Source organism: Oxyura jamaicensis, chromosome 26 (genome assembly GCF_011077185.1).
Source record: "Oxyura jamaicensis isolate SHBP4307 breed ruddy duck chromosome 26, BPBGC_Ojam_1.0, whole genome shotgun sequence".
Classification (NCBI taxonomy): Eukaryota; Metazoa; Chordata; class Aves; order Anseriformes; family Anatidae; genus Oxyura; species Oxyura jamaicensis.
The window spans coordinates 6,020,422-6,086,195 of NC_048918.1; the positions used below are offsets into that span (position 1 = coordinate 6,020,422).

Genomic DNA, 65,774 nt, shown 5'->3' on the forward strand with positions numbered 1-65,774 from the left:
TAGCAGGGGCTTCTGAGGGGTTACAACTGCAGGCAGAAAGCAGAAGCACAAGAAGGTGCTTCAGCAAGAAGCAAACCCCAGTGGCTGCGAGAGAATCAGTGCTGGAGGCTCATTTGAAAAAAATCTTGTGGTATCACCCACACCTGCAGAGGTTGTTGCTTTTGTTGGCATTGTTGGTTTACTTTGCTCTGCAGTCATGCAGCAAATTACTTCTCAAATCTCAATCATTAGTGTGTTAACAGCTTTCCTGACTTTATTGCCATGTCTGTATTCTTTATGCCCCTTGGGACGCAGGGAGGATTTCTTCAAACAATTCCTCTTGGTAAACGTGGTGGTGGACCGCGTCCCACCTGGAGGGGTGAGTGGGTGCCAGGGCCCCCCCCGGTCTCTGCCCTCCCCCACCAGCAGCATGGCAGCTGAAAGCTTGGCCTGTGCTGGGGAGATTCATCTCTCTGTCTAATGCCACAGCTAGGCTGTCCCATCGATTCTAGAGCCAGTCAATTAAACTCTCCTGTCTGTGCTATGTGCCACAATTTCATTTGAAAATAATCCTCCCATCAACAAGAAACCCATGCCACCTGAGTGGGCTCAGCAGAGGCCATTCTCCATGGCCCCAGAGGGCTCAGAGGGCACCTGGGGACATGGCTCTGGCATTTCCCAGGCCAGGAGCTGCCGGGTGGTGCGGGTGGGAGGGCGCTTGGCAGGACCGGGGGGCAAGGGACCAGCCTGCCCCCCGAAATGCCCACGCAGGAGGGCTTCTGCCCCATAACACCCTTTCCCTGCACAGCAGCACTCCTATTAGAAGCTGTTTGAAGGGGTAGAGCAGAAACCCAGGTGCCTGCACCCTCCCTAACAGTATGCCAGTGACAGGAGGAGATGTTTTTTTTTGTTTTGTTTTGTTTTGTTTTGTTTTTTTAAGTCACCTCTCCCTCAATTTTTTGGCATTTATAGCGATGTCATTTTCCAAAAATATGTGGTAAAAATTACTCTGTCTCCCAAGGGACATGAGCAGTGCAAACAGAGGGGAATCAAATTAGAGTCTACGACCTGTCATCTCAGAGTAATAAATGATTTTGTGACATTTATTGGAATAAGAGAGGAATGAGGGAAAGCAAGAGACTTTAAAGAATTAATGTTGATTATTAGCTACAAAAGAACAACAGGCTTGATGGCTCTGTGGGGATTAGCATGTTCCAAGCCCTAACACAATAATCCCTCTTATGAGTACAAACTCAAGGTATTTTCCTTGCCAGGCAAACAAAGAAATAATTATTTCCGTGGCCGCTTGCCGTAACAGATGACACAGAAACGCTTGCATTTCTCATCCCACAGTACCTGCCAGCATGCTGGAACTGCCCGGGCCCCTCGTCCAGGAGCCCTGAAAAAGCTCCGGGGTGGGAGCGGCGGGGAGCAGGCCCCGGGGGCTCTCCCCATGGCGAGGGGGCGCAGACCTCACCTTGCTGGGGCTGCGGGGCTCCACTGGGGCTGCAGGGCTCCTCCAGGGCTGTGGGGCTCCAGCACAGCGAGGTGCGGGTGCCAGCACCCGCTGCTGGTGGCCAGGGCCGGAGCTCTGCCGGTCACAGCTGAGATTGGTGCAAAATGATGGTAAATTCCAACTGGGATCAGGTTTTTGTGCTCTGGCAGCGCAGAGCTACCAGTCAGGATCTTTCTGGCTCCTTTTCAAGTGCCTGTGAGAGATCAGACCACAACTTTTGTCTGAAAAACACTGAACCTGGGAGTTTGGAACTATTGTCTGGCTGAAAACACTCACCTAAATTAAAAGTCTAATTGTCAAGTTAATAGCAACTTGGTCACCTAAACTCAGCACGAGCAGCTTCTAGAGGTGGTGCAGAGCTGATATGATGCCAAGTATTTTTTTTTATTATTTTCTTGAGGAAAACCTTAAGAATATCCATAGCTGTGTTAAAAGTTTGATCTCTGGATGTTCTTCCTGTGAATCCTGAACAAGAGAAGACTTTGGTGAGGCCCTTTTATTGTTCTGTTATTGCTCAGTCACAGAAAGAGCAATGCATGAGAGATAAATGAGATCTCATCTTCTTCTCATGTTTCTCAATTTATTTTGTGGGGCATATTTCCTCACACTTCTCTCCGGACAGCACTTTATCTCTGTTTTTCTTCCATTACCTCTCTCCCATTTTTTTTTATTATTTTTTTTATTTTGTTTCTCTCTAGTTTTATCCAACAGCTTCTCAAGACCATCTGATTAGAAGCATAATAGCCAAGCTTCTTTCTCTGGAATATTTCTGGTGATATCTTAGGTTTCAGGAAACCGCTGCGGTGGCTGGGGACCTAACTCTAAATCATTAAACAATTACAAGTTTGAAAGAGTGTCAGCACTCAGGATGGGTTTTCCCAGCACCCCTGCACGGTGCAGTGTCAGCCCAGGGAGCAGGACCACCACCGCTCACTGCACCCTTCCCCGCGGACGGGGCTGTGGAAGGCTGGGGGATGTTCCTGGGATGGATGGTGCCTGCTGGTTTGCAATTCTCCATCTTCCTGCAACTTAGTATTTCATTTCTCACAGTGTCCCACAGGAACTGCTCTTCTCTAGACACCAGGCTTTGTAGTGCCCCTTCCCCAGGCGGGGAGCACAACTCAAATCCCAGCCATCAGCCCTCTAAAGTGCAGCTATCCCATCTCCTCACCCACCCAGGTTCCTGTGCAGAGGACTTCATAAAACAAAATTGTTGAGCTAAGTGTCTGACCTCAAGTGGCAGCACCCCACTGTATTTTGTGTGGTGTATTCACTGCTCTTAAAAAGCCAGCCTGAGCCCCTGGCAAAGGAAATTGGAGTGTTTTGTTTCTAAACAAAAAGATAACAGAACCTCTCTGAAAATTATCTCCCATTTCTCAGCTTATTACAATGCAGTTGCACAAATAACTTCAGATTAAATAAATGCATCTGCATACAAATTGCTACAAATATCTTTTGATGATTCCTATGACCTGGAAGAGAGGTTTGCTTTGAAGCAAATGGTTTCCACCGAAGTTTATTCTGTTCAGGAACTTGTGCTCAGGTGGGTACTTCCCTGGGAACAGCAACCCTGAAATGGAGGCATCAGCTCTGAATTTTAAGCAGCCTCCTGTAAACACTCACTGGCGTGGCAGGAGCACATAATCGATAATAAATATTCCACACCATTGCACTCCAAAGATAATTTAAATGCAAGTATTTGAAAAAGCATGCTAGGAAACAGGCTTCTAGTTCATTTTGGTTCTCTCTCCTTTTCTTCCCTAGGATGTATCACAGTGCAAGCTGTGAATATCTTGTCCAATGAGGCTTATAACCTTGCATTCTCAAAGTATTGCCAACTCTCCCTTCTTCTGGATACTTGCTCCCTGACCAGAGCCATGTATTCCATGTAACATTATTTTTGTCACTAAATACCGGAGTTTCATGAGGGTAGAGTCTAGCAAAGTCTCATGGATTTCTTCTTGTACATGAACAACTTAATGTGGACAAAGTTTCAAAAAATCATTGTAAAAGTGTGTGATTGTGGCTGTAGGGACACTGCTCACAGGAATCTGAGAGATGCACACTGGCTTCCAGGTATGCCTGCTGGTGAACACGAATTTCGGAAGTGTGTGAATCAGAGCAATGGGAGTCAGGCTCCATGTGTGTGTGTACTGATGGTCTTTAAGGTCCCTTCCAACCATTCTATGATAATTGGTTTTCAGATGCTGTGATTTAATGAAGACATATCAAATCCCGCTGTTAATGAATGCATTTATCTTCATGTACAGATGTTTCTGCTTTTATTTAATTTAAACCACCAAGAGGTCAACACAGGCTTGGAAGAAGCAGGGAGGGAAGAAAGCATCATTGCACAGACAGCTATTACCTGCTGGAAACTGTCTGAGATCCACAAGAATGAACACCATTTGTGTTCAGCCATGATTATGGACTTCCTAAATACATGCACTTTCCATAGAGATTAGTATTTTAATTATACATCATGTTGCAGAGTCATGGTTTATGACTCAAGGGGGGACCTCAGCTGCTGTAAATTACAACACCTTCATTGACTTTGGTGTCCACTGCATGCCATTGCCTCTCTTTATTTCCTATTTATCCCATTATCTGTCACCAAGAACCAATCCCCCTAAAATATTTGTGTATCTTTAGTACCTACCTTCCTCTGGGGAGAAGAAGCTGTATTGCTGGGAGCCCTCTCAAAGGGATGAGGCAAAATGAGTGGCTATGGGGACCATTCCCCTTGCGGAAGGAGAAGCTGCCCCAGGCAGAGATGAGCAGCTGGCCCACGCTGGACAGACCCACAGCCTTTGGGCTGTGAGTGCACGCACCATGGGGAGAAACCCGCCAGGACACAGCCCTGCACCGCTGCTGCTGCAGGATGTGCAGCACCAGGGCACCCTGCCCTCCCGCAGCAACCCTGGCCTCCGTGGGCATGTAGAAGGTGCTGGTTTCCTATGTTCTTGTAACTGCTTGGGGGCTTTGTTTTGCTAAACAGAAGTCTGTTTTGTAAATGAAGCAGTAAATATTGTCATTCCTCTAAGGAAACACAAACCTTTGTGCTGGAGGCAGCCTGGCTGGAGCTGGGCGTCTGAGCTGCCTGGCCCCGGGTGCTGGTATCAGGGAAAAGCTTTTTTCTTCTCTGAACCACACTCCTCTGCTTCCTTAACATGTTGTATTTATGTCCCAGTTGTTTAATGCCTGCCTTTTATTTACTCAGAAAGGACATATAATTATGACAGTTTTATAGCATTGATTATCCTGTCTGTCTCGTTTGCCTCGCTGCAGGCAGTAATTGCGGCGTTGCTGCTGCAGCCGCCCAGCCCAGCAGCTCTGCTGCACTCGCCCCGCAGTGCTGGTGCTGCCACGGCTCCTGGGCAGGCCTTGGGCTGCCCACGGCTCCTGGGCAAGGCTCGGGCTGCCTGTTTGTCATCACCCACTGCCAGGGCATCAACAGCATGGGGTGCTCAGAAGCCGCCCGCAGCTCTTGGGCATCATCAAAACGCCGTCCCCGCATGGCCAGCAGTGTGTCCTGCATCTTGCTGGTGGCCCCATCTGTCCCGACTAGCACTGCCCATTTTAAGGCCAACTTGGGCTCCCTTACAGCACCAGAAATGTTAGTCATGAGTGTTACAGCTGGATGGAGCACCTGGTGTTGCAGCAAACCAACTGCAACACCAGGTGCTCCATCCAGCCGTAACACTCATGAGGCCACCTTGGGCTCCCTGTCACGCTCCAAGAGCCCCTGGTTACCTGATCGCTCAGGTCTGCTCAAGCCCATGGGTAGGGACAGGACCTAGCGAGGAGCAAAGGGAGATTGCCCAAGTGTGCTGTCTCTGCTGTTAATGCACGCAGGATAGCTCCAGTCACACTTGATACATATCCATTAGTATAAGAAATTCCTATTGAAGTAGATAATAATCTTCCACTAATCACGAGGAATGTTAGTCTGTGGATTCGTAAGATAATTGTCTCAGTAATTAATTGTGGATCAGATACTGGCATTACTCTACTTGTCCAACCGATTAGAGGAAGGATGTTACTTTCATGTAGATGACAGGGACCCTTTATTCCAGTTCCACAAAGAACTGAAATAAGGACAAAATTCCTGCAAAACCATCGCCTAGCTAGGGACTTTGTCTCACGGGGCTCCTGCGAGGTGCTTTGTAACCAGCTCCCACAGGATCAGGGGGTGCAGGCACCAATGCCAGCCCCCTGTGGCATGGGACTGCCCACGTAGGGTGAGGCGAGACTTCAGTTGCTGGTTCCCTCCAAGAAACACAACGTTGCTGACAGCTGTCTTAATTTCCTATGTGGAGACATGAAAAGGAAATGTTAATTGACCTTGTTGCATTTCAGAATAATTTGTATCTTTGTATCTTTTGTATCTAGCTATTGATTATAAAACATTAAAGTTAAGCCGACAAACAAAAGTTGTTTTGCAGCACTAATTATGATTAAAATAATGCTCAGCATATTCCTGCAAAAATATTCAGGCCAACATATTAAAATCTTAACAGCGGAAAATAAACCTGGAATTACATGTCTTGGGTTTAAATTAGGAAACACTGAATCAGTGTAAACAGAGCTGGGATTTCACTCACCTGCACCAGCCTCGTGCTGGATCTGCCTCTCGTGAGCCTCCTCTGAGGGTGAAGCAATTGCATGTCCTGCTTATACCTGGTGCAATGTTACCAAATTTTTATGCCTCCCCTCAGCCCGCAGACAGTCATCTTACATATGGCATGTGGCAATACACATGAACACTGTAAATGAACACTGCAACATTTTGGTGCAGATTAAAGTGAAAAATTGACGTTGCATTCCTAGCTTCATTTTACCGCAGCGCAATTCATCGGTGCCATCTGTCTTAGTCCTTTTTAAATGGCGGCTCCTCTGGATTGATTGACAAGTGAATAGATTTCCTGCCATGAAGTTTTGAGGTCAATCAATCACTTATGTCTATTAATTAGGAAGATCTTAAAGTTGCAGTGTGCAGTGTTCTGCTTCCCCAGGACGTGTAAGGAGTGGCTCAGCCTCTCCTTAGCAGCTCCTCTCGCTGCTGGCCGGAGAAAGGGGCGAGGGGCTGAGTGGGGCACCGGCATCTCCTGGGTGCAGGAGGAGCTGGGCCAGGCTGTACTGGTACAGCAGAGTTCAGAGGGCACAGCGGGACAGCTGCCTCTTTCCAGGTGTGGAAGGAACCCAGCTATTTAAGCAATTAAAGGTTTTATAATTCTTTTTGCAGGGGTGAGGCTATCTGCTGCAGGATCAATGAGCTCATAGGCAATCCCTGCCCAAATCCCACCACAACACAGAGTGCCAGCCATGCTGCACTCCAGCTGCCTGAACTCTCCTGGAAATTACACTGCAATAAAATTGCCTCCTGAATGAATTTGTAGCGTTACTATGCACGGTTAAGCAGATAATGTTTTTCACCCAAGGAAACACGCATTTTTACAGTCAGAGTGATGATTCCTTATACATGCAATATTTTCCTATATAAAGTTGCTGACACACGAAATATAAAATACAGGATGTAAGGTAGACTCTGTGTGTGTACGTACACATACATAAATTCTAGTTCACAGAGCAGTTTAACTTTGTAAACTGGTTTGTGCTTCTGTGCATTGAAAGAGGGCAACTTAAGCAGGAATATATTTGCAAGTATTTCCACAGATGCTGATTTTTTCCTAGAAGTTATATAATGAAAGTATGTCAGTGTCATTTAAGCATATCACATGCAGTCTCTACTTGTTCCCTGTAATAGCAGTTGTTGAATACCCTCCTGACTGCAGACTCGAGCCTTTCCATGGAAGTGTTTCTCGTTTTCAGGTGTACGAAGTGGTAAGCTGAAGTCACTGAGTGGCAGTTGTTTTGCTTTCCTGGCGTGCACGTGTGATGGCAATTGATCAGCGGTGCAGTCGCCAGGGAGAAATCCAGTCTCAAGGGTCTTTGGAGTGTTCTGCACTGCCTTGACGGCTTTGTGCAAAGCAGGTACTGAGGCAGAAGCCTGGGGGCTGTGCTCCCTCTGCCTTGTTGGGCTGAGCCACGGGTGAATGTGCAAGGAGATATGGCTGGCTTGCAGGGCTAATGCCCAGCTCTTCTTGGGCAGTTTCGAGTTATGGCTCTGATTTTGGCACAAACTAATTGCACTGGGAGCAAATGAAAGACTGCAAGAAGAGAATCCAGGTGCCTGGAGGAAAGGAAGATTCTTTGTAAGAGGAGGGTTAAAAAGAAACTCTTTTTCAATTCTCTATATACAAATTTGAACCTAACCAATCTGATAGTGAGAAAATGTCTAACAACCTCTGCAGCGTTATAACAAGCTTCAGAAAAGAAAGGAACTGGTTATTTTGGGAGATACAGCATTGGCTTATCTAATTGCAACTTCTGCAAATGCTGAATTGTGTGAAAATTTTAAGTGTATTTTGGGGGACATTTACAATGCTTTATTTTCTCCAGAATGGAGTATTAATGCTTTTGTAAATTCCCCCAGCTCTAGCTGCAGCAGGAAAGACTGTAATATCCACCTTGAAAATGAGCGTGGTGTAATTAACACTTCTGCTTAGCCTCAGACACAATGGAGGCTTCCAAGATGAACTGCACATAGAAGAAAGCCAAATCCTCGATATGGCAATTAGTGCTTTATCACAGCGTTGTGCGCGGCTCCCACCCATCCGGCCTCAACTGGCATGTGGTCGTGCAGCATGCAAACCCCCCGGCACCTGGCCACGTGCCTGCTGCCCACCAGGCACCTCCTTGTGGGTGGAAAACGGGGTGAGAGCTGGGCTGCAGCCCTGCAGCGCAGTGGGGCGAGGGGGCACCCCGGGGAGCAGAGCCCTGCAGGCTGCAACTCAGCCCCCAGGGCCACACGTTCTAACCCGCCTTGCTGGACGCATCCCCTGTCCCCTGCCGTCCCACCCCCAACTCAACGAGTAGGGGCATGGGGGACGAAGTTCTGCCTGCAGCGAGGCTTCCCAGAGGCCTCCAGCCACGGGCTGCCCTGGAGCCATTCCTTGTTGCCCCCCCGGGCCGCTCGTCTGCTGCCACTGCCCTGTAACAGCCGCACAACTTCAGCTCCCGCTTGGGTTCTTGCAAAGGCATAGAGGTACGAACTCCCAGGCTGCAGGAGCTGTGAAATACTGGATGCTTTTTCCTACTACTAAATATTGGTCTTAATCTTTGTGCAAAGGGAAATTTTGCAGCTTGAGTCCTGCACTGATAGAAAGTGCTCAGTATTTGCTGCATGGGTCATTTTTGTAAAAGATGCAGTTGTGGTATTTTGTATGTGAAATGACTCTTCGCTCAGCTATAAACTTAGTCCGGCCAATTGAAATTCCCAGCTTCTTAGGGGAATATCCTGAAAGAAAATGCGAGGCTGCAGAGCCATCTGTGCTTGTAGGTTTCTATTTATCGCGAAATAATTTCCCACTGCTGTTTTCTAAACTGCTTTGACAGAAACAAAGCAGCAGGTCGGAGTGTTGGCTTCACTAGACAGCAGCCTCATGGAATTGCAGGTTTGACCTCATTTTATCCTCTGAGTATTTAGAGATTGCTTTCATGCCCAGGAACCATATGAGAAGAATATAGATTCCTTCCAGAGTACATTGAACTTGGAAACAATAAGTGACCTCTAAAGTTGAATTCTATAGCCACAAGAATAAAGAACTTTTTTCTTCAGGATTGAAAGAAACAGGTTTTATATCAACACAATAAGAACAGCTGCTCAACTAAAAATAACCAATAAAGTGGAAATAGAAAAGCTGTTTCCAAATTATTTCCTTTTGAAGAAATCATTATGCCATTTCTGTGATTCCCTTATGGTTTCTATAACCACGTTGCTATCTAACAGCAGAGGCTACGGAAGTTAAGGGATTTGATGGTTTATCATGTTTTCCCTTTGCAAATGTGTATAGGCAGAGGGGAAGCTAGATTCGATATCAGAAAAATGGGCAAATTTCCACTTAGACAATGTAATGCCCAAAGGGCAATTTGATGGAATAGGAAGGAAAGAAATAACCCAGTAGCTTCAGGCTATTTATCTGTTGGCCCAGCTTTTTGGTGATGAAAGGGGAACGCTGTCATGGCCACGAGAGTGTGACTGAGTCACTGAATTCCCCCAACTTTCTGCCTTGCCTGTCGTTTCTGGGTTAGCGCATCCCCATTCTGTCTTTCCCCCTCTCTCTCCCTACATCCACCTGCAAGCACTAGGTAATTTTTGACCCCCAAATCTGCCCCACATTGCCAGCAGCGCAGCCACATGAGGCTTGGTCTCACAGTTGTCAATCACCAAACTGTCTCTGGGTGGCAGAAACAGAATTGAGAGGTTTTGTGGACCATAAAATCAACTATCCTGCCTCCTCTCTGCAGGCTGTGAGACAGGTGCTGTGCTCATCTCCTGGTGCCCCATCCTCCTCGATGTCCTGCCTGCCCCAGCGGCACCCGCAGGCCTCACCAAAATGCCTGCACTGCAGCCCAGCTGGGGCCTCAGCTTCTCGCTGTGGGGCAGCCCCATGGAACAGCAGCTCTGTGGGTCAGGGAGTGCTGGGGGCAGGAGGCACGTGCTTCTCACTCGTTCCTCCTCCCTGCCTCCTCTGTTGCTGATGTCGCTCTATTGAGTCCTCTCTAGAGAGTCAGAAATAGGCCTGACATCTAGAAAAAGCATGGATGACTCTCTCCTCTGTTTTTCTTCTCACCCAGAATAAGGGTCAATTAACATCTTTAAAAGACATGGAAAAAAATAAAATAAAATAAAATAAAAAAAATAAAAGCTCTCTTGGGACCAGAGCTCTTTGATCTCAGCCTGAGGTGCTGCTTGCTGCTCCATGGCAGGAGGGGTGCCGTGTGTCCCATGGGGCTGCTGTGTCCCACGGGGTTCGGGGCTGTACATGTACACAGAGACCCAGAGCAGTACTGGCACAGCCCCCGAGCGTGCCCACGTCTAAATCCGAGCACCGATCCAGTGCCAGGGCTGTGCTGTGCGGCTGGGGCCGGCGGCAGGAGGCCCCCCCAAAGGGGCAGCACAGCGGAGCTTGGGGTCCCTGTGTGCACACAGTTTTGGGGGCTGCTGACTGTTCTGCAGGCACGGGATGCTAATCCGTATGCAAGGATAATCCATCAAAAGCAGCAGTGTGCAGTGGGCTTTGCCTTTTCTAATTACAGCATTAATAAGTTACTAAAAAAGTACAAATATCTTCCAGGAGAGCTTCCTTGGGGCATTAACTACAAGGGATGCTGTGGGTCCTGACCAGCCCCTTCCATGGCCATCAGCTGGAGCCGTGCTGTGGGCTTCCCCTGCTGCCATGGGTTTCTCTTCCAGGAGCAAGGCCGTTGTGCCCCCGACCCCGTGCCATGGCCAGACTGGGAGGAGGCTGTGAGGTGCTGGCGGCACGGGCTGGGAGCATCCCCTTGGGGTCCTGCTGGCAGCACAGGGCAAGCCGGCTTCTGCCCCCATTGGCATCTCGCACAGTGTGCATGAGAAGCTGGAGAGGAAAAGAGAGGCGAGTGGTAATGGAGGTGTTCGCAAGTGTCACCCCAGCCACAGAAGAATAGAGGTATTTTGGGCTCTGTGCTGCCAACACCTGCTCTGAGCGGCAGTGGCAAAATTAGGGACAGCTGAATGGGAATGAGCAGGAAATAGAAGCGTTCTCTGCTGAAAATAGCTTGGTAATTGCAGATTTTATATATATTTCATTTAGAAAAGACTGCTGTTTCATCGCAGCTAATTGTATCCTGGCTAAAAGAGCCCCTGCACCCAGTGCTGGGCACCGCAATGGTCTCAGACAGGAGTGCTGAGGATTAGTGCTCCGTGCCATCCTTGCCTCACCAGTGGATTCTAATGGGCTTTTCCAGCACTTAGCATCAGGCCATGAATGTGCATCCACCAGTCACCCACCCACAGCAACTGGAGGAATGGAAGCAATTTCAGAGACTAATAGGAAAAAAAATAAATCTTGCCGAACGGAAGGTGATAGCATTGAAGTAGCAAATGCACACATCCAGATAAATAGAAAATACTGTAGGGGCCAAATTGTCTATTTGAAAGATGATATAAAGATAGGGACATAAAAAACCCTCCCTCCCCCACAAGTACATGTCCCGTGATTTAAATTAGAAATGATGCCAGGAGTCGTTACAGGATTTCAGTGGAAGTTTACTGCTGCCATGCCCTGAGGTGTTTGGTGAGGTCGCAGTGACACTGCCATTCCTCCCGACGGGCACAGCAGGTCGCCTTGCAGCCGTGCCCTGTGTGGGCAGGGGTGATGCTGGGGAGCCCGCCTGGGCCAACCATAACTGAGTGACTGGGTCTAATTACCTACCTGATTAAGAGTCTCTGCCAATTAAGAGAATAAACCACTAAGCAGAAGCTTCCTGAAAATATTCACATTCTTTTTATGTGAAATCTTTTTCTATAAAAATTCTTTTTATGTGAAATTTCACATTATTTTTATGTGAAATAATGTTGGATGAAGCACAGAGCCAGCTGTAATAGCCTGGGCAGCTCACCCCGCACAGCCCCTGACCTTTCCCATGATATTTCACCAATTTCTGCTATAACAGAACCTCACGCCCGTTTAGCACCTCACTGAGAGAGGGGCTTTCACCTGCGGTCTGTTGCATGGCCGGGGTGCACTCGGAGGCTGCAGCTGGTCCAGGCACGCCAGGGGCCCCGGCACACTGCCTGCTCCCCAGCTGGTGCCAGCCGCGCTTGGCTTCAGATAACGCTCTTTCCCTCTTCCCTGGCATTTCCCTTCCCCTTTTCCCATAGCAGTTATGCAAAATAAATGAGAGGAAGAAGCAGAGAAAGCCCTATATCAAAAGAGAAAAAATCAACAACTTTAAAAGCTAAAAAAATTTCTTTTGGCTTTCTAAATAAAACCTTTTCTAATAAAACCCTGGGATAACCTAGCTCAAAAGTTTGCAATCTGAAGAAATCTCTATACATTTTGGGAGGCTGGTCAGTGCTTTGCCAGGACCTGGGCTGGGGACCTTTTTCCCGGACCGGGCTGTGGGTCCCCACATCCCAGCAGTCGGGTCAGGGCAGTGGGCGCGGGGCGATCCTGCGTGAGGAGGGAAGGAGCAGCGCCTGCGCCACCTTCCTCTGTCAGAAACTTTAACCAAGTGTCCCCAGACGTCCTAATTAATTTGTGCTGAGTGGAAATAAATGTCTTTAGACTTCCTTTGTCATTTTCAATCTCTTTTCAACTCCCATCTGTTTCCTTCATGGTCTGAGAACTAAAAAAAGAAAGGGAAAAAATGGAAAGGAGTTGATTTGAATTTTCCTTATCAAATGCAGTTACCATAGTTAGGCTCTTGGGATCTTAGAGAAAGGTTGCACAAGCCGCTGCTGAACTATAAGCAGCTGTGTGAGATGCCCTTTAACTGTAAGCGATGCACGGCAGTCACCAAGAGCCGGGGGTTCCCCTGGAGGCTGCCAGATGTTAAACCCCGAGTCCTGTGAGGCCGCGGGTGAGCAGTGTGGAGCTGGCTTCACTCCGTGCTGGCAGGGACATGTGGGTGCTGGGCCCTGCTGCCACCTCCTGCAGCTGGGGCGATGGGGACGGGCCCCTGCCACAAGCACAAGCCCTGGCTCGCTGCCTGGTGCGGTGGCACGGCACAAAGGGGCGGCCGGGGGCTCCCTGTGTCCTGCCGTGGGGGAATGAAGGTGTTCGGTGCCCAGCATCGTCCCTTTGTGCAGGGACGGGGCTGGGGCAGGCAGCACAGGGGTGGTGGCACAGTCCCAGCACAGAGAGCGGGACCCAGCGCAGGGCAGAGATCGTTACTGTGAAACCCTTATTACAGAAAGATTAATTTCTGTTACTGATCTCTGTTTCAAGCTGAGCACTTAAATGCACCAGCAGGAGCCAAGCAGTGATTAATTGTCTTGGAGCTTTGATTTGAAGAAAGTGAAAACTCACCAAAGCTAATTTAAGGAGTGGAAATCCTTTTCTGGTGTGAGAGGCAGTCTCTCAGCCAGAACCGGACACCCCAGCAGCAACCAGAAGCAGGTCCTGGGAGAAGCCTTTGCCAGTTCCCCGGGTCCAGGGGAGCTGTGAGCAGGGCGCTGGTGCCACCCGGGGCTCTGAGCAGCGCTCCCAGGGGGTTGAAGGGCTCCCTGTGGGGCACCGTGAGAGCAGCGTGCCCCAGGGACAGGCAGTGGGCACTGGGTGGGTGGGCACCAGCCAGCCTGGTGCTGGAAGTGCTGGGATTTTCAGCTGGGATCTGGGGAAAAACAGCCCAGCCACCTGCACAGCACTGCAAAAGCCAATTACTTGCTCTTTCCCAGGAGACTTGGTTAATACCCAGGAAAAACTGAATCAGTTCAGGTCCCAGAAGCCCACCAGAAGAAGTTCACCTCCAATAACATCACCTCCAGCGTCTTCAGCAGCAGAGCTCCTGCGCCAGAGGAGCTCCCCTGGTGACCAGCCTTGGGCAGGTCCCTGCCCAGCCTTCCCCTCCAGCACCCGTGGGTGCTGAGCGGGGGCCCCTAGCACAACCACACCACCGGGGCTGGAGCCGGGGCTGGAGGGCCCTCTCCTCCTGTGCTGAGAACAAAGTCCGCTATGAGACAGCTGAGATGCTTGAGCTTGGGAATGCACAGGTCGTTACACCTAGCAGTTGATTTTCACAGCTTTTTTATATGGCACATTAGCAGAGTAACAAACCCTATTACAGTTTAATAAACCTTATTTCAGAGCAAACAACCCCATTTCGGTGCTGGCTCACGGTCAAACAGGTGGGGCAGCCAGCTCAGCTGCTCACTCAGAAGCTGGGAAGTGACCTGAAAGCAAAGACAGAACTGTGAACGAAGCAAAAAGCTCTTGCAGGGCAGGTCTTCCTAGGGTCTGGGCTTTCAGCGGCTCTGAAGGCCTGACCTCTCCTCTGCTGGGCACAAGCACAGTCCCCAGCCGGGCCTGGGGCTGCCAAGCCACGAGGTGGGGCGGTGGGAGCACCGCAGGACGCAGCACCACTGGAGCTATCCCTGCATCCCGTCCTGGGCTCCTGGGGATCCTCCGCGTCCCTCCCTGGGGCGACCTGATACCATGGCAATGTGTGCAGCCAAAAAACCTTGCACGGGTGCCGAGGCCCAGAGTGAGGGCAGTGGCTCTGGGGGGCTGCTGGTGACGGTGCTGCGGAGCGGGGCTGCCTGGCTTCCTGCTGCTCACCGTGACCTTCTGTGTTGCTTGTATTCCCAGAAAAATGAATTTACTCTCCGTGTAATTATAGAAAGAAAATAGTTTTGACCTCGGCTTCATACTTTTCAGCTTAATGTGTATAATTGCTTTGCCAGCCATTTATTACTGTCAACATTTCCAGTCGGGGGCAGTGAGGAGCAGCAGAGGGAGGGCGTGGGGGAAGGAGAGGTTGGAGGTGTGCAATAATAAAAAGCTGTTTACAATTGCATATTAATACTAGATACGGGCCAGGACTGGGAAAACATCCTGCTGTCCTCAGGCACTGAATGCTCGCTGGTGGCACAGGTGGAAGTGCCATGGAGAGGTGCGGGGTCATGGCAGGGCTGCCAAAGGCCATGGCTGTGTTGCCACAAGCCCCTGGTCCCTGGCAGCTGCCCCCAGGCCCCTGCCCTCCCGGAGGCACCGCCTGTGCCGACGGATGGGGAGCGCCCAGCCACCCTGATTTGGCATCGCTGCCATGCGGGGTGAGATGTGAGCTGCTGGCATGTTTAGCAGCCATTGCCAGCAGCGTCCGTGGGTCAGGAGTTTCTGCCCAAGCGCAGACATAATGGGGATGGAAGCAATGGAGTCAAGGCTGTATTTGCACTCGTGGGTTGGTGAGAAACCAGGCAGCTGAGCCCTTGAGGAAATGCAATGCTGTTGCCCTTGGCACGAAGCAGGTGATCCCAGGAAAGCAGAAGGGTGCCTGCAGAGCACCAGAAGGCCGGGCACAGGAGTGGGACATGCCTCTGCCCCAGAGGCTTCACCGTGCCTGAGGGGCTGCAGGGTCCTGTGGGGCTGTGCGCCACTGAGGTGGGGGCTGGAGCCCCTCTGAGCATCCAGGCTGGGGACTGGTGCTTGCTTCCAATTATTTCATTTACCCCTTAGCTATGGCCCCAAATTGCTGTTTGAAAGCAAGGTAAACACCATAAGGACCTCACCTTTGGAGGAAGCAGTCGTGGGCTCCTCTCCCTAGTGAAGCTCTCCTTCCTGTCGCTGCCAGCCTCCCCCCCCCCCCCCTCCAGGAAGGCAGCCCACTGCCACGTGCAGTGAAACTGAATAGCCCCTCTGGGGGAAAATGTTGCTGAGTTGCCACTAACTTCACTGAGATGTTTATCCAGCAAGACAAATCCTGTTTAATATGCCCTCAGCCATTTGTATTGGAGTGAAAAGTTCATTTCCAGATCACGACTTCACAGCAAGCAAGCATCTCCTGGAAGGAAGCTGCTCCCTGCCGAGTTACTGGAGCTGCCCAGTGCTGGCAGGGGGGTGCCCTGTGCCTCCCTCCAGCTCCGCCGGGGCAAACCCTCCAGGAACAGCAGGGACATGCCTCTGATGGAGGCACTGGCACAGCCCTGAGCTACGAACTCACAAGGAGCTTTCCTGAAGGAAAATGCCCGTGTTTCTCCTGGGGCTGTGGTGCCTTGGTAGTGCCCCCCACGTGGGTTCGGAGCTGGGGCTGCAGCCCCTGCCCTGCTGCTGCCCACCCCAAAGCCCCCCACAGAGGTGCTGAGGCCGGTGTGTCCCGGCCTAATGAGATATCGATCAGCAGATAATAGCAGCAGCTTTATTTCTAATGACTGGATTGCTTATTTTACAAGTTCACGTGCAGGGGGTGGTGAGCCTGAACATACAGCGCTAATTATTGCCAACCTCCCCTTGCATAATTAAAACCACTCCAGCCCTGGCAGAGGGCATGGGGTGCATGAGGGCTGCCTGCTCTGCTCGGGGCCATGCTGGTTCTGGGGGCCAGGGGATTTCCAAAAATCAACCAGGTAGAACAAATGAGGGTTAAGCACTGCCTGATAGTACTATAGGGAAATTGATTATTTTCAAGTTATTTGCTACCCTTTGTCCTTTAACCCCAAGAGATTACAAGGATATCTAAGCTGTCATTAGAATTTGCATTTCAAAGTAAAATATGCAAAAATAATCATACATTTCAGCCTTCACAATATTAGCAGATTAAAACAAATTGACTCTGGGTCCCTGGTATTTATATCAAATTCATTCCACCTTTCAGCTCCACAGCACAGGAGCAAGTTTCTGAGCTCAGCTCTGCTCCAGAACAGCCTTGGCATGTACCATTTCAAGACCTTGTTTTTTCACGAGAAAAAGGTAATGGCAAAAAGGAGAAGCTTATTTCCCACCCAAGTGTGCCAGAGGTAACTGCACCAGATGTGGGGCTGGGGAGAGGGCAGCTGGGGCTGATGGAGGGGAGAATGCTGGCCAGGAGTGCAGCGAGGATGAGCCGAGCAAAACTGGGCACCTGGGCTTCAGCTCCCCAGAACCTACTGTAAATCCCAAGTAATTTCCCATAATTGCTGTGCAAGTCACCTGTCGGCCAAGGTGCATCTGAGCAGGAGCCCCCGGCAGAGCTTGTCCCCGCCGGTGGTGCCCAGCAGCTCAGAGCCGCTCCTGCTCCCAGCCGGAGCTGGTGTGAGCCTGGCACAGGCCTCTGAGCTGTCTCCCTGCCATGGCACTGTGCATGGGACAGTCCTTTCCTTGTCTGCAGCACCCAAGAGAGGCTGCTGAGCCCTTTCTAATGGCAGCTTATTCAGAACAGGATAGTCCCTATGTGTAGGTGAATACACTTGAAGCACGGATGTGAATGGCAAGTGGTAACTCGCCCAGGGCTGTCAGTTCAGCCCTTCCTGCTGCTGTATCAGCAGACTCCCGGTCTGGTCACAGCAGTCCTGTACCTGCTGCCTCTTCTCAGACAGCCCTGACCCTGTGCACTGGGCTCCGAAGCACTGCTGGCTGTGTGATGGGCTGCAGCCTCCCAATACCAGGCAAAATAAAAATGCAGGGGAGTCTGCAGAACAGTTAGTCTTTGCTCTGCCTGCCTTAGTGCTTGCCTCCACCTTCCTTTTCCATCATTGCAGGGCTGCACGCCAGTTTCTAAGCAGGGCTGTGCATCTGACCCTGCATACAGAGCCTTGGGCCAGGCTGCCTAAAGCATTTCCTAGCCCTTCCTTACCTTGGGTCTCGTGGAGCTGGATGCATTCACTTCAGTTAATGTCTTCGCCAGACTAAAGCATGCTGCCAAGTAGCCTGCATGTGAATCCTACATTCCTTCAGCTGAAACAGGCTCCTTTGGTCAGGCTTTAGCCTGGGAGGCACAGGAGTGAGCTACATTGGAGCAAGCCCCTCTCGGCAACGCACCGTGCTGGGTGTGCCTGGGCACTCTGCTGCCCGAGGTGCGCTTATCAGCATGGGCAGCACACCATGGAAAGGGAAGAAATGCTCTGGCAGCCAAAGGGCCTCACGCTGCTGCTGCTCTAATAGTTCTGACACGAATCAGACCTGCTGGGATGCACATGAACTGCTCAGAGTACATCTCTGGAAATCCATATCAGCACCGAGTTCATTCAGAAAAAATACAGTCTACATTCACTGTAGAGCAAACCACACTCCCAGCATTTAATAATGCAGGAGCTGAGATTTTTTTTCATAAATATTTAAAGCCACCTTCCTTTGGGACGGTGGGCAGAACAGAGTCCCCTTGTTTTGTAATCACTTCCTTCCTCTTCGCCAGCCTGCCCCAAAACTGGCTTTTAACAAAAGCAGCAACAGGAAGAGTCGCTGCAGCCTGCTGTGTGTATATGGAAAGCATTTCTTGTTTGCATTAAGATTCTGAAATGTATCTGAAATGCCTTGCAAACTGAAGGTTTCAGCAAGGGCAACAGGTTGGTCATCACTCCACAGGGATGCAAGCTGTATGTAAATGATGCCCATCCTGCACTTGGGCCCAGAGAAGCGGACTTCTGGGCTCTGCTGTGTCCTTTTCTGTGGACCTGCTGCACCTGTGCTTTGCCAAAGGGGCTGATTTTACTGTGTGTCAGAGCCAGGGGCACTGCAAGGAGCTGCCTGCTGTGCCTTGCTGGTCGGCCGCCTGCCCCCCACTGCATTCACCCGCTGCCCGTGCAAGGGGCGCGGAGCAGGGGCAGCTCCCGCTCCAAGGCCATGGGTCTGCTCACCAGGACGCCCTCAGCCTGGCTCAGGTCTTTCCTTGTCACTGTCCTAACAGTGACATGCAGTGGCAGCACAATGCAACAGTGCTTGGTACAATATCATAGCAAGAGAGAACAGTGGCAATTACTCATTTATCACGAAGGTACTAATGAGACAAGAATATTTAGCTGTTATACATTGTAAAACAAAACGGGCACTGCCTTGGAAAGACCATTAAGCTTCTCCTACGCTGCCCTCCCCAGCAGGCCCCAGCCCCAGCACTCCTGCCATGGGCACTGGGAGCCAGGGGCACCCGGGCAGGGGCGAGGCATTCCCTTCCCTTCCGCATCACCACCAGCACTAGGGTAAGCGTGGGCAAAATCACTGCTTTGTCAGAATTCCCTGTGCACTGACACCACAAGTGTCTTGTGTCCTCATTTTGTGGATGAATATTGTCGCATCAGTGCAAACCTTGAAATGTCAGTGATTTCTGAAATCTTTGCCATCCCCTGATGGAAGAGACTGAGCTATTAACTGAATGCATGCAGAAGAGGACCCAAGCTGCATTTGGACACAGAGGAAATTAATTGGCTTTAAGATAGGAAAATAAGTATGCTAAAAGGGTATGACACCTAGTGAGACTGTGGGACACAAAACCTTCACTCAAGCGACAACAAATCATGTTCAGTAGGAAGATGTTTCTTCCTCTCATCTCAGATCTGATTGTGTAATCCAATTAAAAGAAGTATATTTTCTCCTTTCTGATTAGCACCAGCCAGCCAGCATGCAAATGCCACCAGCCTCACACTTCATAATTTCCCAATCTAATTACTGGTGGAGAAGGCTGGGGATGAGCTACAAAATTGAGTGCATTATTGACTGCTGCACTCTTTGCCTGCTCTACATACAGGACAAAGATTAGACATTAATTCTCTGGGCACCAAAGGTCTCTTCCAGCTTGTCACCAAATCAAATACTGTTCATAGAACTTATTTAACTTGCATTTGGTTACAGCAGCACTGGAAAAGTGTCCAGCTGCAGAAGGTTTTTGTTTTGCTTGCAAACAGATCTGGTTTCAGTGCACTGAGGTTTCCCAAGGACAACAAGTAGCAGGCTCAAGCGGCTCCAAGGAGGGATCATGCAACAGGTGGTGGCTGGGGTCACTCCCGAAGGCATGCCCCGGGCAGCCTGCATCCAGCCCTGCCCCAGGCTGCCCGAGTGCTGGCAGCTGCCCTCATCCCTTTTCGGAGGGAAGGAGCTGGTGGTGGCTCTGCTGGTCTCCAAGATGCCCCTGCCACCCCTCCTGCGTGTTCCTCCTGGGGCTAAGCAGGGATTAGCAGGGATCTTCTCTCTTGCTTAGGAGGATTAAGCATGTTATCTCCCTGCAGTCATTATGCATTCAGCTTATACTTTTCATCGGAAAAAAGAAGCTTTCATTTTTGAAATGTCCCTTTTTCAGCCCTTCCAGAGAGGGATTCAGTGCATCTCCTGGGGGAAGCCAGAATTTCTGGAAATCGTCTTCTCTCTACCCCAGTGCCAGTAAGGCTTTTGGGTCAGGATGTGCTGATCCTGCCCATCAGGCCCCCTTCTGCGCGGCGTCTCTGCTGCAGTGCAGTGTCCTGGCCTGAGCCCCACGCATGGCTTCTAGGTTCCCGCAGGGCTGTGGAGCAGCCGCAGCATCCAGCTCCCCCCACGACCATTATACAAGAGCCCTTCCCTCCTTTGTAGGGTCTCTGTAGGTGACAGGCTGCAAAAGGTAGCCCCAGAGGGGTGTCAACTCATTTCCCTGAGCTCTGCATGCTGGTCGGCGCCCCAACGGGATACTTGCGAGTGTACCAAAGATATGTGTTGTTACTCCCCGGGACCATGCTGGGGGCTGTGCATTAACTGCTGACCAGCAGCTAGGAACAGAGGGGAAACAATTTTCCCTGCAGCCTCTGATCTGCAGCTGCAGTGCCCAAGGAGCAGTGCCTGGAGCATCCCTGCCCTGACCCAGACCTGCCAGGTCCCTGCCCTGCTGCAGGCAGGATGAGCCCTCAGGGCAGACAAAATGCACCTTAATGAGCAGGGAGGGGGGGAGGGAGCAGTGGTGGAGCTTGGCAGGCATATTACTGACTGCACAATTAGCAATGAACAACTCCCTAATGATTGTTATAAAGTTTTAAACCAGCTAATGGGTCCTGGGAAGAAGTTCATTGAAAGTACAAAGCATAAAAGCATAAAAGAGCAAACACAAGCTGTGACATTTTAAATGAGAAGGCAGGAACTACTCTCTCTGCAAGTGATTATGGAATTATAGTGCTGCTGCAGTCACCCGTTAGCCAGGGATGTGCCGCGCATGCAAAGCCGGGGCTGGCGGCACACGGGGCCCAGCCAGAGCTCCGCATGCAGCCAGGTGCCCACACGGTGCCCTGTGCCTGGGGACCTGGCGGTTCGGGGACAAATCCTCCTGTCCACAGCCAGAACCAGCATGCTGGTGACACCCAGACCTGTTGGTGTTACTGTGGGTCTTCCACGCGCAATGTTTGTCCTCGGGGTGGTGACAAGGGGCTGCCGCCTGCAGGACAGTGCCGAGGGGCAGCTTTGCCCTGCGCGTGGGCCCAGAGCCCGCCTGCTCCCGGACTGAGCTGGCAGCCCCCTCCCAAACCCAGAGTAGCAGCAGGCATCACTTTGGCCCAGAAATACTCCCTGGTGTTTGCTCCTGGTCTGGAGCAGGAGCACAGTAAAGCACGTGGCAAACTGCAGGGCCGGTGGCCTGGGTGCTGTGGTGGGAGAGAGACCCCAGCCTGGGCCTGCTGCGCCGGCAATGGGGGGGACGCGGCAGCTGTAACCCAGCCTGCAGGGCAGGGGAGGGAAGAAGGCTGAAAAGCTTTCAATAGATTAACATGCTGAGGCTTTGCAAACTAGGAAATGTAAATGTGGAAATAATAGGGATGTGCATGGATTGTATTTCATTCCCATCCACAGGCCTTGAGAAAAGTATGGGCAGCAGAAGAAAGGCTGTCAGGAGGTCTCTGCTGCCCTGCGCTAATTCCTGTCTCTGTGGGGCTGAGCAGCAGCCGGCGGGGTCTGGGGAAGGGAGTAATGGAGGCACGGAGGCAGGTGTGGAGCCAGCGTGAGGCCGAGGGGCTCAGAGGGGCTGTCCAGCCCGGGTTGGTGCTCAGCTGCCAGCGGGAGGCCGAGCAGCCTCCCCCTCTGGCCCAGGCACCAGGTGCCTGGGAAGTGTCCCCCAGGAGTGTGTCCCAGCGTGACACCTTTATCCTGTATTTACGACTTCCATTCTGCCTGCAGCAGACTCTCTGATGGCACCACTCCAATTAAGCAAATAAATAACACGATTACTTCAGATGCTGTGGGCTCCCCTGCCTGAGCCTTGCAGCCCTGCAGGCGGGGCAGGAGCCACACGTCCCGTGGCCATCCCCAGCCCTCCTGTGCCAAACCACGGCTCCCATTTTTCCCGTGCAGAGCTCCGCACCGCCCGCAGTGCAGCCAGAGCTGCGGGCAGCAGAGGGGAGGTCCAGCCCTGCCATGCCACAGCCCAGAAACTTGGACAATACGGTCAGTTTGTGACCGTGGGTACAAAACCACCCAGAGAACATTATTCTGTTTAGTCTTGATGCAAACCATTTCCCCCATACAATTCAGAGGACAATGTGGAATAACTCTGTTAGTACCTAATTATCTTTGCTATTGACCCAGCACTCCCAAACAGTTTGGCACAGTATGCAATTTTTCCTTTAATGTGCTATTTCCAAGTAGCCATGAAATTGCACAGGATTACAAACTTCCCCACTTTGATAGAAACTCTTCCTATGCGGAACATTTCTGCAGGGAACGGAGACAAAACGGTTTAGTGGGTCGGTGAATTAGGAAACCTATTTCTTGGCCCAAAGGGTGAATTCATTCAGTCCCTGTCCCTCATGGGGCTGAAGAGGCCAGGCTCTGCTGCGTGGAAGCACAACCTAACCGCGCAAAGAGCACAGCCTGGTCCAGGAGCACGACAAGAGATCTGTCTCTGAGGCACAGGAAAGAGATAGAGCAGGTATATGGAGATAAAGCTAATCAAATTGAGGATCATAGACACACCAAAAGACTAAAGATGTCTTATCTGGTGAGAAGGGCACAGGGAGGGAGGAGGACACCCTCTCCTTAATGTATCGTGTAGCCTGGGGCAAGTCACTTACTGCCCTTTTCTGCCAGTTAACCCTGCACTAACATAAATCTATCCAGTTATTCACACTCCCTGCAGGATTTCTGAAGTTTCTAAATGTTTGGAAATGCTTTGAGATATCATGCCCTTGTAAAGACAGACAGTACTGCTAGATTCGTCTGTAGAGTCCCCTACCAGTGCTGCCAGCACCATTGCCCTCATCTCCAGCACCAACACGGACAAATGCCTGCTCTGCCTCCACGCCACCTTTCTTCATGTGCTGCAGTAGAGATTTGTGCCTGATTACTGAGAAATCTCACACTTCTGCACAGCCTCATGCCCTTTTGGCAGCAGAACTGTTACCAACAGCTCCTATTTCATCCCAGGGAAAGGATGGGGAAGGAAATGTACTTTACAGCTAGGAACAAGCAGCACAGAGAGAAATGAAACGTGTAGTGCAGGCTCAGGTTCATCAACAGGATTTCAGGGAGAGATGCAAGAATATTTATGATATTAAACAAACCCGAGGACCACAGCTAGTGGTGAAGGTAGCGAAAAGATCAATATTATGGCTAATGGGTACAGAAGGGCAATTTAATTGGGTGTTGTGTTTGATAAATTATTTGTAAAGTTAAACACACAATGAAAGTATTGCAGGCCTGCCTGAGAGTTAAATGAGTCAGCCAGCACAAATTGAGCCCAGATGATTAATGGTTGTAAGCATCCTTGTTTGCTAAGCTGACAACTGATGGGCAGTAAAAACAAAGCTGGAATGTTTTTAATTGGTTTTTATGTATGTCTCCCTGTTCACAACCTGGGAGCAGGTCTTTACTGGGACAGGGAGCCAGCATGCAGGGCTTTGATCGCAGGCCCCCAGGCCGCCAGCCTGCATGGCCAGCGCTGGGGGCCAGTGCCTCTTCTTTGGCTCTGCCCTGCGACGGGAGCAGGACACGGTGCAGCCTCTGTAAAATGCAAAATGGAAGTATTGCAATAAACCAAAGGGACCTATGTTTTAGTGAGCGTTATGCTCATGCAAGCTGTACCAGTGCATAATGAACAACCATTGGATTTACATTTCAAATTAACTTTAGAAAAAGTGTAGTGGTCTGTTGGTTACCTAAAATACATAGCAGTTCTTTGGTCTCATATTTAAGCCCATAAAAACGCTGCTGTTATTCAGAAACGGCTACATTGGGAATTTGAGCCGAGCATAAACCAATTAAATTTAAATACTGACACCATTTCCTTACAATTTTTCTTGTTATTTAAAAATGACTTCTGCTCACTTGACTGGCACCTGAGCAGCGGCCCCAGATGGCACCAGGGCCAGGCACCGTGTGACAGCCGGGCGTGAGGGCTGCAGCGGTGGCCACCATGGGCAGCCCCAAGGGGAGCATTCAGGCAAGAGGCACGCGTGCCAACAAGTCTGATGCCAGCGCTGTGCCTGCAGACCCAGCCCCATGGGGCCAGCAGCTGTGGGACGGCAGCCGAGATGTGTTACCGAAGCACAAGTGGGCTTCTAACCGTGCTGCACCTCCAGTCTCTGGGGAGCTTCCTCTCTCCATTTCCACAGAATAAAGCAGGTTTATTGAGAAGATATTTATTTTTCCAAAAGCTAAACAACATAGCTTGCATTACACTGCAAACTCTGCTTGCATCTTCACGGATGGGATAGAAAACAACTGCAGGGTTCCCACTGTCAAACTGCACCAAATGGAGTGCAAACGCTAAGACAGCATGTCCATAAGGCAATATCCATATCAAACACTGCTCAGCTCTTCCAGTGGCACTTTCTGAGGCTGCCCAGAGCTGCTGCAGCTGCTCCAAAGCCGGGCCCCATCTCTGGAGGGTGCGCGGCAGGGACAGAACCCGGCCTGGCGCTGGGTGCTGCCCTGCCCTGGTGCTGTGCGCAGCCCCCCACCCGTGTGGGCCGGAGCTGTGTGCTGCCCGGCCAAACCCCAGGTTTGTGCCTGTCCCAGCACCTTCCCCCTGCCCATCACAAGGGCCCTGAGGGCTGGGGATGGATCCCTGCACCTGGAGAGGGCTTCAGCAACACCGCACTGCTCTCACCCACGCTGCGCCCCGGCTTGGTTGTGCCCACCAAGCAGAGCAGCTGCTCCGGAGCAGATAATGCCTGTCTTTTGTCTTCTGAGTTGGCTTTTGCTGATGTGGAAAGCTTGGAAAGTTCACAGGAAGACAAACAACAGCCTTTACATCCATCCCTGACACCCACGGCTGACAGAGCCTGGCTGCCTCCGGGAGAAGGACGGGCTTCGAAGCAAGGGGACCAGTGCTCGGCAGCCACCCACGACGAGCCGGGGTCCCAGTAGGGCGGCAGCAGCAGGGGCTGGCAGGGTTTGGCTCACAGGGAGAGGCCGGCACAGTGCAGACTGAGGAGCAGGCAGGGAGCAGCCCCACATCAGCGTTGTCAAATTTGAAAGTAATGTTGATTTAGCAACCAAGTCCTTTGCAGTAAGGACCAGAGAGATGACAGAAGATGGCAGCTTTTGCTTTATGTCCTGAGCCAGTACAGGAGTCTCTGGATATGCTCTTTAGCCTGTTATGCTAAGCCTTAATTATGTAAATCTGTCATGAAAGTCTCTGTGATGATGCTGGAGACCTTATAGGCATAAGAAAGGAATCTACATTTTCTTTCTTCCTCTGTTTCTCACTGCAATCCCCACCTCTGCATTACAAAACCATTACTTAGAGTTGTCTCTCCATCATCTCCAGCTGTTGCTTTCTTCTCTGTCCTCCTTTCTTCCCCAGCGAGCCTCTCATCCTCACAGCGAGCTGGGTGCTCTTCACATAGCCTTATCGCTTCTCCAGGTGCAGGATCCAGGCCATTGTGATCCCGAGCGAGTCAAGTGGGGAAGGAAGGCAGCTTTACGTGAGCACCTTCTGCAGACACTGGAAACAAGGTCAGCCACCACCTTCCCAGGACCCAGTAATTACAGCCAGAGAGTTCAGAACTAATGAAAGAAGTGATGAGGTCTCACAATGACAGAGGCTGAATGGAGTGGTATCTGGCACCCTTTCAAATTGATTTTAAATATGAACTCCCTTTAATCCTCCTCCCTATCTTGTTCCCTACATCACCGATTCCTCATCAAACAGTTTAAATTAATTTGAGCCTGCCGTTCTCTGCCCCATTATCTCCCTCCCCCCCCCCCATTTATGAATTTTAAATCAACTTGTTAACAACCTACTTAGTTGCATAATTTTGCTATAATAATCCATGCCCCCGGCCGATTGCATATTAATTTTGCAGATAACATGCTCTGCAGCCTCTGATGCTGTGCTCTCCCTGCCGATGGAGGCGGCAGCGCGAGGAAACACTGTGCCAACCGCTGGCCCAGCAGCTGCTGGGCCTTGGTCCCCGGCGTTTTTCCGCCCGCTCATGCGCTGCTTTGCAGCCCTGCAGGGCTGGAGGAAAAGCTTTTCCCCCATCCCATGAGGGGAGCAGCTGGTGGGGGGCTGCAGCACAGCAGTGGAGGCCCCACATGGCTTCATGGCACTGGCCCCCTGAGCCACACACACGCTATCCCCATCACCCGCACTGCCCAGAGGCTCCAGAGCGAGCTGCAGCGCGGAGAGGTGCTGCTTCCCAGATGGGAGCTGAAGACACAATGCATAAATCATTTCCTAGGAGTTATGATAAAGTGTTACTGATTAATAGGAGAGGGTACAGAAAACAGGGGAAGCACTGGAGGCCGTAAATCCTGTGTCTCGGGTAACCCCGCATGTTCCAAGCAGTGCGAGCGGCGTGCTCCCGTCCCCACGGGGCAGCCTGGCTTCCTGGCTGGAAGCCTAGAGCTAGGCTTCCTGGCTCTAACTCCCACACGTGTCAGGTCAAAGCGCACGCCTGGCTCCCAGGGGAGGCTGCCAAGCAGCTGGGTTGGGGCCCTCGGGTTTTCCCCTGGGCTCCCCAGGGGAAGGCCATGTCAGCAAGCTGCTTGCCAAGCCCCTGCAGCCAGCCCCTCTGCTCTCCACCCAGGTGAGGCTTGATGCCCCTCGCCTCCCACATTTCGCAGTTCTTTCTTCCTTATCCCTCTGAAGCCAGCAGAAGCAGCGCTGCTTTACATGGCCATGCTGTGCATCAGTCCGACTTGTTCTACTTCCATGGAGACATGCTGAGAGTACTGCTGCTTGGTTTTCCTCTTTTTTTTTTTTTTTTTTTTCCTTTTTATTTCTATGGCTAAAGAAAAGCCGTCCATTACCTCTAACAACAACACATTAGGAGGAGGACTGCAATCAGTAGCGTGTTCCAACAGGCAGGTGTTTTCGCCTTCCTTACGAAGCACACCCCGCTCTTTCTCCCATCTGGAGATTTGCAGCTCTTTGGGAACGGACCCTACCGGCCGCCGCCCGAGGGGGACTCCTCGTCCTCCGCCGCCCCTCGCCGCCAGGAAACCGCCCCAAATCTTTTCAGGGCCGCCCCCGGCTCCGGCCCTGCGCCGCCTTCGCTCTGCCCCCTGGCGGCTCCGCACCGGGGCCCGGCGCCGGACGGGCAGCCGGGCTGGGGCCCCGCTCCGCTCCGCACCCCGCCGCGTGGAGCCGCCTGCAGGGCAGGGCAGGACAGGGCAGGGCAGGGCAGGGCAGGGCAGGGCAGGGCAGGGCAGGGCAGGGCAGGGCAGGAGGGAACAGGGCAGCGGGGTGCAGGGCAGCGGGGTGCAGGGCAGCGGGGCGCAGTTCCCCATCCTGCTCAGCCCCCACCTCCCAGCCCCGGACCCCTCAGCTGTGTGGCAGGTACCCCATCGTGGTGCAGGGAGAAAACTAAGCAAAATCAGCTTCTGCTGCAGTGGTTTCCTCACAAAGCCGGGACTCTGAGCCTGTGGGATCATACCATGAGGCAGCACTAGCTCCTGGGAGAAAAGGTGCCACAGGAAAGTGATATTGGCTGCAACTGCCGGTGGCAACTTCCAGTGCCCTGTCCAGGAGATTATAATGTGCATTCAGAAATCTTTACAAATAATTAGTGAGCCGGCATTCCAATATGATATCCGATAATTAAACATAATGATTTCATAGTGTTTGGCTGAGCAAGGACCAGACATTTCAAGATAATGGCTTTCTTTGCCTGTATTTGATGTGTATTAGATCCCCATATGGTCTCAAAAGCAGTTATTAGCACAGGTGCATTGTATAATTAGGTTTGTTCTGACTTGTATGCTATTCATTCCATACTTAAATACACCTGTTAAGATCTCATTTTTAGGACAGGACAAACCTATCCTTTAGGAAGGCCTTTGAAGAGGCTGATGCCCTGTAAATGCACATCTTGGCCCAGCCCAGAGCGGAGGTGCCCTGCTTGCCTTTGCCTGGGGCTGTGACTGCTGCCAGGTTCAGCTTTTTGCCTCTTGTTTTGCAGACGGGTAGGAGGAGAGGACTGTGCCCGGGTTTCTTCCCGGGATGTGATGCCCTGACTGCTGCTTAGCCACATCCTAAAGCTGGGGCTGGCCTAACGTAGTGGCAGGAGCTGTTCTGGGTGAGACTTGAGTGTTTTACTTTAACATGTCACTAATAGAGTCCCCACAACCTGTGGTATGGCTCCCTGGGCCATACAGCAGGGAGGCCTTGGTGGATAATCTTTTTGCTTTCCTTCTTTGCTCTCTGGAAATTGCACACAGTCCCTGCATCTAACAACCACGGCTGTGCCCAGACCAAAACTGAGGTCCCCTCACTTCTGGGGCGGTGACTCACCTGCAGAGGAAGCGCTGCTGGGACATGGCTGCTCCATTCCCCACACACGGCTGCGCCCTCCCCGATGGCATCACCCCACGCCTCCAGTGGCTGTGCTGCCCCAGTACTGGCCCCGAGCCCTGTTGCCGGCTGTGGGCTCCTGCATGTCCCCGTGGAGGATTTCACCACCCCTTGCAAGGAGCCCCTCCACCGCGCTGGGCACCGGGAGGGCTGGGGCCCTGCAGCCCCGTGCCCACCACGCTGCTGAGAGTGGGGGCAGCGCTCATCCAGCTGCCAGCTCCTTCCCGCTGGCACAATGGGCTCGGGTTTGCAGCCAGGTGCCTACGGGTGCAGAAGGTCCCCGTGGGGAGGGAAGGGGCTCCTGCGATGCCTGGAGCTCTTGGCTGGCAGAGTCCCCTCCCATCAGCAGTGTGCTGGGGCAGATCAAGGGATTAACCCCCGGCATGTCGCTGAGAAGGGGATAATCATCAGCCCGTTTGCTGCAGTCTCAGTTGAAAGCCGGGTAAATCTGCTCCTTCCATGCAGATAAAAGCAATGAAGATATCAGAGATGTGACACACCACAGTGTGGGACTTGACTCTTCATTACTGAGTCATCAGACTGCAGAATTGATTCCATTTTCACAGGGCTTATTGTAGTTCAAAGCCTGGTTGGCTTTACCGTTTCATTGTTTGCGGGCTCTGGGTGCTCCTGAGACAGACATGAAAGGACGAGGAGCGCTGGTGGGGTCAGCGGAGGGCTCAGGCGCACGCCAGCACCACAGGAGCAGGAGCCCACTGCTCGCGCCTGCGCAGGGCGAGCACCCATCTGCGAGAGCCCTGTCAGAGCGATGGTGCCCAGCTCATTTCAGGCCGAGGGGATGTTGCCTGGGCCTCAGGGAGATGCACGAAGGAACAAGCTGCAAAGGAGCTGGGGACAGGTGCAGGGCGGCCCCGGTCACCCCGAATTCAGAGGGGTCCCCTGCAAGGCACCTTGCCTTGCAACCACCCGGGCAGCCACAAGCCCAGAGGGACCTACCCTCATCCAGCACCACTCGGAGCAGCACTGACCGGCAGCGACACCTCTCACCCACAGTAACACAACTGCAGGGAAACGGCCTGGCTGGGGATATGTCTGGAGGTCTCAGAGAAATATGGCTTTTTTTTTTTTCTTTTAGTCATGCAATTAAAACAAATTTAAAAGAAAAATTGAATCTAGTCCCAAATGAGGGCTCTTGTCTGGAGTGTGAATTGAAATATTTCATTTCTTCCCTTAATTTCTGCTCCATCAGATTAGTTCCTAGCAGGGTCTTGCTCAACCACTTCTCTTGATTGTTAATTTCCATTTAACCACAGAGAGGAGGGCTCTGGGACCGCTCACAGAGGAGGTAAAACAAACCTCCGATCTTGACTTACGCGACTGGTTGATGTGACCAGCAGCCACGGGGTCACCACGTTGGCTCCTGAGCCAGGCAACCCTGCAGTCAGAGGCGCTTGTGGTGACGGCCCCTTACCCCGGCCTGCTCAGTGCCCCCACTGGCACAGACAGACCGGGGGGGCCAGCGGGCTGGGTGCTGGGTGCTGAGTGGGGAGTTCTCCTCACCCTTGCCCCCCACCATTGCATGTTTTAGGTGTGTGCTTCTGGTGGCAGAAGTGAGAGCAAGCCCACATGACGCATGACTCTCCTCACCCTGAGCAAGTTCAATCTCTGCAGGCTGCAAAAACGTGATTAAAAAACAATTACCCCAAACTGCATTCAATTAGGCTGCAGGGAATGCTGAGCTCTGCAGATAGATGCGATGAGGGAAACAGTCCCCAGCCTCCCCGGGACTGGCAAACGCTGTCACGCTGCCTCTGCTCCCAAGGGACGCGTGTAGCCCTCGGCCCCCTGAGTGGTGGCTGGGCAAGGGGCAGAGGGGAGGCCCCGCTGGAGGAGGGATGCAGCCACTGCCTGGCAGGAGGAGATAGAAATGGGACACTGTTCTTTGACTGCAGTCACACACGCACACACACACACACACACACACACACACGCAAAAAAAGGCTCATTCCTATGCACAACATGCAGCCTCTAATTAAATCTCAAACACATTTCATTTGCTGTCAAATCCCCCACCCCCCAATATCAGAGCAATTCTACGCGGCTCTTCTGCGGCTGCGGGACCGACCGGCCCCCAGCGCCCCCCGCCCGGCTGCGCGCGGCGGCGAGCGGCGGCCGCCAGGGGGAGCCCCGCGCCCGGCACGGCTCGGCTCGGCCCGGCACGGTTTGGCCCGGTTCGGCCCGGTTCTGCCCGGCTCAGCGCGGCCCGGCCCCGCTCCCGCCCCCTGCCCGGCCCCAGCCTTTGCCGCCCGGCACAGCCCAGCCCGGGGCCGGCCGCCGATGCTCGGCCCCATCCCGGTTCCACCCGCTCAGGCTTCGACTCCCCGTGGCTGGCCCTGCAGCCGCCAGCACGGCAGATCCTCGAGACCAGTTGTAATAATTAAATTCATATCGAGCCAGGGAGACACGTCGCGGGGCAGCACGGCACTAAAAGCCGCTTTTCAGACGCCACCGGCCCAGGAGGGATGAGCAGGAGAGGCACCGTGGCCACAGGAGGCGAAGTGCTTCCCAGGCAGGCTCTGCTGATTCACAGTGGGGCACATCACCTCCACCAGCAGCGCATTCCTTTTCCCCCCGGGGGACGCTGGCCCTGCAGTACAACGGGGTCACAGGAGCATCTCCCTGGCTGCTGCCACATGCTGGGTGCAGGACGGGCTCGGCGCCACGTGCAGTGCAGCTCCAGGCACAGGCAGGTGAGCAGCCGAGGCACCGGCCCCAGCGGCTGCAGGCATGCTCAGGACAAGTCCGGGCCCATCACGGGGCCGGTTCAGTCGCTTCCCACCACATGTAGCCATGGCACAAAGCTCAGACGAGATCAGCCTACCCACGGCACGGCTCCCACCCCCTGTGCCTCTTTGGCCCAGAGGCATAGCAAGCGCCCCACATGCAGTGGCAGCATCACCAGCCCCTGCCCTGGGCACAGCTATGTGCCCCCCGAGCGCAGGGCTCTGCACCGTGCCTGAGACCCTGCAGATGGGGCCACTTCTTCAGCCTGCAGAGCTGCAAGGTGCACCTGAGCAACACGAGGCCACCATGGTTTGCAGGAAGCAGAACAAAGGTCTTGAAAAACCAGGGGAAAAGCCTGGGCAAAGTGCAGTGGAGAGTGTCCTTGGCCGTGTTTGCGATGAACACGGCCCATCCAGCCCCACAGGAGAGCCACCCGCTGGGGCGTGCGCTGCTCTCTGCAGCCACCTCTCACTGCCATGCAACAACTGAGCATCACTCATCTCCTCCTTAATGGATCCATGACACTGGCAAAGGGCTCTCATTAACAGAATATAATGCACAGTGAAAATAATTGATGATCATCTTGTAACAATTGATTATCTGTCCACTGTAATGCTGCTTTGCTCATACGGTAAGGGGAAATCGCTTCTCCCTGCTCAGTTGAGAGCAGACAGTCAAGCACACAGCCGTGTCCATTCCTGCCCATCTCCCCCGTGCTGCAGGCACAGCACCGCAGCCAGCGAGCCCCTGGGCTCTGTGCGCACCCAGCAAGGCAGCCCCCATGCCCCAGGGCAGCCTGGTACGGCTCATCCATCCCCCAACACACATGGGACGGTGCAGGCACCTCGCATCGGCTCCACAGGGGTCTGGCACAGGGGCAGCCTGTGGCCCCCATCTCGGCCTTGGCCAGACTCGGCTTTTCCAGAAGGCTGCCCTCTGACCAAGCAGCCCTCCCGCCTCCTCTTGCCAGCACAGCATCAGCATAACCCCTGCCCGTGTCTTCGCAGGGCGGCTGGGAACAGAAAAGGTTGTTTGCAGAGCAGTAGCCCTGACTGCTCAGCCGGAGCTGCAGACTCAGCACAACTCAAATCTCCCAAAAAAACTGAATAAACTCCCCTGTGCACAGAGCCGGACCCGTGCAGTGGGCAGGGACCCAGATCCTCTCCTCATGCTTGTCACATGAATGAGCTCTGTGGCTGGGCTCATGCCTTTCATCTCGGAAGGGGATTGTGTGTATTATGGGGAGGATTAGGCCGTTTCGTGAGGCCAGGAGGATCTGTGCGTGCAAGGCTCCAGGGCTGCTGCAGGGAGCAGGGCTCAACCCCTCCCTGCCCGCCCTGGCCTGCTGCAACCCAGTGGGGAGGGCACTGCCTTCACCCCCACTCCTGCCCAGTGTGGGCAGCAGAGCCCGCTCTGGGCACCTGCAGGGCTGGGACACACTTGGGCAGCTCCTGGAGAGGCTGTGCCTCTGCGGGTCACAGGGACCTCACCCCACACTCCCCAAATTGCCTGGAACAGGCCAGGCAGCAGGGATGTGGAGACACAGGGCAAGCAAGACCAAGCAGAACCAAGCAGGACACGCTGCCACTGCCTTTCTGACCCCAGTCCCTCTGGCCTCGTGTCCCCCACTGGGGAGCTGCTGCTGCTTGCTCTCCCCACCCCATGCGAGCCACCGCAGCCCTGGCACAGCCTCCCCAGGTGCTGTGGCCAGCAGCTGGCAGGGGTCCTGGCTCCTGGCCGCCAGCCGAACCCCCCTCCCCAGCCACCGCTGAGCATTTCTGGTCAGAGACCTCAGAGGTCTGGGAAAACAAACTACATGGGAATTAGCTCCCAAGTATTTCCTCAATTCTACCTGCTATGAAGAGAATTTTATTTTGCTTCCCCCAGGAGGAAGGAAGGCAGCTTGACAGAGGGTTTCAAGGAAATCTGTGCAATAACTCACACAGCCCAGCCTCAAAGAGCCAGCCGCAGCGGGGGACAGGCACGCCGCTGTGGCCGCTGACCCAAGAGCACCCTTCAGGGAGCCCCTGCCTGCACCCACCGTGGGCTTCCTGAGGCCCTCAGGAGAAGCAGCCCCTCGGCAGCACCCGGCTCTGCAGCCACCCTTTGCTCGCAGGCTGGACATGACTAATTGTGGCACCGGCACTGTGACTAATTGCGGCACCACTCCCTCTGCGAGGCTCTAGCCTCCAGGGAGGAGCGGGGTGAGGAGGCAGCGCTGTCAGGGCTGGGCGTGCTGTGGGGCAGAGTCCGCACAGGCTGCAGTGCCCATCACGCACCAGCCACCCGCACCACAGGGTGGCCTTGCCCGTGCCTCACAAGCAATTGATTACAGGATCCATTAATTACAGGATGCATTATGGGATCCCCAGCCTGAGTCACTGTATTGCCCAACCGGACCAGGAGCACTCCTCCCCAAACCACACACACCCCTTCCTCCCCCAGCACCCTGCCGGCATCAGGGCTCCAGTTCCAGACCTCTGGACAGAGGGGGTGAAGGCAGGCCCAGGGGAGTCCAGCCGGGAAGGGGCTGGCACAGGGCCCTAAGGGACACATGGGGCCGAAGCCCCACAAAAATAGAGGTTTTAGTAACAAGGTGTTATCAGCTAGCCAAGTCAAAACAGCAGGAAATTATTTAAACATTCTTCCTTAGAAGACCAAGTTGGCCCCCTGCCCTGGCTGTGCAAGCCTCTGGGAAGCCAGAGGCAGGAAAAGTCGTGTTAGTTACGGTAAAGCATACATGGGCTATTACGCTACCAGAACCCAGGGAAAACAGGACACCTGTTTTTATGAGGCAGCTAACAGAGGTCAAGCATAGGAAGAAAGATAGGAAGAAAGCAGCAGACAGGGCCAAGCACTTCTCGTCCCAGAGGAAATCAACATCACTCAAAGCTGCAGGGGCACAGGCACAGCCAGCAGCTGCCCAACACCCCCAGGTGCACTGCAGACCAGGGGCCGGGGCAGGAGCAACCAGTTGAGCCCCAAAACCTCCCCCCCGCGTTCAGGGCAGCCCCATGCCACCCTCACCCTCAGGGGACACCCAGCACGTAGCCACTGGAAACACCGCAGGCATGCACCCAGAGGAACAGGGACCACACCTCAGCTGATCACGGTTAGTTTATTGCAATGGGAACCAGTTACGATAGCTACAGACACAGCATTTATGGAAATACAGTTACTTGGTTTCCAGTATTGCCACTCAGCACAATAAAAACCTTCTGTACAAGAATACTGTTGGCTTTATAAAGTTTCTCTACAGTATGAAATACCTTGTCTAATTTTGTGAGATTTGGAGCTGGCTGTCATGAAGCTGGAGAACCACAGCAGCAGCACAGAGCAGAGCAGTCAGCAACCCCGCACGATGCTACACCAGGCATCCTTGGGTCAGGGTGCAAGGCTGACCAGGAGGGGTTTGGGTTCCCTCATCCCCCCAGCACCAGGCCCACAGAGCACCCACAGCACCACAGGCTGCCAGCCTGGGCAGGCAGGGAGAGCCCCCCCTTCATCACAGCCCTATCCATAGCACAGACATTTAGGTGCCCCTCCACACCCCATAGTGAAGAGGAACCTTAAGGCATTCATAAGCATCCTTTTAAAAATGGTGGGAGAGTCTCAAAAAAATAAAATAAAATAGGAAGACCAAGTTGTGGCCATCTTGTAAACTCCAAACAAAAGCCTCCTCTTGCCGCTGAAAAGATTGAAAGACATGCAGAACACATTTCATCCCTTGCAGGAGCCACAGCAGCTTCCCCCCCAGGTAGGGTACATCAAATTAGGAGCTCTGTGCAGCTGGAAAAACAGGTAGGAACCCAGGTTCTCCCCAAGGCTGTGTTTTCCTGACATGCAAAGGCTGCAACTGAAGCAGTAAGACACATATACAGGCATGCACACACATGCACTCCCACACACCAAGTTGAGCCTGGTAAGGCTGATGCTGTGCCCATGGGAAAGGGCACCCCCTCCCTCAGGCAGGAGTTTCAGGCCGAGGAGCTTTGCAAGAAGAGATCTGCACAGGGAAGCTGAACCAGCCCCTAAAGGAAAGCACCGAGTCTCCTTGCTGCCTCCTCTCACAACACCAGGACCTGGGCTGAGAAACTGCTTTGCACCGTATCTGACCAGCCAGGTGCTTTACCCCACTTCATCTCCCACTAACCAACCCCACATATACATTGTTTGGCATAGTCCTGGAATATGGCTTTAAGTATGAAAGAAGAGTTCAACATTTGATGGGTGAATTGTAAAAAAAACAAGTTTATTTGAAAAAATACTCAGCCTCTTACAAGATTTCTGATCAACATTTACTAGAACTTGAGAGCCATTAAACTGCTCCACATACGTTGAGATATTTTCCAACACTAAAAAATAAAAAATAAATACATACAAATCCTTTCCACCCCCTTACACATCCTAGATGTGAGTGGTTTGGCATCCATTGCCTTAATATCTTAGTTGAACAGAAGCAAGTGGAAGAGGTTTTTCTAAGAGATAAAAGAGCAAAAGCAGAATACCTGTCTCAGGGATGTATCAACTATAGGGTCTATCTGGCCCTGTCAGTCTGCAAAGCATTAGGCACCCAAACTCACTTGTCTTGTCATGACTCTGAGCTGGGGGTTCCCTGGCAGAAACCCACCCCAGAGACAGGGCAGCACCTGCAAGCCCCCAAAGATGGGCCAGTGGACTGGTGCCCCAGTGCCCAATTTGTGTCACATCACATCAAGACGACGCAGAGGTGGAGGCAGGAGGCTCCCACCCTTGGGCACAGACCCCAGTCCTCTGCAGGTGGCACCTTGCAGGGAGGAGGGCTGATGCACACCACAGCTGCTCAGGCCCAGGGAGATGCTCACACAGAAGACACTGCCCAACACAAACTCCAGCCATCCTTTCTCAACCTGAATATCCCGTGAGAACAGAACTATAAAAGAAGTTTTGTTTTTTTTTTTTTTTTAAAGAACTACAGTAGCTAAAGTGTTTTCAAAACATACCTAAAGACCACCTAACAGAGCCAGGAGGCATCTGGTAGAGGAGCTGAAGACCCCCCTGCCCCCATGCCCAGATCTCCCCCTCGTGGAGAGCCCGCAGTAAGAAGCGTGTGAAGCAGTATTCATCTGGGGCTTAGCCCTGACACCCCATGTGCTTCAACAAATGAAGTATCCTGCTTTTTATGGCTTTTTAACAACCAAACTCCTCAAAATACATGCACACACGCACACACACCATACCCCGAGCAGAATACAGAGCTAAAGCACAGTTTACAGAGTAGAGTTAAGGCTCATCCAGATTCAGCTAGATATGAAGACTGTAAGGCACGTATTAGTACAATCATGTTACTGTTAAAAAGCCAGAATATAAAAAGTCATCCCTTCCCCCACCCCCACCCCAAACACGCGAGGATACTGCACACATAGCTCTGTTACCTTTGTTGAACACAGATGGAAAGACAATTCAGAGCCTGGTTAAAAATGAACACCTGGTTTAAACACTTCTCACAGCTGCTCAACACCAGCAGAGCATTCCCCAGACACCGCTTCAGGGCAGCAGCACTTCCCCCTGACACACTGGGATTAAAACCAGTCCCTCACATGTGGCTTTCTTCCTCTTTGACACCATCTTCCGTGCTCTTCTGTGGCAAGGTGGCCACGTCATTGTTTGCCTCTTTCTGTTTCTCAGCCTCATCAATATTGGTCTCCTCCTCTTTCCCTTCGTTCCTCGTCTTCTCCTCTGCCTTCTGTTCCTTCGCCACCAGGCGGTAGTTGATGCCCATCCCGATGAAGAGGTAGACCCCAGAGATGATGAGGATGACCCCACAGGCCCAGTACGTGTACTTGTAGTCACCATACATGTCGTTGAGCTTACCTGACAGACAGAAGGGGACAACTTAGCAAAGCTACTCCCAGCACCAACAGGGAACTGCTCCAGGCCAAGGAAGCATTCCCCAGAGCAGCCCAAGCCTATCACCTTGCTTCAGGTCTTTATTCCTTCTGACCCCTGCTCCCCCCACTTTGGCCCATGCTCAGCCCACCCCATCCCAGGGAAGGTCTAGTGGCTGGTGCTCTCCCTCATCTCCACCCAGAAACAGAACCCAGCAGGAAGACCGCCCACGGCAGGGACCCACACCCCCACTTAAGGCCAGACCAGAGGGGCTGCATGCACAGGGACCCTACCGAGCAGAGGGGGTCCCAGAAGCACCGGGCAGCACTCCACAATGGTCACAAGGCCGACTGCGCTGGAGAACCTTTGTGCTCCCACGAGGTCCATCAGGGTTTCAAACAGCACCGAGCTAAGCCAGCCAAAGGCAAAGCCAAAGAAGCCAGCATAAATGCAGAAGCCAGCATAGGTAGTGGACATGGGGGCCAGGAGGTGGCACACCCCATTGTAAATCACGGAGATGGCAAAGAAATACTGGACTCTTGGTCTGATCCACTTGGTGTTTGCCACCAGTCCCATGGAAGGTCTGGCTACCATGTCTACGAATGCCAGTATGGACAGCAAGAAGGCTGCAGACTCATTAGCAATCTTCTTGCTCTTTGCATAATTGCTGAGGAAGACCAAGGGAGTGAACAGCCCAAAAAACATGATCACATTGCCCGACAGATAGAGCAGGAAGCCTCTGTGCGTGAACAGGGAAAGGTCCAAGAACTTGTTGATCGTCTGGAAGAGTGTGCTCTTCTCTTTCTTTGCCTTCCCACCAATGAGGTCTGTGCTAGTATCACCATCATCTTTTTTCACTTTCCCAGCTTCCTGCAACACCTCTTTTACAGCCTCTTTCTTCAGCTGGTCTGGCTTGGGGCCAATTGGCCGCATGAGGGACCCAGCAACACAGCAGTTCAGCAGGAGACCACCAAGGATGAGGAAGCTCCCTCGCCAGCCAAATATACCAAAGAACATCTGGTTCACGGGCGCCAAGGTCGACAGGAACACAGGGCTGCCTGCCATAGCCAGTCCATTTGCCAGGGGACGCTTCTTGAAGAAGTACTTGCCAATCATGGTTAAGGCTGGGTTCAGGTTAAATGCAAGTCCAAGGCCTGAAGAAGAGAAGAAATGAAGGATTCAGAGTTCTGCAACCCCTGCAAGCCAGCAGCACTGACAGAGGGGCTGAGTAAGAGGAACAGGGTTTCAGTTCTCACAATTTAGGAGTACCACTTCTGCTGTTTTAGCTTCCAGCTTGCAACATTCAGCCCCTTGCTATCCATTCCTGGCAATGTCTGGGAAGACAAGCTAGGGCAGCAGACTTGTGTGCAGGAGTTAGGGGAGGCAAAAGGAGAACCACCACAGTCCATGACAAGCCTTACATCTACTGGCATGGCACAATCCTAACCTGAGACAGCAATAACAGAAGGCTTTCTATTTTAAGTAGGCAAATACAAGTGCCTGTGCACTTACATTCTTTCTGCATTATGTCACCAGGGCCACCTTTAAGCTAGAGTACATAGAAGGAATCAGCACTTATGCAAATTCAGGGTAGATGTTTCCTAAGAATTACTAGGTAGAAGTTCCTCCTCCAAAGGACTTTTCCTGGTTGCACTCCCATTATAGTAGAATGTCACTTACCCCCTACAACCCCCACGCAGAAGTAGAGCTCCTCCACAGTGTTGCAGAAAGAAGCTGCAATCAAACCACACCCAGAGAGGCACCCACCCACGATCATGATGGGTCGGCTGCCGTATTTGTTCACCAGGATGCTGCTGATGGGACCTGGCAAGGCAAAGGAGACATGGCCAGAGATGAGTTACTTTTGCACTGGAGACCAGACAGACAAGCAGGCAAGCACCCAGGAGGTCTACAGCTAAAGGCTTCCAGTTCCCACATGGTGACACTTCACCCAGCAAGGGAACTGGGTAAGGGGAAAGGACAGAAGGTACAGAGACAGCTGAAGATAAGAGTGACATTTGGTTAAAGCACACACTGGAATCCCAGCTGGAGAAGCAAGACTACAGCAAGTGCTGTAGGCTGGGGCTTCTGTTGAGCACCAAGAGCTGTTTGTGGCTGCTGAAAGCCATGACTTGCCTGAGCAAGCCGCCTTCTGTGGGCCACACAGTAACACTGTGGGCCATGGTAAGCTGCCTTCCTGTGCCACCTGCTCCCCACAGCCAGGGCTCTGGGCCAGGGCAAAGCCATGCCCTGTGCTGTGCCAGTGGCTGTGGGCCACCATCTGCACCACCACAGCCCGGGGGCTGGGCAACAAAGCCCAACAGGGTAACAGCCCGCTTCCAGCGAGAGGCATCCCATGGGGACCAGACACGGCTGCAGAGCAGCAGCTTCAACAGGCACTGGGCGAAGTGCCCTGACAGCTCACAGGAGGAAAGGCCACTGTGCAGCACCAGGGAGGCAAACGGGAAAGGGGGCTTCTGTTTTCACTGCTACTGAGGTAGGAAAAGCCCAATGGCTCTGCACACCTGCCTTCTAAGAGCTTCATTATCAGAAGCTTTAATCCAAAGCAAACAGTGATTAGATACCATGAAGCATGCTCTACAGATACTAAGATGTATTTAAATAAACTGAATGAACATCCATTGAATATTAACAGACCTAGTTTTACCATTAACAGATAGCAAGGCTGTCAACATGTTATTCATGGGTCCTCAGACACTACTTGACCTTTCTGCCTAGTTTAAACAAAGCCTGGAGAACATTTGGGAAGCCTGGCTGCAGCAGCAGCAGCTCTCCTAGAGGCCAGAGGGATGCATCTGCCTCAGTGTGGGTGACAGCACCTGTGCCACCAGCTCACCAGCAAGCAGGTCAAGACAGGTGAGCTGCTGGGATTTGGTGCTAACTGTTCAGGATGAGCAGGAGAGGCAGTGTCAGCATGGGGAGGGGACAGGGAGCCCCCCAGACCTGAGGCCATGAGGGGCACCAGGCACTGCAGCCCCCAGCACACTCAGAGGAACAGGTTCTCAGCACACTAGAAGGAATGGCCCAGATCAAGCCTCATTAAGGCAGCTACATGGTTTACAAGCTTGTTATAATATCGGAGCAGGGAGATGTGCTGGTCACCTCGCTAGCTAAGCGAGGACAAAGCAGAGCCTGTTTCCCCCGAAGGAAAAGCCTCACGCTCAGCCGGGCCGCTGACGTCAGCTCCTTTTGATGCACAAATGCAAATAAGACTCAGGCACTTTGCCAGCTTGGAATGGCAGCAATACAAACTCTGATTTGCCTCTGAAGTACACACAACAGCAGCATCCCAATAAGAGTTTCTTTCAGCCAGGCTACCCGGTGCAAAACTGCATTTGCAAGCTGGTACAAAGCACTGGGACTTAGGGACAGGAGAAGCAAGGACTGGAAATGCATCGCCCCAGCAGACCACAGGCTGCCTGCTCCTAGCTGGTATAAAGAAACACCAAATGCACAGCTTAGGGATTAAGAGACTCCAAGCAGAGGCACATGGGAGGGGAGCCGTTTCACTGTAAGCAGTTCGCTTTATTCTGCTTGTGTTTCTGTACTTCCAGTGCATTCTGCCATCTCCAAACAGCACAAGCTGTCTAAGGCACTGCTCAGCACCAGCAGGGAAGAACAGACATCAAATTTCAGTGCACTCTAGAACATACTTCAGCAGCCAGAGCTGATCAGAAAAGGGAACAGATCCTTATAGACAGCCACTGCTTGCTGGATTCAAAAAAAAGTGTCTTATCTAAAAGAGAAAGACCCCGTGAACCCAGCTCCTCTGCTCAGCACAGCTGCTGTCCCCAGCCTCCTGGTGGGTGCTGGAGGCAGACACAGCATCAACTGTGCATTGTAACAAGTGCAGAATTATACAAGTTGTAATTCCCCTGAAAGATTTTACCTACAGCTTTGCTGAAAAGGACAGATTAACCCAGCTTTTGCATTCTGGACATTAAAGAGAACTTTTTGAGCAATCTACTTCAAGCAAACTTGCTAAGGGAAGTTTTGTTCTCACATGAAGCTGCAATTCTTAGTAAAGTTTTGGCTGTTGTTGTTACAGCAAGATGCAATTAATCAGACCCAGCACCCCATACTTCAACACCGCTGTCTCCAGTTCACTTACCTCCGGCATACATAACAGCCAGCATGATGGAGGAGATCCACGAGACTTTGCTGCTAGATGCGTTGAAGATTACCTCAATCTCTTTGAAGAACACAGTGATGGATTTGGGGAAAGCGTAGGAAAACCCAATGGAGATGAAAGCTCCGATGACCACAGCCCATCCCCATCCTCCTTCAGGGGGAGTATATCCCACAGGGCCTCCGACGGCCGGTGGCATCTTGAATGAAGCTGGTGATGACTCGGTTGGGGCTCAGAGACCTGCAAAAGATAAAGTATTGTCTCAGCTGAGCACAGACTGAGTCTCTGCTGCCCTGCCACACAGAGCCCTGCCTGCAAGGTGAGCATACCGCCAAGCAGGCCCACAGTGCTGCCAGGGAAGCCAGGCAGCAAGACCAGCACCCGGATCACCTCTGGGAGAGCTGGCCTGAGAGGGGTACGACCCAGGCTTGTGAGCATACTGGCCCCAGAAGGCTCTCTCAAGTCACAGGCTCAAATCACTGGTGGCCTTTAAAAGCCCTGGCGAGCAGGTATTTATAAGCAACAGGTTTAAGACATGATATGCTATTATAAGCTGAAAAGGGCAGGCAGCGACCTTGCCAACAGTGGCCGGGCACAGCAACAAAGAGGAGGCCGCACAGCAGGGCCATGCTACCAGCACCACCGGGCCGGGCCGACAGAGGGTCCCACAGAGCAGCACCCATCGGGATAGGGCTCACAGGCCCTGGTATGGCCCCACCACAGTGCCAACATGGCCCAGCACACACTGGGAGCAGAGCACTGGGCACCCCCAGCACTAAGCTTCTCACACAGGTTTTCTTGAAATCCACTATCAGTGAGACCCATTAATTAACCCAAGCTGGGAATGCTAAACCCCACCACTGATGGCCCCCAGCAGTGTCCCAGCAGGTCCGCAGCCTTCCTGACCCTCACCCAGGGAAGGCCCCAGCACTCTGGGTAGTGGCAAGTGCTCCCCTGCAGGCAGGCGAGGGCTGGAGGGCTGGGCAGGCTGGCAGGGAAACCCCAGAGGCAGGCAGGGACCCCAGGAGGTCACCTCAAGCAGCCACCCCACGCTCTGGAGGGATGCCTGGAGCAGGGGCAGCAGGCCCAGGTTATTAAGCGCACACACACACCAGGAAAAAACAGAAGAGGCAGACAGACAGGTGTCACTCCAGCACATCCCCCTGAAGGTCACAGGCCGCAGCTAAACTTAGCCATGAGCAACAACAGCGAGAAGCTTCCCGGGATGCTGCCAGGGCTCCCTGTGCTCACCGCAGCCCTGGGGCGGGAGGTGGATTTGCTCCAGGCCGGCCTCCCCAGGGCTCTGCCCCTACAGGACATCTCCACACCCACCCTGTAACAGAGCCACAGCCAAACACTTCCTCTCTGATACCAAAAAAGCAACAGCAGGTTTCATGAGAGCACCCACATACAAGCAGCATTGACCTTAAAAAGTTCAAAACCAGACAGGATTAGAAAACAAAACAAATTTCATCGGTATCTGCTGAACCATGGGATCCTTCTTAGAGAGGCAGGGCATGGAAAGGCTGGTTCAGTGCAAGAGTAAGGCCGCTCGTGCACTTCAGTACTGCGGCTCCTGTACTCGCTGTATGGCTGGCTCACGCACCAAAGCTGTGATTATTTGAAAAAAACAAGGCTGCTCCAGACAGCAGAGAGCAGCACAAACCACCCCAGAGAGGAAGCACAACCAGACCAGCTGTTCACATACACATTTCACAATATGCAAAACAACAGGAACTGCCACAGTCCCTGAAACTCCGGCATGCCCCTGCAGATTTCAAGATGCCCTCAGTGCCAGGATCCTGTTCACTGCAGCAGGACATCTGCTGGAGGCCAGACCAGCAGACAGCGCAGCCAAGGAGAGGCAGAGCTCAGATCCAGGCAGCCCAGGCCCACTGCAACAGCTGCAGTACTGCCAGGCCATGCTCTGCTCAGACCAAGCCTCATGAGCCATGGAGGGGGCAGCAGGCTCCTTTGGCAGAGTCTAAACCCTCCTGCTGGTTTTCTGCTCTGCTGCTCAGGTTTTCGGTTGAAGAAGTCATCTTTGAGCACAAGACCTTTCTTCAGAGCTCCTGTACGTCACACCATGATGCAGCGATAACTTCAAATGCAAAGCAGCGTGCGAACTCAAAGCTGCAACGTGTCCTACTTATAGCACACATCCATTTGGGCTTACTGCGATTACCATCTCATCCACGGCCACTGGCATGCCAGCATCCAGCTGGCACACTCCCTCCCACTCCTGGCAGCCCATGCGTTACCACAGGTACCCGTATCGCTTTCATTTGCTCTTCCACTCCACCACTCGCTGGAGCCCTGCAGCTCCTCCCGCTGAGCAGAGGCCACCCAGCCACAGGCCCATGACACCCTGAGCTGCAGCAGGAGGGAGGCAGCACTGCAGGCTGCCTTCCCTAAGCCCTTAAGACTCGTTTAGTCTGGCCCAGGCACGGAGCTTTCCGGCTGGAAGGGTATTTTGCCTGCACCCTGGCCAATGCAGCACATGACTGTCACAAGCACGCCGCCCCTTCAGATAAACAAATCATTTACAGGACGCTCCCCAAAGCAAGCCCCCCCATCAGCCTGACTCACCGCAGCCACCGACTGGTCCCCAGCAAGGACAGTGCCAGCCAAGCTCTGCATGACAAGCAGCCACCATGCACTTTGCACTCTGGCCATTGAGGCAACTCACCCAGAAGTTACGTACTTTCTGGAAAGCTGATATGAATATCAGGGTTTAGCACCACCTCCCAGACAGTGCACACTGAAGTTTCCTGCTTGCTCTTGCTTTCTGAGTCAGACTGAGCCTTCACAGCATTCAGTAAGCTTTAAGGCATCATCTAACTACCCTGATTTACCTGAAACATTCTTAAAAGAGAAAAAACTACCACATTTTGGTAATAGAAACTACCAGCTACTAGGAAGTAGTAAGAACTACCTGAAAGCACAAATAAAAGCTACTGGCAATAAAAGCTATGAAATCAAAAAGCTAGGTGGTGTTGATAAGGTTAGGGATTTTTCCACTTTGCTTCTGAGACAGAACACAGGTTTAATTCTTCCATCACTCCTGAGAAGCTCAGCTGTGCCAAAATTACTGTAGCTTGGTTCATTTATTTGTTCTTCCCCTGCAAGTAGCATTCCTCTTCCTATGGCTGTTCAGGTGGCATCTTCCTATAAAAGAAAAGACTTTTGGGGGGTTAAACATAACCTCTCTTGCATTGCCAAGGCATGGTGAAAAGCCTTGGCCTGAAAGCAGCTCTAGGAAGTTTGAGACCATTAAGCTAGATTCCCGAAGTCTGACGCCAGAGGGTTTACATGAGTTCTGCGTGCCACAACATTTTTCCCTGACTCATTACAAATCCTTATTAAGACAGACCAGTTTTAGAAAGCTTTTTCTTCTACCGCATTAAGGTTTCTTTCTGATTTCCTCCTTGCCCCCACACAGACGTAATTCCAAATGAGCGGAAAAAAAGCACATGCAAGGCAGTCAGTCCAAAAGGAAAGCTTTCCTTCCCTACCCTTTGAAAAAAATAACGTAGTTATGACATTTACAGTTGTTTTGGAAGAGCTGCAACGTGTAAGACGTGCTTGGAAATCAAATTCACAGCTGCCAGGCAGCAGCTACAGTTTGCCCTATTAGGAAATAAAATAACCTTATTTGCAGTAATTAAGACTGATGAGCCCAAGTAATGATTGCTAGTATCACATCTGCCAGCCTTTAAACTTCTTGACAAACCTGCAGGAATGGGTAGCCTACAGCAAGCCCTCTTCCTACATAGCAATGGTGAGAGCAGAAACTGAGGCAATCCACACCATATCATCCAGGAACAGGTCCTGGAGAAGACCGGGATCCTTTCCTCCTCCAAGGTCCCCACACACTGGTACTGCAATCCCTTCCTTGAAGCTGCATGGATCAGGAAGATTTTAAGATTTCTGCTTACATAATGCAGCAAATTACTGTGCTTTTAAAAGCCCCAGATTGGCAGGATTCCACAGCAGAAAGACAGAGGATCACATTTATAAGGCACTGAAAATGCTGAAAAATATTTCTGGGGCCAGCCCTTTAGCAAAGTATCCTCAAAATGCTCCTTTTTCAGGGCAGGAAGAGAAGGGGCTTCTCCCCAGGGGGCAGCATCCCAGCCACGCAGGTCCCTGTCCGTCCCCCTCTCATTCCCAGCCTTCCAGCTCAGGGTTTTACCTCACCAGGCACACATTCACATTGCACCCACTGCCTTGGGTGCTTTTAAAACCTCTCCCAGAGCAGCAGGACTTGCTTGGCAGCCGCAGGCAGGCAGCACCCACAGCAGAAACCAAGCATCCCTCCGCCTGAGCTGAAGTCTTGTGCTCATTGCTGGGGAGATGGAGCTGCCAGCAGCTGCAAGCTGTTCATGGTGAATAACGCTTCATAGCTTCAGATTTGGACTTTTTCTGGCTAGAGGAAAGATCAAACACAGATTGTTATAAGCTAATGAGACGCTGCTTCCACTGGTTTAAAGCGGGTTTACAGAATTAAGCGTGGGGATGTAATTCCAGTGAGCAACCCCAGCCAAGGGTTTAACCTGGCTATACACGGCATACGTGATGACCCAGTGTTTGCAAGGGCTCTGCACCAAAACAATACTCAATTGAGGTCCTGCTCAGCTAAAGCATTTGTTCCCAGGGTGAAGCGAGGTCAGCATCGTGTAAAGAGTTTGCCCAAGGACATCAGCCCACACAGATGAACTCAAGGTTGTTTTGCCAGCAGCTGCACAGCCTGCTCAGCACCTGTCTTCTACCAGAAAGAAAGTGGCCAGCATATCCCTAGATATGCTGCAGTCTGCCAGCCTGGTGAGCCAGCCTGGAGAGCAGACAGCTAGACGCCAAAAGGCAAGACTTTTGCACTCATAAAGGAAGGAGCAAGTGGCAGCTGCCTTCATCTTTAGCTCAGAGCCAGATCCTGCAGCAGTGCAAGCACCAGCCTGCAGCAGCGTGAGCAGAGGTGCGCAGCAGCCCACTCACCAGCACCCGGGGGGCAAGCACTCACCTGGGCAGGGCTGCCGCACATGCTGGAGGCTCTCCTTGAACATCAGCCACTACAAACACTGTCTGCTGAGGACAGAGCACGCCAGGGATTTGAAGATAATCCCCGGCACAGCAGCCACAACGCCTGGTTCGCAGGCTACAAAAAGGCTGCACCACCGGTCACCAACCACCCTTGCTGCCTGCAGCCCTCAGCGCTGCCCACCCTCCTAAGGCCGCTCAGCAAGCTGGCTGAGGGAGCAAGACATTGAGACCCTTTGTCAGGAGCACAAAGGGGGCACAGGGGAACAAACGAAACAGGCAACGATTTCTCCCTCCAAATTGGGTCCATTACAAGCACCCATTCCAGGCTGCTATTACCACCAGTGATGCTCAGCCTGCCTGAGCAAGGACCGAAGGTATGGGATTTCTCATACCAAGCACTGGTATGAGAAAGCATGAAGCAAGCTTAAGCAAGCTATCAAAGAGATCAAGGGAAAAACCTTGGCTGTATTCTTACATTGCTGCCTGGCAATTGCCATGACTCAAGCAAAGCTCTCCCAGAACCCTCTGACCCACAACCACAGGCCAACCTCACACACAGGTTACAGGAACATTACTGCCCAGATCAGCTGCACACCCAGCACAGCCCCTGCAAACACAACAGCAAGAGGCCAGCCCAGGCACAGCCGCCTCCCGCACCAGGCAGGGCTGCCAGGCACCACGGCCATGCCTCTCATGTTGCGTCCCCAGCACAAAGCCGTAAGCTCACCCACCACAGGAGCCAGGAGGGCTGCAGACACACAGCCCCCTGACTTGGCACCTCCCAGCGGTACTGCGGCACATCCCATGTGCAGGCAGCAAGGGCCTGGGTGCCCGGGCTCCTCCTCAGCGATGATCTGTACCTCAACTAGAAATGCTCAGAATGAGAAAAATGTGGTACAAAGTAGCATCGGCATTCTTTCATCAGACATCAACACCAAAGACACATCCCCTCCAGATTTCGCTGCAAAGCATGTTCGCATGAGGCTGCAAAAACCCAGAGAGTCACATAGTTGCTACAGTCAAAACATTACTGCTCCTTTTCCTAAGGGCACCAGCTTGAGTTCTTTGTTCTCAGCCACCTCTGTATCGTTGCCTCTTTAGAGCCTCCTAAGTAGGGCTAAAATAGGGCTAAAGCAGCTCCAGCTCCGTGGATGAGACCACCCGACACCACCTGGGTGACTGTGGTTTCAGGAATCAACTACAGCCTCACACACACAGACCTTCTTTGGCTACAGCACAATTATACAACAGCTTTAAAGGGAACGTTTCACAACAAGTTTTACAGACAATAATGGGAAGAATGGGAAGAGGCTCCTGCTTTCTTAAGAAAGATTACTTTTATAGACTGACTCCACCGAAGGAAATAGAAGTCATAAAACTGAGATTAGCACTATAGTGCTCAGATACAGCTTGCCTCTGTAGCCTACGTGCAACTTTTCAACTCCTCACAAGGGATATATTAAGTAAAACACTGGAAGTCTCCAGCCTATAAAAGTCACTGGGTATTTTCCACCTTAGCTGCCAGATTAATCAAGACAAGGGAGAGATCTGAGTGCAGCAGAAATCACATGAACCATTCGCACCTTTCAATTGGGAACCACCTCCTGGCTTTCACAAGAGGGGGTGACACTCTCACCCCTCTGCCTGAAGGGCCAGGATAGAACAAACATGGTTATGTTTGTGACATGGCAGGGAAGTTTGCAGTGCAGCAGCAAAACATTTGTTTGTAACCAGAGGATCCACCACCACACCAGCGATGAAGTGAGAAGACTCCTCACAAAGGCAGCAAGCAGGAGCCACGGGGGCTCTGCCTGCAGCCCCAGCCACATGCCCACCCAGGCACACAGGAGCTGTTCCCTGCACCAGCACATTTCTCAGCCCTGCACTTCTTAAGAGTCAAAAAGCCTCAGAGCAAAGACACCCAGGAGAGTCAGCCTGCACTAAATTACCTCACTTAGCATGAAAATGGGATACTTGTGCACCACAGAAAGGCTCCAGGCATGCAGAAAAGCAATAAAACAGTATCACTGGATTTCACGTGTCTTGTGATGAAACTAAAAAGACTTTTTTTTAGCCCCCTCCCCTTTCGAAAATTAAAGCCCAAGAACATCTTGTGCGGGGCAGCAGGAGCCCGGCAGAGGGGAGGACAGCGCGGAGGCTTCACGCTCTGCGGACCTGCTGTCACAGGGAGGACAAAGGACACAGCTCTGTCCCCTCTGAGCCTCCCCACGGGGAGCTGCAGGTCACCCGCTCTTCCTGTGGTCCCCTGTTGGTGACTTTCCTTCGGTCGCTCACAAGCCCCGTGAGCACCGGTCGCCCCCGCCCCGGGCCGTGCCCCGGGGCCCGCGCACCCCCAGCAGTTCGGGGCCCCCGGACCCGCCCCAACCGCCCCAGCACCGCGCTCCGGAAGCTCGCCGGAGGCCCCCGGGCTCCCCACAGCTCCCCGGGGCCCACGGCCAGCCCCGAATCGCGCTGCGCAGCGACCGAAGCCACCGGGCCCGGGGGTGTTTCGACACCCCCGGCTGGTGGGGCCGGGGAGCACGGGCGAGCAGCAGCCCAACGGGCGCGGTCCCCCCCCCCACCGCCCCGGGCCCAGGCCCCGCCGGGCTCCGGGCCCCTTCCCCGCTGTTATCGGCGGCCTGGAGCGGGCTGTAAACGCCCCTGCGCCGGGTCCCCCCGCTATCTGCCGCTCGCATGGTGCGGATTGGCCCTCCCCACTACGAGGAGGCCCGAGGACTGCGGCGCCCCGGGACGGCTCCGTCCCACGGCCCCTCCGGTCACCTGCCGCCCCCCGAGGCGCTCCCCCGGTCCCCGTTGACCTCTCGGCGGCTCCCGAGGCGCTCCACCGGGCGGTACCGCCTGCCCTTGGCCCTTCGCAGGGGCAGGGCCCGGGAACCGGTGCCCGGAGTCCTCTAACGGGAAAGGTCACGGAACGAGGGCCGGGCATCCCCGGCAGCGCGCCGAGCGCCCCGGCCCGACGCCGGCCGCGGATCCTCGAGCACGCGGTCCGGGGGCCAGCCCCAGAGCTACGAGGAGAGAGCAACGGCACCGCGCAGTCCCTACCCGCAGGTCACGAGGGGGGCCCTAGGTCGGCCGCCTCGCACCCCCGGCGGCACGGGACGGCAGCCATTGGCCCGGCCCGGCCCGCAGGAGCTCAGTGCCCGCCGGCGACGCTCGCTTCCCCCTCCCGGCCACGCGTGTCCCCGCCGCAGGTGCGAGCGGCGCCGCAGCGTCCTCCACGAGGTCCCTCCACGAGGTCCCAGCAGGGCCCCGCGCCCCCGCCAGGCCGGGAGCGGCAGCCCCGGGGCACCGGAATCGCGGGGCCGCGCCGCCCGCCCCAGGCCCCCCATCCTGATCCCGTCTCCATCTCCATCCCGGTCCCGTCCCCCCGCCACGTGGCCCCACCGGGCCCTACCTGCGCGCGCCGCCGCCGGCCAAGTACGGCCGCCCCCACCCCCGCCGTTATAAGGGCGGCGGGGCGGCGGGTGGGCGGAGCCGCGGGTGGGGCCTGGGCACGGCCCTGCCCCCCCGCCACGTGCGCGCCGCGGCCCCTAGCGCGCGATCCCCGCCCGGGCCCCCCGGCCCCCGGCCCCGCCGCTGCCGTGTGCCCCGGCACGTAGCGCCCCCCCCGCCCCTCCGCCCCGCCCCGCCCCGCCCCGCCCCGAACCACCGGGACGGGCGGGAAACGCGACCCCGGTGCGGAGTGAGCACAGGGAGCGCCGCTGGCTGCGGCCGCACCGAGCCCCGCGGGACCGGGACGGGGACGGGACGGGGACCGGGACGGGGACGGGACGGGGACCGGGACGGGGACGGGGACGGGATCGGGATCCGCGGCCGGGCCGTCCGGAGCCAGGTGCAGTGGGGGCACCACCGGGCCGTACGCTGCGGCATCCCCCGGGGCTTCTCCGTTTGGTCTCCGAGGGGCGCCCGGGGGCTCCGCTTGGAGGCTCCCCTCCGGCACGGCCGCCGGGGGGACTCGGTGGTGCCGCCAGCCGGGCCGCGGGCAGCGCTGCCAAGAAGGCGGCGAGGCGCTGCCAGCGGGAGACGTCCCGGGGGTGTCGGCAGGGATGGGCAAGCAGCGAGCCCAGCTGCAGGGAGCCTGCCCCGGGCCGGCCCAGTTCCCCAGCGCTGCCCTGGAGCCCGGTGGCGGCAGCCGGGAGAGGCGCCGCTGTGGCGCGGGGCCGTGCTCGGAGCCCTTGGCCAGGAGCTGGGACGCGCTGCCGGGTGCTCAGCTCACCCCTCACAGAGTCTGTGGCTGCGCCCGTCGGTTCTGCAGGAGACGGCCCAGGCCCGGCTGCTCGCTGACGGAGCGTGGAAGGGGCTGGAGGCTGCTGGAAGCTGTCCGCGTGCAGAGCCCTCGCTGTCCAGATGCAAAATGGTGGCAGCGACAAGTCGAGCCCTCTGAATTCCCTGTGCATAACAAATCCTGCCCAAAGGGGCTGTTACCTGCGAGTGCTTTTCTGGAGCTGCTGGCTCCTGCGGCCTAATGAAGTTAATCGTCTTCTGGGTCGCATGTCTAATGCTCTAATTTGTTTTAGAGCAGTAAAGCATGGTGTAGTTCACCTCAGCCATGAGAGGCAAAAAGGCAGTGACACTCAGCAGATGGGAGCTGGAGCAGCGGCAGGGGAGGTGCAATCCCTTTCATATCAAAGGCAGCCACGGTTCCTCTTCACCACAGCAAGCGTGTGCATGGGTGTGCTCTGTGTGTCAAGGCACTTAATGGGCCAGGTGCACTCGATAAAAGAACGCCAGGCACTGCAGCAAACTCACTCACCCACTTCTGAAGCAAGACTACGTGAACCAAGGAGTGTGTGGGTGGACGGCTTTCTTGATACATCTACGGTGCAACTTAGTAAACAGGGATAGGTCTGCACTCTAGTTTGCTTAGACAAGACAGATAATAATTAAAAAGGGCAATTTGGGATCAAACTCAAAGTGCCATTTAGCTTTGTCATTCTGTAACACCTTAGCTAGGAGCCAGTGCTCTGTGCCACCTGGAAGAAGCGTGGCAGGCGGTGCGGGGACGCAGTGCTGCCGTGACGGGGGAGGCCACGCCGTCCTGGGCACTGCTGTGTGCTGGGGGAGTGCAGAAAGCAAGGGGCCGGGCACAGCAGAGCTCAGGCAGGGAACTGCCAGAGCAGCATGGGCTTTGTGGGACGGTGCTGCTGCTGCTGATTCTGCTTCATCTTGTAGACAGTGGGAAGGAGTCCATGTTCTGTGCCTCTGCTCTTCTGTCTCCTTTAAAAGGCAGATTTAATATTAATCCCTTCAGGAATTTTTTCTTGTGAGGAAAACAGGATATTCTTTCAGGATACTGGGCAACAAAGCTGCCCTTGAAAAGCAGCTATAAGCAGCCTTGCAGTCCTTACTATTGGCTGCATTTGTTGTTAATCGAATTTAAAATTTGAGTACAGCCAAGCCATTTTACTTCCAGAATGAGTGAGAGGTCACAGCAAAGTAATTCAAGTTCAGGTTTTCTGTATCCCATTGTAAACACTAAGGACTTGTAGTAATCTTAAAATGTAATCACTAGCTTTGGTTTCCATTGGAATTAATGTCTCCAACAGGTGTAAAAGGCTATCCCTCTCATCTGCCATGAATATGTGTGTCCTGCTTGATAAGAGAGGTAACAAACAGGAGTCCAAATCCAGGAATTATTGGAAATCTCTTGGGAAAGCCTGTTCTTTTGAGATATCTATTCTAGTTTCCTGACTAGGATTTGGAAAAAGGTTTTCTGAACTTTTGGGTTCACATTTAACTTTAACTGAGCTTCCAGGCCATGAGTTCACCCATCCTCACGACCCTGTGACAATGGCTGTGGAAGAGAAGGCGTCGGAGCGCCGTCCTTGGGGAGTGCAGGGGGTCTGCCTCTGTCGGATGACAAAGGCATGACATTGTTTAGGGGTGTGTAACAGCTTCTGTCATTGTTTAGAAAATAATATGTCTTAGGAAGAAATTGTTTGTTGATAAAATGTTTTAAATGGTCACTAATAATCAACAGAAAACCTTTGCAAATGTGGTCTTCTGTATGCTCACTGAGGCTAACACTGCTCTTAATCAATCCAGACGAGAGCCTGAGCTCCTTCACTGCTCTGTCCTCTGCCTGTTTCACAGAATTGCGGAATGGTGAGGTTGGAAGGGACCCGTGCAGATCATCCACTCCAACCCTCCTGCCCAAGCAGGGTCCCTTAGAGCACATTACCCAGGATAACATCCAGGTGGCTTTGAATACCTGCAGGGCAGGAGACTCCATGAGCACGGGCAACCGTGCCAGTGCTCGGTCACCCTCCGAGTGAAGAAGCTTTCCCTCCAGCTCACATGGAACTTGGTTGCTCCCAGGTTCACAAACACGTCCTCCCTTGGGAAGCAAACGAAGGATTAACAGGACTGTTAATGCAAAGTGCTCCTCAGGACTGTTAACTGCAAAGTGCTCCTGAGTCCAGGTGCTAATGACTGCTTCAGAGAGAGCTGCATCTGCTGCCCTGCCAGCGGGATGGGCGTTGAGGTTTTTCTTACCCTCCCTCAGCCTATTAATTGCACCAGTAAGTGTTAACGATGGCAGCAGAATGAATTCCTTACAAAAATTAGTTGCAGGGGCATGTGGGCAAATACATTAACTTGGGCGGCAGCAGGCAGAGGATGGCCTCACAGGGTGTCTCCCAGGGCAGCCCTGCCACCCCTGCGGCTGGGCCCGACGCTGCGGCACAGGGCTGGGGGTGGCTGCTCCGTGGGGAGCCTTCGCCTGTGGTGCACGCGTGGGTCCTTGTGGCCAAGAGCAGGGCGCTTGCCCAGAAGTAAGGGTTCCTTGGCCATGTGGAGACCACACGGCAAGCCCTAAGGGATGCCATGTGCACGACCCTTGCACTGCGCCTCTTCCTCGTCTCCTGAGGTGAGCACGCTCTGGCTCGTCTCCTTGGGCTGCTGCTGGTACAGAGTATAGCAGCCTGTTGCCTTTTGCCAAGAAGCTTATCTGGCACAAGAAATTGTATCTGTGTTCCTCTTTCCTTGCTGTCCTTGCAGCCGGGGGAAGGTGGTGGTGCTCAATGTACTTTCAGTGCTGGCTCCTGCTCCCTGGGGACTTGGAAGGTCTCTGCTCGCTCCTCCAGGAACGTGGGGGCTGCCGTCCTTCCCTGCAGATTGCTGCCCCATATGTTCCCGGCACAGCAGCTCATTCCCTCCATGCTCCCCATGCTTGCCTCCCTAGTGCTGGCTGCCTGACAGCACATCTCGGCAGTGCCAGGTTTTCTGCTCAAGTGTTCTCCCTGGGGAAAGTGAAGGGCAGCAGCCCGCCTGCAGGCTGGCTGGCAGGGGTCAGTGCCTCTACACCTGAGGGGCCGAAGCTTTCCCTGGCGAGAAGCAGCTCAGAGCTCTGCCTGGAGATGAATCGCATCCTGGTGGGGCTGTGTCCTGGGATGGGATGGTACTGGGATGGTGCAGGGCATAGAGACCCAGTCCTTGGGGTGCTGCAGGCAACGGAACACCCCACCGGCTGTCCCCCTCACACTGGGGTCAGCGCCCTTGGGGACACCCAGACCAGTCCAACCGGCCACAGGATCCCATTCTGTGACATTTCACCAGCCACTGGGATGATCTTCCTTGCAGAGCTCTCAGGCAGCCCTGGGGATCCCTGAGGGAGGAGGCAGGGGTACCGCGTCAGGCCACAGCGGTGGGCGTACTTCTCACTGTGTGCAGCCCTCCCACGGGATTGCTGCTGTCCCAGAACATGCTGTTTTAATGACTCTATTCCTGTTCTTGGGGTGGGGAGGAAAAGGTGGGGGCTCTGCAAATAATTTAACCATATTCCACATCAAATAACTTCATGGGTCAATAGCACTGCCTCACCTGCATTGTACTCTCCCTTGTGTCCCCGTCCAGAGAACCTGTTTCAGCCTTGGGTGGCCCACAGCTGTCGGATGCTGGTGGCATCTGTTGCGACGTCCTTTGATCTTCGATCTGGCTGCAGCTCTGCTCTCTCTCCACACAAGCCACCACCAGGGTCAGCTTCCACTGCCTGCACATTTGGTGACTGGACTGCTCCTGGGAGGATGGCAGGTTCAGTTATTCATGTGATGATCTCAGGATAGTCTCACCAAGGGGAAATCTGGAGCTCCAGGCTGTTCTCCAGCTCCACTCCTGCACTGCAGCAGCTGCAGCAGCTGTTTCCTTGGGATGTAGCACAACACACTATTGCTCTGTGTAGTATTCTACATCATCCTGGGGGAGCTTAGCACACTCTCAGAGGTGTGAAACAGCCTCCCTCTGGGCACAGCCTGGCTGACTCAGGACACAGAGAAGCCTCTCGGCCTCTGGGTGCACTGGTCCCACCTCACATCTGCCCAGGGCTGCAATGGGGGCAGGCATTGCTGCTGCCCCAGCTGACCACCAGTGCAGGGAGCTGGCAGCAGAGCACTGAGCTCCTCCTCTTCCTCTGCCCAGGCGCCCTCACTTGCTCTGTGCTTTGGCATTTGCATGTGTTGACTGCAGGCAGCGGTGAGGCCAGGCTGCAGGGCCAGCAGGTGCCTTCCAGGGGAAGATGCAGCAGAGGGTGAGCACTGGCTGGGTTCACATCACAGCTGTGGCTGTGAAATGTGAAAGTCCCAAGCTCCACCGACAGCACCAGCCACCATGGGGCTGCTCCTGGCTCGTAAGCATGGCCAAGCACTTCTGCCTTGCAGCACACAGCGGATTTCTTGTCTGGCGTGCTCCCCTCCCATGTCGAGATGTGGCCGAGCCAAGGGCCAGAGCGCAGGAGCCTGCTGAGGAGATGAAACACAACCATCAATATTTGTTCTGAAACCTGCCCAGATTTTTTTTTGGCCTCAGTAAGTCTGGAGGATTCTTTTCCTTAAGTATTTTTAAATCTGAAGCCTGGCAAGCACCAGAGGCCTGGGATTTCCTGGTCTGAGCACACTGGTTGTGGATGACAAGGAGCCTGTTCCCTCCACACCATCTGGGAAGCCCTGGTCCCCACGTGTGGGGTGAATGAAGGTGACCAAGCTGGAAGGTGCTTTGGGAAGGAAGTCACCTGCCGGATGGCTGTGCTCGCAGCCCCTGGGCCTCATGCATGCTCCTGCAGCAGGCACTGGGGCTGAATGCCTGTCCTTGCAGGAAGCACCTCCCTGGCCAGGCTGGGACCAGGGCAGAGCCCCAGGGACTGCCCAGTTTGGGTTGCTCCACAGCTGGGTGACAGCTGGGAAGGGAAGGCAGAAATTGCAGGGAGGAGGTCAGGGACATGCTCATTGTGTCCTACACCAGTCTGGGGGATGCAGAGCCTGAGGCAAGCTCCTGGTTGTTCAGACTGGGTGTCCAAGCAGGGCAGCTTTGGGGCTGGTAGAGCACATTCACATCCATTCACAGCTGCAGTGCTGGGCTTGGGCCCTCGTGGGGCTATGGAGAGCCAGCACAGACATTGGTCCGTGTGTCTGTACCCTGTCAGCCCTGCCCAGCTGCCCCCATGGTGCTGCCTGCCCACAGGGACGGCAGCAGTGTGGGATCAGCCAGGTGCTTGGAATGGTAGAGTGCAGCTTGGGGGAGCAGTGAGGCTGAGGAGCAGTTTCTAAATACACTGCTGTTTGCCTGCAGCCTCCCAGGCTACACGGATGTGAACACAGGCAAAAGGAAAGCGAATGCAGTGCTCCGCGTGCTGGCAGCTTCTTTGTGGCTGTGCATATCAGTGCTGCTCTCCTGGCCTTCCCATTGCTGGCAGGATTTGGCAGCAGCACAGCCACGTTTAGCTCCTCATTCAGCGCTGGTGAGCACACGACCTATTGTGTGCATGTGTAAATACACATTTGCGTTGCTCGTTCCAAAACCCCACTTGTTCTGTTCCCAAAGAGCCAGGATGGACAATGTCAGGAAAGCCTCTATCCCCTGGCTTTGTTCAATTCTGCTTACTTGGAGGAAAGATCCCTGGAGAGGAGCTTGCAGCCACTGCGTGCTCCAACACATCCCGGCTGCTGGCATGCGAGCAGCCCTGGTGAGCCCAGCCAAGGGCTGGGCAGCCTGATGGCTCCCCGAGGCCACGCGCAGTGTGGTCCCCATGGGTCCCTGCAAGCCCCAGCACTGGGATGGAGCGAGTGGGGCCGGTGCTTGCAGTGGGGTGGGGGGTGGGGGGAGGCAGCAGCACCCCAGGCACTGGCCGGCTGCCCGTCCCAGGGGCCCACTGCAGAGCCGGCACCTTCTGAAGTGGGTCAGGTCCTGTCCCTGTGCAAACACAGGCCTAAGTCCAGCACCACCAAAGTGCACAGCCCCGGAGGAAGTCCTGGCCCTGGTACAGCTGATGGGACTTTGCCTTTTGCTGCAGTGAAGGCCAGGATTTTGTGCGCTGCCAGCAGCAAGGGTCAGACTAGGCTGCAGGTGACTTTTTGCCTGAGAAGCAGCTGGTGCTTTGCCAGCTGCTGTGGGCCCTGCCTGCTGCATCCCACCGCTTGTCCGCACCTCCCTCCTGCCTCCCCTCAGGGATGCTTTGCTCTCTCTGGCTGCAGACTCTCTGTGTTCAGCAAATCCCACTCCCCTGTCTGCACTTCATCCAAAATGCCCTCACAGAAACACTGTCAGTGTTTGTACTGCTGAGCTGCAGGCCCAACAGCTGCTCTCTGTGAGATAGTGATGTCTGTAGTGGTGAGCAACAAGAAAGCTGTGATGGGGGAGTCAACACATAACACACCCTGAGTTCTGCCCTCCAAGTCCACATTACCAGGGATAAGGTTTGGGTAAATATTGCAAAGTACCTGTGAAAGCTAGCTCTCACTGCTGACCAATTCAGTTCTGTTTTCTTCATGTGCTTTTTGTGTTTAGTTTACACAAACTCTTGTGGTTGGGCTGTAAAGGTAAGAGAAGTTGCATAAAACAATTTAATGACTCCTATGTACATGCCAGAACTGCTTTCTCACCTGGACAAGTGCCCTATGAAATGTCTTTTGACCTACCTACACAGTCACAGCTACACAACAGCCCACGGCAAGAATGCTGGCATACATGCAGGACACATGCATGTGCTGGCTCCAAAGAGATTCAGAAGAAAATCCTTGCAATGACCACAGTTATAATCTTAATAAATCTCACATATTTCATAAACATAGAATGGGGTTAAAAGTGCCCAATAATTGTTCATTCTGAGTTATCATCCCTGCTCTAATAACAGCTGATAAGCTAGTCTTCTGTGGGACAACAAACATTTCTGTTATTCCTCAAGCCCAACTTTAGGATAAATAAAGCCAGCCTTGTGTTTAAGCAGGAGGTCATGTTCCATCTTAGGATAAAGACACTGTACCCCTTCCCCTGGTTTGCAGGCTTAAAAAAAAGTCAGAGAAAATTAGAGTAAGAGCAGCTAGAGACATGTCAAACATGCTAGCATTAACTTCCCTTCAAATGTGTGTTTAGCAGATAATTTGTTATCATCTTAGTCCAAAGTTAACTTGCTAGAAATCTGCTGTGGGAGAGTTGGCTGCATCTGCAATGTTTTAGCTGGGCACAAACAAACCAAAAAAAATGCTATAAAAGCTTGTTTTTGATTAAACTCATTGCTGCCAGGCACAAATACTTATTTGTAGGTGGAAGTTCATTGGGACACAAGCACCAGAGATCATTAATCCCCCAGTAAAACACAGAATTTGTGCCCAGGGCGTGGGCTGCGCTATGGCTCAGCCTGCAACTGCTTCACGCAGCTGCCCCGTGGTTTCCTCTTCCCCATCCCAAACCAGAGGGACAAGGGAGGAGGAGGACCCTGATGTTTCCAGCCATGCCCCTGGAACCCCAGGGGCTTGTGCTAGCCTGGCAAGTGCCTCCTGTTCTGCCCAGGAGCTCCACTGTAGTAGCACTGAGCCCCCAGCTGGCTCTAGGCTCTGCAAAATGCAGGGAGCATCTCCACTTCCACGGGGCTGCCGGACCACAGCAGGAAGCTGTGGTGGAGGCTGTTTTTCTGTCCCAGCTCGTTTGCTATTCTTGCAAACCTGCCAACACCTGCTTCACCAGCACCATGGGCTGTGCCATCAGGGGAGCATTTATGCCGTCCCAGTGGTGGGATCAGCTGGCTGTGGCTCAGGAGGGCGGCAAGGTGCTGAGGGAGAGGAATTATCTGTCACCGAGCCAGCAGCAGCTTGCCAGCCTGTCTTCAGGAGGCAGGGTGGCAGGAGGCACCCACTCTCAGCAGCCAAATGCCACCTCTGCCATTTGGTTTCAGACCAAGCTTTGGAAAAAGTGTATGCTGGGCAGATCCCCATGCATCACCAGCTGTGGGCACCGCAGAGCTGTGTGTACACGTGGCTGCGTAATACCATAACAAGATTACACTGAGACATGATGGCTGTGAAATAATCCACGGTATCATTCAGCAAATCCCAGGATCCAATTACCATTTCACATGACACCATGCCCGGGAGCAGGAGGCCAGGCAGCACCCGCCCACCACCGCTCCTCTGGCCGCAGCCCGTGGCCCCTCCGCCCTCTCGCACCTCTGCATCCTGGTGTCACTTGGCATTAGTGGAGTTTGCCTTATCCCGCAGAGTGCCGGCCCGACGGCAGCTCTCGTGTGCCTCCCCGCCATGCAGCCGGCCTGGACATGCCTCCCTCCCCAGTGGCCTCAGGCAGCACCAGATCCAGCAGTGTTTGGGCAGCCTGGTGATGCCGGTCTGTCCAGGGCAGGGAGCAGAGCTGGCTCGGCCAGGCTGGAGGTCGGCAAGACTCAGGGAGCTGTGTGACATGGCTGCGCTGAGACTCGCTGCTATGGCTGGAATGAACCCCGCTGCTCTGCCTGCTGCATGCACCATGCCTCTCCCTGCTTTTGCAAACATTTCTACAGGGCATGTTCCTTGGCCCAGCACCTGCTCACTGCACCCAGAGTGTCCCTTTCTGTGAGAATAAAGCCCAGGGCACTGGTACCACCAGCACTCCTGCCTGCTGCTGTCCCAGCAGCAGAGCCAGGGCAGGCTGGCTGCCCCAGCGCCGAGCAGCGCATCCTGCCGAAGGCTCCACAGTTGTTCCTGCCCCTGGCAGGTGTTCAGATACCAACGTTGCTGCCAAACCAGGCAGGGAGCGTGGCCAGCTTCAAATTTAGGCTTCATTTTTGGAGCCTTTGAATCACTGGCCATCTGCCAGGTTTGTTATTTGTTAGTCTCTTTAAGTATTTTTTTTTCCCAAGTGAATTTCAAGCTGGCAAGAGGAGCCGGCAGAGGGAGCTTGGCGGGGGCCCATGGGCATGAGGTAGTGGCGTGGGCTGCCCTGCCCGGGAGACCCTGGGCGGCAGGACGGAGGCTGCAGCACGGCCAGCTGAGCCCTCGTGCCAGAAAACCTTGAGTTTCACCTCAGCTGCAGTGGGAATACAAGCGAAAATCCCAGCACCCCACAGCCAGCAGGTCCGGCCCTGCCTCCCCCTTCCCCAGGCCCAGCCCTGACGCTGCTCCACTCTGTCCCTGCCCTGCAGCCCCTCCGCACATGGCTCTGGGGCGAGAAGCCCGTGTTCCTGGGCAGGAGCCCCGGGCTGGGCAAGGGGCTGTAACCCCAGCCTGTGAATACTGACATGCCTGCCCGAGCCTAGGGCTGAGGCTGAGTGAGCTCTGTGCCCCGGCCAGGCCTGACCCGCACCATGCCAGGCCCCGCAGGCACGTCCAGGCGCTGTGTGCCCACCCCATACTGCCCGGGCACCCCCCATGTTGCAGTTGCAGCTTTGTGCTCAGACAGGTTGCAGTAGCTGAGCCCAGGGGTGCCTCAGCTGCCCAGGGCCAGCCCCAGGGCTCCCCACACCTGGCCATGATGCCACAAGAACCGTGGGGAGCATGCGGGCGCTGGGTTGGGGCTGTCCCTGGGGCTGGCGGGCAGGCATCATGGTGCCTGCGAGCTGCATGGCGGGCAGCTGCCCCCGGTCCTCTCGGCCTGTGCGAGCCCAGTCAGCAGTGATTAGGAAACAAAACAAAACGGGCAATTTGCAAGGGAAGACATTGCTTTTCCACCTTGGAAACCTGAGCTGCAACTCCACTTCCCCCCCCTCCCCCTCGGGGGCCCCCCCCCCCCGTCCCCCATCCCCCCTGTGCTTGCCAGCACCCTGCTGCCTTCCCTGCCATTGTTCCACAGCCCCGGGGATGAGGCTGCCCTTCCTCCTGCCTCCTGCCCCCGCATCCGCACCCAGCTACCCCGCAGGCGATACCCATGCCAGTCTGCTGGGATGGGTGTCACAGCACCCCAGGGACACGGGGCCGGCACCTCCCCTCCCACAGCACACACACACAGCAGCCCCCAGTCATGGCTCCAAGGCCCAAATGAGCCTGAAAGAGCCAGGGGAAGCAATGAACAGTGTTTGCTTTAGGCAGGGCTGTCACTGCAAACCAGAGGGCTTGTTCTCCAGGGCTTCATTAAGATAACAGTCTCGGTATGAGGATGAGCTCCCTGGTGAGGTGCAACTTGGAAAACTTGAATGGGGGCTCCAAATTGAATGCAAAGAAAAAGATTAAGATCAGTGTTTGTCCTTTTTTTTTTTTTTTTTTTTTTTTTTCCTTCCTACTGGAGCAAAAATATTCCTGTTTATTGCTCTAAACCCTGAGGAGCTGTATGGTAAATTCCCAGTGGGAATCAATGTCTCAAGAGATCAGAGATCCCGAGAACATCCCCTTGCCAAATTTATAGTTACTGTTAGCACTAATCAGCCTTGTTTATCTCTCTCTGTGATGGTATTTGGGAAACTAGCACAGGTCAAACACAGGGCAGAGTCCTCGACGTTACCAGATATCTGTAATCTACCTTCAGGTCACACACACAGATAGTTCATGGTGTGGATACCTTCCCACCACCTTTTTCTGGAGCCTGGCCTTGGGCTCTTGCTTATCTGTGCCATTACTGCTCATGGGTTAGCGGAGCTGCCTGAAGAAGCCCATCAGGGCCGCAGGACCCTGCAGGCAGCGAGGGCCAGCGCTGCCCGCCTGGCTGCAGCCCTCACTGCTCCAGCTGCTCAGCCCCTGCCATCCCCGCGCACCAAGCAGGAAGGCTGCAACGTCTGTGCACTCAGACTTTCCTACTGAATATTCTTCCTAAGAAAATAAAGGATCACTGTCCTATTAATTATGTGAGTTATGGAGCAATATTTTTCCCAGAGTCACCTACTGGTTCACATATTATTTTTCCAGGCAGCTTAGCCAGTAGCCTGGCAACACGGTGACCTTATGCTCTGCTCAGCTTTGAGCGTTTTATTAGCCACACTGGACTCTCTCCACCGCTCCATATTTCTGAGCCCCTCATTAGTGCAATTAATAAGCTGCTTCTGTCAATTCAATCAAATGCCAGGCTCGACAGCAGTAGAAAGCTTTGGCAGACCAAGTAGGGGAGATTCTGGGTAGCATTGGGAAATTGCAGGAAACCTTTCATCTCCCCCAAGGAACCAAACAAGAATGGAATTGTGGGATTGGGATTCTCTCAGGTCATGTTTATTTATCAGTGGCTCGTTAGTATAATAAATCAGGTCCCCTGTCACTTTGAATGAAGTCATGGGTTTGCTGGAAGGAACTTGGCAGAACACCTTGATATTATTAGTGATGGTGCAGACAAAGCCTCATGAAAGGCGATGCCCTGGCCGGGGTGCTCAGGCACCCTCACATGCTCGCGCTCGTCCCTGCACCACGCTGCCAAAAGGCAGCCAGCCCACAGTGCCGCGGTCATCCCAGGGCAGAGCTCGGGGGCCACAGTGAATTTGGGATGCACCACACGGCACAGCCGCAAGGTGCCCGCAGTGCAACTGTGTGCCGCAGGTATGCAGCAGAGAAAGATGCTTCTCCTTCTCTCGCTGCCAGCTCCAGGAGACATGTCAGGTGGGACATGTCCCCAGCCCAGTCCTGCTCTCCTCCTGCTGCCCCAGCACGCTGCCAGGATGTGGCCAGGCTGGTGCAGAGCACTCGACAGGCAACGCGGGCACTGGTCCTCCACTGGCAATCACGTGTACCACACACACGTGATGGCATTTTGCCTTTCACACCTCTCTGTGTCCTGCCAGACTTTGCCCTGTCTTTGACGTCGGTGTGCTCTTTGGATCCTGCACCGCCTCTGGGAGCTCCCATGGCCGCACTGTGAGGGGGCCTCAGGGGTGCGGACAGGACCCCACCGTGGGGCAGACAGGCAGGAGGAGAAGGCCCCGGGCTCACACAGCTCTGCTGTTACAGTTGGCTGCTTTGATCCTGATCGTCACCAGTCTCTGAGTCATCTGAGTAGGACCTGCCAGCAGCAGGGGACCAGGGGATGGTTTTGCAGAGCCTTTGGCTTGACAACTCCCCCTGAGCTGGGCCCCTGTCCGGGGTGAGCACGGTGCGGTGCTCTGATGGAGATGCAGGGGAGTTCATCGGTATCCTTGCCCAAATCCAGTGCTTTTCCACTCAGGAGAGCAGATCTGTGGGGTGATTCTTTTCTACTGCTGGAATTAATCCTGGGTGGCACTGAGGAAGAGCTATGACTGGTCCAAATTAAGAGCAGCACCACAGGTATATGGCCCCAAAATGTTCCTAAAATAATCTTCCACAGGAAATCCTTTGATCTAATCTGGTAATAGAAATGTAAATCTGAATAAAAACAGATCTTTAAAAATTGTAATTTACATTTAGTTTAAATATAGCTTAAAGGTTACAAAATAACAGTATTTTATTGTTCAGTTTATGACAGTATGTGGTCCCCATGCTGGGATAAATATTGAACTGCTCCTAATCTGTTGCTCACAAAACCCAATTTAGAGAGACAGTTCACTACCAGCTTTACAGCCTGACCAGGGCTGTCACTACCACTGAAATGCCATGCAGTGCACCAGGGCTGCCTCAGGCAGGCAGGGCTGCCCGACAGCACTGCGCACCGCAGGAGCCTTCCCCAGGCTGACCCAGCCCTGTCCCCATCCCTGTCCCCGTTCTCTGTGCAGCACCCCATCGGGAATGGCTTGAGAAACACCCTGGGCCATAATCACCCTGTTCATTAGCAATCTTGACTCCGGCTGACCCATAAACGTTCAAGGAAACAAGCATAACCGCTGGAAAGGGAGGGAGAGGAAGGGCTGTAGGTGTTGGCCACATGTCTTCAGAGTCTGAGCCGGGCTCCAGCTGAAGATGCTATTATGCTGCAGTAATTTCCCTGGAAAAACAGGCTTGGAGATCTCCTCACTGTTCCTGGGAAGTGCTTTATGACCAGGAGGGTGTGGATTCATGGCTGGGGCAGCCACTGGAGGCTGCAGGGCTGCGTGTTTGAAGCTTTTGCTATTACTTTACAAAGATGTCATGAATGATACTGTGAGCTACTCGAGAGATGAGGCAAACGCAGACACCAGAAAGCACTTTAATGTCTGCCTCTGCCGTGCAAGGAAGTTGAGCTAAAATCTGCAAATCAAAGGGGTCCATTGCAGACATAAGCAGAAAACATGGAAGGCAGGCAGCAGGCGCTGCACACAGTGCTACTCCTGTCAGCAGGGGCAACCAGTGGGTGCCGCTGCCCCGTGCAGAGCACTGGCAGAGCTGCAGCCCTGGGGCACAGCGGGCTGGGGAAGGTGGCTGAGCAGAGAGCACAGAGAGTGTGGCCCAGGCCAGGAACAGCAAACAGCAATGCATTCATGCAGAACTGCAGTTCTGCTTCTCCCTGCTCCATTGTGGCAGCGGCTGACAGGGTGCCAGTGCCCGGCTCCCGCAGCACACGCTGCAGGACCAGGGGTTGTCTCCATGCGTGCTCTGAGCTGGACCTGTGAGCCCTGGCCAGGCACACAGCCTCTGTCCTCTGGACTTTGCCACCCCTCTTTGAGGGGCTGTTTGCAGGCTGGGTGCATGTGGGACATCGGGAGCCCACCTCCCAGTGAAGGCATGGAGGGTGCTGCTGCATCCCAGTGGTGCTCAGGGGGGCATTGGTGCTGCCAGCCCACAGCGCTTTCCCCTTTCTGCAGGCCAGCCTGATTCCCCCAGATGTGTGGGCCTTGGGGACATGGAACTGTGGCTGCGACCAGCATCTTGTGCCTTGGGGCTGGGCTGGGGCAGCCACCCTGGGGAGAGGTTGGAGGAGAAGGGGCCGCTCTGCTGAGACCCTGGCCTGTGGCCCGGCCTCACTCCTTGGTCAGCGCCATGCCATCAGGAGGGAGGGTCTGTGCGTGAAGGAGCCCCCGCCACAATGCCTGGCCTCCTCATGGCTTCTCAGCCCAAGCCCTGCAAACCACTTGCATCTTTTTAATTTTTCACAAAGTCTGGCCTGAATACACCATTGCCTGAGGATCCCGTGGCTTCCCAGTCACTGCTCACGGTGTGCATGGCAGCATGGCCGGCTGGCAGGGGACACCAAGCTGTTCATCTCCCGCACCGCATGGGACCATCTGCATCCTCCACACGCCCACCCCTGGAAGCCGGCGCTGCCCCCTCCCTCCTCGTCTTCCCTGCAGCAGCGGGGGGCTCGGCACCTCCTGAACCCCCATTTCCTCTCCCAGCTCCTGCTGACACTGAGAACAATGGGGCTGAGGGCGGCAGGGCGACATCCTGCGCCTCCATCCTTCGGACCGCTCCCCTCCCGGGCACGGCCGGGGCACCCGGGGAGCGGAGGGGCACCGGGGGAAGCCGCAGCGCAGCATTTCGGGGCACCACAGCACGCTCCCCCCACCCCCGCCCCGGCCCCCCGGCCCCAAGCACCGCAGCGCCCCAGGCCCTGCCCCGGCTCCTCCGCCGGGGCTCGCGTGCCATCCAGCGGCCAAGGCCAGGCCCGGCGCAGGCTGAGTCCTCCCGACAGCGCGGCCGGGGACGGGGAGAGCCGCACCCGGCCACAGCCGCGGCGGGCCCACGGGATCGGGGGGAGGGGGTTGCGACCGGGCGGTGGGAGAGCTGGAAGGAGCCCGGCGGGGGTAAGGCCCCGGTGGCACCGGCCGCAGCTCGGACACAGCGGGCGTGGGGAGCTGTCCGGCAGTGAGGAACGGCCCCGATTAACGTGCACATGGGGCCTGCCACGGCGCTGCGCTTGGAAATGCAAATCGCGGGGGGGAGCCGTGGTCAGGGAGACTGCGGGGGCTGCGAACGGGGCTGGGAACGGGGCTAACCGGGAGCCGGCGGCCCGGGCCGGCCGGGAACGGCACCGCCGGGAACGGGGCACGCCGGGACCCAGGCATACCGGATCTCGGACACACAGGAACCGAGCACCGCGGGCACACCGGAGTCAGAGCACACCAGTACCCGACCGGCCGCTGCGGCGGGCCCCGCCCGGTTCCCGGCCCCGCCCGGCTCCCGGCCCCGCCCGGTTCCCGCGGCAGCGGCTGCGCCCGGCGGCGGGGCATCCTACAACCACGCCCCCTTCCGTGGCCACGCCCCCTAAGACGGCCTCGCCCCCTCCCCTCCCCCCACGCGCCGGCCCCGCCCCCGGCGCGCTGCGCGGTGACGCCGTCGGTGGGCGGTGCGGAGCGGTGCGGGCCGCGCCGTGCCGGGGGATGCGGGGCGCGGGCCCGGGCGCGGACCCCCCCCG

General features: G+C 54.2%; 1 protein-coding gene and 1 long non-coding RNA gene across 3 annotated transcripts; one reads left to right on the forward strand and one right to left on the reverse strand.

The window, feature by feature from the left end:
- Window positions 1-36,167: 36,167 nt before the first annotated feature.
- Window positions 36,168-49,811, reverse strand: SLC16A1 (solute carrier family 16 member 1). 2 transcript variants are annotated; one of them, XM_035347138.1, is made up of 5 exons: window positions 49,756-49,811; window positions 41,283-41,540; window positions 38,831-38,974; window positions 37,444-38,304; window positions 36,168-37,135 (listed from the first exon to the last, which is right to left on the reverse strand). In XM_035347138.1, the coding sequence occupies exons 2-5, from the start codon at window positions 41,497-41,499 to the stop codon at window positions 36,858-36,860; spliced, it is 1,500 nt and encodes a 499-aa protein (XP_035203029.1). In that variant the 5' UTR covers window positions 41,500-41,540; window positions 49,756-49,811; the 3' UTR covers window positions 36,168-36,857. The 2 variants fall into 2 exon arrangements, with proteins under 2 accessions (XP_035203029.1, XP_035203030.1); XM_035347139.1 differs by lacking the exon at window positions 49,756-49,811 and adding an exon at window positions 43,890-44,716.
- Window positions 49,812-50,882: 1,071 nt separating this feature from the next.
- Window positions 50,883-52,345, forward strand: LOC118178541. Its single transcript, XR_004756185.1, has 2 exons — window positions 50,883-51,192; window positions 51,908-52,345. It is a non-coding gene; the product is annotated as an uncharacterized LOC118178541 (long non-coding RNA).
- The last annotated feature ends 13,429 nt before the right edge of the window (window positions 52,346-65,774 follow it).

Coding starts and splice junctions, on each gene's coding strand:
- SLC16A1 (XM_035347138.1), bottom strand. CDS start 41,499: ATGCCACCGGCCGTCGGAGGCCCTGTGGGATATACTCCCCCTGAAGGA. Junction 38,975..41,282: donor GGCTGTTATGTATGCCGGAG/GTAAGTGAACTG, acceptor TTGCCTTGCCAG/GTCCCATCAGCAGCATCCTG. Junction 37,136..37,443: donor TCTGGGACCCCCTCTGCTCG/GTAGGGTCCCTG, acceptor TCTGTCTGTCAG/GTAAGCTCAACGACATGTAT.